This window comes from Leucoraja erinacea, chromosome 12 (genome assembly GCF_028641065.1).
Source record: "Leucoraja erinacea ecotype New England chromosome 12, Leri_hhj_1, whole genome shotgun sequence".
Classification (NCBI taxonomy): domain Eukaryota; kingdom Metazoa; phylum Chordata; class Chondrichthyes; order Rajiformes; family Rajidae; genus Leucoraja; species Leucoraja erinaceus.
Genome location: NC_073388.1, coordinates 52610770 through 52682858, shown reverse-complemented (window position 1 = coordinate 52682858; position 72089 = coordinate 52610770). Strand labels below are relative to the sequence as shown.

General features: G+C 45.6%; 1 protein-coding gene across 2 annotated transcripts; it reads right to left on the bottom strand.

Moving 5' to 3' along the window:
• Window positions 1–15540: 15540 nt before the first annotated feature.
• On the bottom strand, window positions 15541–27418 carry fgf16 (fibroblast growth factor 16). 2 transcript variants are annotated; one of them, XM_055644139.1, is made up of 3 exons: window positions 26505–27390; window positions 24664–24767; window positions 15541–16936 (listed from the first exon to the last, which is right to left on the bottom strand). In XM_055644139.1, the coding sequence occupies exons 1-3, from the start codon at window positions 26788–26790 to the stop codon at window positions 16691–16693; spliced, it is 636 nt and encodes a 211-aa protein (XP_055500114.1). In that variant the 5' UTR covers window positions 26791–27390; the 3' UTR covers window positions 15541–16690. The 2 variants fall into 2 exon arrangements, with proteins under 2 accessions (XP_055500114.1, XP_055500115.1); XM_055644140.1 differs by having other exon boundaries at window positions 16793–16936; window positions 24668–24767; window positions 26505–27418.
• Between the last annotated feature and the right edge of the window lie 44671 nt (window positions 27419–72089).

Genomic DNA, 72089 nt, shown 5'->3' with positions numbered 1-72089 from the left:
GTCCATAATGGAGGAGGAACAGCATCTTGCAACGCAACAGTATGAACATGGAATTCTCCAATTTTAGCTAACCAGTAAACCTCCCCCCCCCCCCCACACCTTCCTCCCCTTCTTCATTTCACTAACCCTCTCCCCTGGGCCCCAACTGAACTCCCACCTATTTCTCCCCCCAACCTCCGCTTCCACCTGCATTTCGTTCTCTAGCTGCACATTGACAACACCTCAATTTATACCTCACGCTGCCTCGGCAAGGCCAGCAGCATAATCAAGGACGAGTCGCACCCTGGCTACTCCCCCTTCTCCCCTCTCCCATCGGGCAAAAGGTGTAGAAGTGTGAAAACGTACACCTCCAGATTCAGGCACAGTTTCTTCCCGGCTGTTATCAGGCAACTGAACCATCCTACCAACAACTAGATAATAGTCCTGAACTACTATCTACCACATTGGAGAAGCTCAGACTATCTTTGATTGGTCTTGACTGGCTTTATCTTGCACTAAACGTTATTCACATTATTCCCTTTATCATGTATCTGTACACTGTGGGCGGTTTGGTCGTAATCATGTATTGTCTTCCACTGAATAGTTAGCATGCAACAAAAGCATTTCACTGGACCTCAGTACTATAAACTAAACCCCAACACATTTTATCTCACGCCTTCTGTTGTTTTATCTCTTGCATTTGTCCAACCACCTGCCTATCACAAAAAACCTCACCTCTAAGGTTTGCCAGGCTTTGTCCTTCTTCCAGCTTTCTTACTCTATTTCTCTCCCTATCTGATATCTGAAGAAAAGTCTCAACCCGAAACGTCACCCATTCCTTCTCTCCAGATATGCTGCCTGTCCCGCCGAGTTACTCCAGCTTTTTGTGTCTAATCCAATCCAATCCAACTTTATTTGTTAAGCACTTTAAAACAGCCAATGATGACCAAAGTGCTGTACAGAAGAATAAATAAGACATCATAAACAGACACCATAACAGCTCACATGAGGCGCAAAAATTACATGTGAAATACAACTAAATTAAAAGACATAAAACATGAGTAAAAATAATAGCCACGGAATAAAAGCAATCAAAAAATAAGAAATTAAATCAAGTAAATAAATAAAGTCGACATCTTACTGGGTATCAAAGGCCACGGAGAAGAGATGGGTTTTAAGAAGTGATTTAAAAACAGACAGAGAAGAGGCCTGTTTAATGTGGAGAGGCAGATCGTTCCATAATTTGGGTGCCGACACAGCAAAGGCACGGTCCCCTCTGAGCTTCAGCTTAGTTTTAGGCCCACTCAGGAGCAGCTGATTATCTGACCTGAGAGAGCGGGCGGGTGTATAAGGGTGTAGAAGCTCAGATAGGTAGGGCGGGGCAAGACCATTCAGGGATTTCAAAGCAAATAAAAGAAGTCTACCTTCAGTTTAAACCAGCATCTGCAGCTCCTTCCTACACATTGTGTCTTTATCATCTCGAGCCTTTGTTCACCCATCTGCCAGTCAAACCCCCCTCACCTGTATGAACCTATTGTTTGCCGGGCTTTGCCCTACCCCCACCTCTTCTGTAGCTTCATGCAGCCCACACCCCTCTACGATTAGTTTGGAGAAGTGTCTCGATACAAAATGTCATCTCTCTATTCCCTCCACAGAAGCTGTCTGACTCGTTGAGTTCCTCCAGCACTTTGTGCTTTGTTACTTTTCCCTCCTTGGTGAACTTGAATATCCATGCCTTTGAAGCATTTTCTCTCGCTCCTCAAACTTCTTATATTGTTGGTATTTACACGTGAGGCTGTGGCAAAGAGGAGATTAGAAAAAACCCAACCAATATTGACAAGAAGATGGACTTCATGCAATATGTCAGATTGAATTCCAATCATTAAAGATGAAATGCAATGTTACTATTTTAAATAATAATGCTTTAATAAGGTAAAGTAACTCAAAGGTAGAATGGTTCGGGGGCTCAAGATCACTCAACCCTGTTGATAAAGGAGTTAATTTGTGGTATTTAATGCAAGAAATGTAGAACATTGAAGCAGATAAAAATGTTGGAAACATACCATTATACTACAATGCAGTTTGGCTTGGATTTTCAGTACTGCATATAAATATGTGTAAATAGTTGTAACCTTTGTTGATTGCAATTGAACATTGATAAATAGAGATATTTGTAAAGAGATGTTTACAATTATAATATTAAATATAATATTTTCAGTGATGGGGTGGATCCGAGCAAAGTAACAAAGGTGTAAGATTAGATGGAAAAGATTTAGGATTGTCCAGGAGATCCTTTATACGTCCCATCAGGGAAAAAGGTATAGAAGTGTGAAAACGCACACATCCAGATTCAGGGAGTTTCTTCCCAACTGTTATCAGGCAACTGAATACTACAACCAGAGAGCAATCCTGAACTACTATCTATCTCATTGGGGAGCCTCAGACTTTCTTTGATCGGACTTTATTGGCTTTACCTTGAACTAAAAGTCATTCCCTTATCATGTATCTACACACTGTAAATAGCTCGATTGTGATCATGTATTGTCTTTCAGCTGACTGGTTACCACTCAACAAAATCTTTTCACTGTACCTTGGTACACGTGACAATAAACTAAACTGAAACAGAGCACACAGCGGTCTCTAACGTCCTTGAGGAAAGTTTAAGTTTAACTTCATCAAGCTTATTTTCCATGGATTGGATATGTGGAGGTCTTAAATCCCTGTTGCTTTAGCCTTTCTTGTCCCTTTTCACACTTATCCCATTTCATCACTAGGTGACAGCACTTGGGCTGGGCTGGGGTCATAGCTGGACAGCCATGGAGGTGAGAGGTCACGCCCGGTGGAGGGGTCATGAGGTGAGAGGTCACCCCCGGTGATGGGGTCGAGAGGTGGGAGGTCATTCCCAGTGGAGGGGTCTGGAGGTGAGAGGTCACTTCCGGTGAAGGGGTCCACAGCAGCGGATGGTGAGTTATTCTGTGGCGTGGGGGGGGGGGGGTTGGGGTGTCCGGTGGGTTGGGGCCCAGGCAGGCCGGCTCCCAGTTGCTGGAGTCACTATTGGGAGCCACCATGAACCGGGCCTTAGACCTGCCATTGGTGTAGGAGGGCATGGAGGTGGGGTCTCTGTTTGGGCTGAGCTGCGGAGGCCGGTGGTGGGGCTGGTGCTGGACGGGCCTGGTGTTGGGAGCCTGGGGTCAGTGCAGGAGGCTCTCGGGCCTTGGGCCTGGCTGGCTCTGTCCTGTCGCTGGGCCAGTGTCAGCGCCGGCTACTTCCGAAGGCCGGGTCTTCTACCTGGTCAGGCCCCGCTGCCGGGATCTGTTGATCGGGAGGTCCAATGGGTCGGGTCCGTAGGCCGAGGGTCGGGTGGTGGAGGCGTTGAGGTTGGGCCTGGAGGGCAGCTCTGTCAGGCCGGCGGTCGGTCGGTCGGTCGGTCGGTCGGTCGAGGGTCGTCTGGGTCGCAGTCGGCCTGAGGGGGGATCAAAGGGAGCATTAGCGTGGTCAGCATTGGTACAGGGCCTGGTGGCAGTCGGGCTCAGAGATGGGGTTGAGTAGCTCGGGGACAAGGATGGTAGTGTCAGTCGGAGGCTCCGGGACCTCACTAGGCCTCTCAGCTCAGGTCCAGGAGTCAATACTGTTGGTCTTGTGGTGCCAGGAGTCGAAGCACGGACAGATCTGAGAGGAGTTTAAGAAGATCATAGAAGTAAGAAATGTTGCTGTGGGAGTATAGATTTATAAGTGTGCAGTGATCGTGATTGTAGACCTGCTTCTGGAGCGAGCACACAAAGAGTCGCTTGGGTTGGGCAGCACAGCTTGGGAATTGCACCCCCCCCCCCCCCCCCCCCCCCCCCCCCCCCCCCCCAAGATGTGCTCCATCTTGATTCTGAAGTTGCCCTTTCCTCAGTAATGAATCCAAATCTTGAAACACAACAAAACTGTGGGAACACCATGGTTCCACCCACTGCAGAGCATCTTGCTTGCTCATGCCCGGCCTCTGGTGGGCAGTTAGAGGCGAGCAATGAATAAAATCCAATGATGCTTACATTCTGGGAATTACCTATAGTTACAATTTTTGCACTTAAGATGAATTCAATTGGATCAAATAATTTGACAAATGCTAAGCTGCATGATTTTCTATTTTGCATTTCACTTTAACTTTTGAAATGTCAAAGGTAAGGCTGATCTGTCGTTGATGTGAAAACCAATGTCCGGTTTGGGTCGTGAATGTACTGCATTGTTCTGTCTGAAAAGACCTGTGCAAGCATTTCAATCTCTCAGCCTCTGCACACAACATGTGGCATTATGTGAGGCTCTGAATGCACTTTTCTGTGTGGAAAATACTTAGTAAGCAAGTACAGTGAAGAATAGTTGTATCGGTGGCTTTTATCTTTCCAGGAATCCCTGTGTCTAAGCTTGCCCTCTTTTGATTTCTTTCCCTGTTTCCCAGCTGGGAATGTGCACAAATAATGATGACCGAGGATTTTTGTAAATTAAGATAATTGTTTGCTGCTCGTGATGTTTCAGGTTTGGCTTAAGCTGGTTTTGATAATCTGATCAATTTTCAGTCAATTCACATGTATTAATAAAATGACATCATGGGAACAGTGGTAGAAAAAAACTGATCCTTGCACTGTTTTGTTTGAATTGAAAACATAGGGCTTATTGTGTGATATTTGATGACATTCTCAGATGACTAACAATTTGAAAACTTGAAAGGACATTCTCGCTGTTTGACGGAGTCAGATTACCATCACCATTTCCAAGTCTCAAGCTGGACAACTGTTCAGGGAAAGGTGGTGAATGATGGCCTGGATTGAGAGATTGGAGTTGCTGCCAAGAAGTCTCCATGGAGTGTCCAAATTAGTGTTTTATATTACAAGAATAGTTTTGTGGTGATGCGTGTTGCTCGATATATAATGGGGAAACCCTTGCATGTAAATATGCTCCGTAAAATCTTTGAATTTTAAGGCTATTGATTCTCTCCAGATGCCGCTCAGCACTTTTGTTATACAGGAGATACTTCTCCGACTATGATTTTTGCCCTTGCGTTCTCTCTCCATCTCTCCCTCTAATCCAATTTTTTCACCACACTCTCCCCCCCTCTAACCCCCTGTAGAACCCACTATGCTGCTCTCCCCCACGTTCTCTCTGCCGCTCTCTCTCCTGCTCTCTCTCCTACTCTCCCTCTTCCCTCCCTTCCCTCCCCCCTCTGTTCTCGCTCTCTCCCTCTCTCTTTTGCTTCGTCACCTTACTCACCGTTCTCCTCTGCTCCAAGCCACCAAGTCTTGTTCCGATCGGTGGAAGATTACAAAAGTTATGAAGATTTAAAAAATTGTGAGATCAGCAGATTGGTCTTCTCGCCTGTCAGTCACCATGAAGGTAATGCCCCTTCCGGCACCCGCTGGTGAATAAAGCCCCAGAGGCGGGGCTGAGTCTGTGAGCACGTCAAGTAGCCGCCCGTCCACAATAAAGCTGAAGCAGCGGAGTGTGGGCTGTGTTCCGTGGGCGGGGGCAGGCTGTGTTCGCGGGCGGGGGGTTGTGAGTGCGACAGGCGCTGGGGACGGGAGCAGCTGAGTGAGTCCGGAGCCGGGTCCTGGAGCCAGGAGTGCGGTCGGAGCCAGGGCCAGAAACCGGTTACCCCACACACACCCCTCCCCTACACCTCCCCCCTCCCCACACACCCCCCCCTCCCCTACACCCCCCCTCCCTCCCCTACACCCCCCCCTCCCCTACACCCCTACACACCCCCTCCCATATACCCCCTCCCCTACACCCCGTCGGTGGGGGGGGGGGGGGGGGGTGATGATACAGTGGTCTACAAGAAGTCCAGATACGACCTTGATAAGGCCATCAAAAAGGCCAAAGGGACTGCAATCACCTCCTACAAGGCGAAACCAGGGGGCAGCTCGAATGTCGGCGAAACATCACTCCCTGAAGAGCTCAATGTGTTTTACGCACGCTTTGATTGGGAGAATAATGATGTGCCTTCCCGATCCCCCATTCGCTGTGATGGTATTTCAGTCTCAGTCACAGAGGCCGACGTCAGGAAATCCTTCAGCGCGGTGAACCCTCGAAAAGCGCCTGGACCTGATGGTATACCTGGTTGTGTTCTAAAAACCCGTGCGGACCAACTGGCTGGAGTTTTTACGGATATTTTCAACCTCTCACTTCTGAGGTCTGAGGTTCCCACCTGCTTTAAAAGGCCATCAATTATACCAGTGCCCAAGAAGAGTAAGGTGACGTGCCTCAATGACTATTGACCAGTGGCACTAACGTCGGTGGTGATGAAGTGTTTTGAGAGGTTGATCATGGTGCAAATCAACTCCTACCTCGGCAAAAACCTGGACCCACTGCAGTTCGCTTACCGCCACAACAGATCAATGGTGGATGCGATCTCACTGGCTCTCCACTCCGCTCTGGACCACTTGGACAACAAAAACTCATATGTCAGGTTGTTATTCATTGATTACAGCTCGGCATTTAATACAATCATCCCCTCCAAGCTGGTTACCAAACTCACAGAACTGGGTCTCTGCGCATCCCTCTGCAACTGGATCCTCGACTTCCTCATCCACAGACCACAGTCTGTTCGTATTGGTGGAAATGTGTCAGACTCGATAACATTCAGCACGGGAGCACCTCAAGGCTGCGTGCTCAGTCCCCTGCTGTACTCACTCTATACTCATGACTGCGTAGCCAGTCATAGTGCGAACTCCATCATCAAGTTCACTGACGACACCACTGTTGTGGGACGTATCACTGATGGGGACGAGTCAGAATATAGAAGAGAGATCGAGCGACTGTCCAAATGGTGCCAGCACAATAACCTGGCCCTCAACACCAGCAAAACCAAGGAACTGATTGTGGACTTTGGAAGGGATAGGATGGGGACCCACACTCCCGTTTATATCAACGGGTCGATGATGGAAAGGGTCAAGAGCTTCAAATTCCTGGGCGTGCACATCTCAGAAGATCTTTCCTGGTCCGAGAACACTGATGCAATTATTAAGAAAGCTCATCAGCGCCACTACTTCCTGAGAAGATTACGGAGAGTGGGTTTGTCAAGGAGGACTCTCTCTAACTTCTACAGGTGCACAGTAGAGAGCATGCTGACCGGTTGCATCGTGACTTGGTTAGGCAACTTGAACGCAAACACTGCCCAGTCCATCGTCGGCTCTGACCTCCCTTCCATCGAGGGGATCTATCGCAGTCACTGCCTCAAAATTGCTGGCAGCATCATCAAGGGCCCACACCATCCTGGCCACACACTCATCTCCCCGCTACCTTCAGGTAGAAGGTACAGGAGCCTGAAGACTGCAACGACCAGGCTCAGGAATAGCTACTTCCCCACAGCCATCAGGCTATTTTACTTCGGAGTCACGCGAGTGATTCCGTGAAGACCCCAGCTCCAGTGCGCAGGTGCGGCATTACGCACAGCTGTGCAGAACGCGGCCAGCGGGAGTCGGGCTAGCTCCCGCATCCAGGGACGAGAGGTAAGTACTTACCTTAATCGGGCCTTGTGATTTTTGCTCCAGGGGGAGCAAAGTGAGGCATGGTGAGCGGGCCCCGTTTCGACTCCAGCATGGGGCCGACAGTGACGGGGAAAAGGTGCCACCCGGACCGCTAACGCTGCGGACCGCTGCTAGGAGCTGCGCTAAATGCCGGTCCGCTGAACAGCTGTTCCGTACAGCCGCGGACCGGCGGGAAATTTTAAAAAACCTGACCGGCAGCCCTGCAGACTCCTGACCAGGAGAATCACCGCCCGGGAACCGCCACAACGCCGCCTGGAAAACGGCAGGCAGCCTCTACATACAGGTAAGAGAAAAATCTTACCAATTTACAGGTTCTACAGGAGCCATCTTCCTCCAAGCTGGAACAGGTTGGAGAAGGCAAAATAAGTATGTCTGTCTCCCCAAGCCAGAGGAGGTCATGAAGTTCACCTCCAGGAGAAGGACTGCCTGCCCAACTCCACACGAGGGTCCTTATCTGGGAGGCAGCCACCGGTAGCGGTGGAGCTATTTCAATGCTCCCGCTCACTCGACACCGAGCCGCTCCCTGTGCCGCCGGTGTAAAGGGGCACTGGCTGAATGCCAAGGGAGCTGACTCCTACCTCAGTGCTATTGCACTAGCCATCTCCCTTGTTGAGGGATTGATGCAACAGCGGAGTGGAGTGCTTTGCCTCCTCCCATTTAGCGCATCCTTTATGCTCCTTTTTTAAGGGCTAAGGAGGCCAGGGCTGGGCTGGCTTAAGCGCTGGGCAGGCGGACGAGAACAGCAGTATGCCAGGGGAGCAGGATCAGGAAGAGCCACTGGGTGTCGTGGGCCACTACATGGCTCCTCCACGCGACCATCTTCCCAACAAAAGCCCTGCAGGAGCAGGCCTTTCCAGAGGCAAATCCGCAGGCAGCTGGGTCTCGTAGACTCACAGACAAGCAGCGAATTCTACAGAAGGTCAAGATGTTACCACCTTTGCTCGCCTTTGGTGCTGACGCCTAAGATGTTCCCATATTTGGGATACTCGACTGAACGATGGTGCATATAGACCTGCCCGCAACCCCGAATATATGGGGCTATGCAAACCGCTGCTGCGGGGAAGAGGGAGCAGGCTATGGGACGAGCAGGACATCACATCCAACACCCAGCTGGCAGCACCCCTCGGCATCCACCAGCAATATCAAACAAGGACTGGTGAAAGCCTGGTGACCGCGGCAGATCCCCCATAGTTCTTTTTAGACGGGGCCCAGAGCGGAGCCGTGGGAAGATGCGCCGCCCCACCGACAGCACCAGCATACCAGCAAACTACGCCTTCATGAAAAACAACAAGCATGGAGGTAGGTAGTCTGGTTCCTCCCAGTTTACACTAAAACAAGGGTGTTCTACTAAACTGCATGGGGAGTGGGCTAAGCATGGGATGCTGTCACAAATAACCAAAATATACTCAACAGCATTAGAGGATAAAAACGAATTCAAATTGGGCATTTTACTGCCAGTTCAGCAATGCGCCCAAAGGGCTGTTTCTCCCTCTAAGAAAAGAGAAGTGAGAAGGCAAGCTGAACTAAACAGGCACATTACTAAACGGATTGGAATTTGTATCGAATATATTCACCAAAACTATAAAAGATGATGAATGTAGCATCATCATTGATCTAATATCACTAAATAAATCTGTTGAGTATATCCACTTTAAGATGGAGGTGGAGTTTTGTCACTGCCAGACATCTGATCTCCCTAGGATACCTATGGGGAGCATTGATATGGGAGATGCTAACTATCTTATACCATACACTAGGATCATTATAGATACCTAAATATATTTACCTGGATCATGGATATCCCAGTTAGGGCAACCATGGGAGCATATAGCATTTCATATGGTCTAAACCTCAGCCCTAAACTATTATAAATGGCCATGAAAATATTAAGAAAACAAGCATAATCATGGCACATATTGGATGATATCCTCATATTAGGGGAAACAAAGGAATTAGCTGTGGAGCAGTTCTAGCTACGAAACAGCTCCCTAAAGCTGAGGTTCATCCCACGCCCAGATAAACCAGAATTGAAGCGTTAACTACCAAGGATTATCTGGGCTTCAATAATAATTCCGTCCATATGACTGTTACTTTGCCAAGATACTTGGGTCACTATAATCAAATCATGAATGTACCCACTGAAGCTATATCACAATTAAGGTGGTGGGCAGACATATATTTGGCATAGTTTTCAGCCCTATTATCATCACCAATCCCAACTTGGTTATTTTAAAAACCAATGCCAGTACTTTAGGCTGGGGAGCAACTAAACTCCATATCCAGCACAGGTAACAGATGGACCAAGTCACAAACATCGTTACTACACATACCGGGCATCAACTTCTTGGGATTGGTGATCGCCTATTGGGCTAAAAAGCATATGCATTTCAAATGCAGCACGTACATATGTGGTTACGGATTGATAATACTATGGTGGTGGCTTATATCAACCATATGGGGAGCATAATAATCATTATTGTGCAACAAATTGGTCAAACAAATCTGGCAATGGTGTGTCAAAAGACATTTTAACTATCAGCTGCCTATGTCCTAGGAAGCTAGAACACAGTGGGAGACACCATGTCACGGGGTAAAATTTATGATTACATTGAATAGATGTCATAACCCAAAATATCTGCTAAATTTATTAAGCAGTTTGAAAGCCAGATATCAATTTGGTTGCACAAGACGGAATCACCAGTAACCCATGTATGTGACTTAGGAACCAGATTAGAGGCAGCAGCGATAGATGCCTATACGCTGGAAGGGGGAATTTCTGCTTTGCCTTCCTCCCTTCTGCCTCATCAGTCGGGCACTTCGCAATACAGATGGGATCTGTCTCCGAGATATTGAACGTGCCCGACCGGCCTACAGCCATGGTTCCCAGTTCATCACGACACGGTGGGCGAGTCACCTATGGATTTCCCTAGTGGACCATGGTTGCTGACTCAACCCAGTATCAGGCATAAGCCACCCATGCCAGGGAAACATCAAACTCCTGGGTGCAGGTTTTGAATAGACCTTACCAGGGACTGGGATTATCCAAAGGAACCATTACCACCATGTCGGCATCCCTGCGAACAGTCACTAAAAGCTAACATGGGTAAAATACTGCCACGACGCAGGGACAACGAACTATTCAACCACTGACGTATTGGAGTTCCTGGAACATCTACACCATGACTAAAAGGTGAGTTACAGTGCCGTAAATACAGCATGGAGCGCCTTATCTGCTTATCTAAAACCGCATGTCAGCAGAGCATGGGATCCCATCCACTGAAGGTAAACTTATGAAGGGCAACTATAATATAAGCCCCAAACACCCAGGTATATACCCATGTATGGGATATTGGTGTGATATTGACATACCTCAGAGAATGGCACCAGCCAGATCCCTCAGCTTGCTTAATCTATGTTTTAAAAAAGGCTCATGCTTATGGCTCTCGTACACGCTCAAAGAGTCCGGTCACTCCATAAACTAAGACTGGATACATGGTGATTACCCCAGACGCATCAAGTTCATATTTAGGTCTGGTAAAATCTAACTCGCAGGTATATGGATTCGGCACGAACTAGCAGGGTCGAGATCGCCTGTGTTTTCCGTGCTGTAGTCGTTGTATGGCTATATGGACCAGGAACGCCCGATTCACTGGTGGGATTCCGGGCCTACCCACCAGAGTCCAGGTTGAGTGTGGTGACCCATTTACTACTATATATAGACACAACCCACTATCTTAGAGGGAGAGGAAAGCCTATGGGTCAACCACAGTAACCCAAGACGGGGTACGAGCCAAACCACTCCAAGGTGGCTCAAACAGGTACTGAAAGCTGCCGGAATAGATAATAATACATTTAATCCCATTCCACTAGGGCAGCATTGGTATCAGCGGCTGAACGAATGGACATCCCGGTTCACCACATTTTCAATACAGCAGAATGGTCAAGGGAACCGCGTTCAGAACATTTTTTATTATAAACCGTTGATAAACCTGATTTAATTGCAGGAGAATATTACAAACTGCAATATTAATTTAAGCTCAGGGGAGCTCTTTTATGTTGTTATTGTTAACAAATACCTTTCTGTTTCTTTTGAAAGCAGATCCACTGCTTGATTACGATAACACTTCCTCCCTCATAAACTTCGGCAGTGAGTGAAATAAAAACTGTTACACGGTTTGAAATCACAGACCTTTGAAGTCTTCACGGAATCACTCACGTGACTCCGAAGTAAAATAGTAAGATTAAACGAGTACTTACCAGTACGAAGTTTGATCTGTATTTTATGAGGAGTTACGGTGAGGGATTAAGTGCCCGCCGCTCCCACCCTCATTATACAGATCGAACTAGTAAACTGATGTCTCGTGATCTTTACTATCTTACTTCAAATATTGTGTCTATTCTGTGATTTCACACCGCTGCTTCGAAGTATGCCGCACCTGCGCACTGGAGCTGGGGTCTTCACTTAATCCCTCACCGTAACTCCTCATAAAATACAGATCAAACTTCGTACTGGTAAGTACTCGTTTAATCTTACTATTAAACTTGGCTCGGACAAAACTGTGAACATTAATAGCCCGTTATCTGTTATTTGCACTTTATCAGTTTATTTATTCATGTGTGTGTATATATATATATAATGGTATATGGACACACTGATCTGTTCTGTCATCATGCCTACTATGTTCTGTTGTGCTGAAGCAAAGCAAGAATTTGATTGTCAGGGACATCATGACAATAAACTCTCTTGAATCTTGAATCTTGAAGATCAGACTATTCAATGTATCAAAACAGCTGCTTTTTCTTTTAAGCATGGGCGGTCACGGTGACACAGCGGTAGAGTTGCTGCCTTACAGCGCTTGCAGCGCCGGAGACCCGGGTTCGATCCTGACTACGGGTGCTGTCTGTACGGAGTTTGTACATTCTCCCCGTGACCTGCGAGTGTTTTTTCTGAGATCTTCGGTTTCCTCCCACACTCCAAATACATACAGGTTTGTGTGTTAATTGGTTTGGTATGTGTAAATTGTCCCTAGTGTGTTAGGATGGTGTTAATGTATGGGGATCACTGGTCAGTACAGAATCGGTGGGCCGAAGGGCCTGTTTCTACGCTGTATCTCTAAACTAAATACATTATCAGAGCTTGTAGTCTTCCATTGCTGCCAAGGAACGATTGGCATTATTCAATAGTGTTGCCTCTATTTCACATTTTCTTCAATATTGATTGGATAAGTATACTACTATTAATTTTATATGCTGTTACTAACTGGTGTAAGCTGCTGAAATATGTTATTGGCTTCCTCTCTCATTGATTGTTTTATGGGGTCTTGCAAACATTCAGGGAAATTTACTACATTTTACAGCCTGCTAAAAAATATTTTTTTATTAGATCTTTTAGAGTATGTTCTCCTCGAGATAAACAATGATATGAAATGATGAACCTGAGGGAAAGTACATAACACAAACTGCTGGGGGATCTCAACAGGTTAGGCGGCATCTGTGGAGGCAAAGGATGGTCATCATTTCAGGTCAAGACCCTGCCTCAAGACGGTGAATATACAGAGTCGCAGTGTAGGGCCCTGACCTGACATGTTAACCATTGCTTTGCCACCACAGATGCTGCTTGAGCCATGAAATTCCTGCAGCATTTTGTTTTGTTTTGCTCCAGAATACAGCACCTGCAGTCTCTTGTGTCTCCATCAGGGAAAGTCCATTGATGTTCACTCTAAAGAGCACTGGTGGTCAAGTGTGATATTTCAACTCATTCAATTGAATTAGTCATATTACTCCTTGGCTATTGTGGCTAATGTGTTTGTATATTATTCTTGACCTCTTGAAATTGCAAAGAAAACTTTGATTTTCTTACACCACCCATTCCTCTATTGAGCGTTCAAGAAGGAACTGCAGATGCTGGAAGATCGAAGGTACACAAAATTGCTGGAGAAACTCAGCGGGTGCAGCAGCATCTATGGAGCGAAGGAAATAGGAGACGTTTCGGGCCGAAACCCTTCTTCAGACTGATCTCTATTGAGTGCTGGTTAATTTCTACTAATAGCTTCATTTTATTCCTTTACTGGGTAACCTTAAATGCATTTTCTTTTTCTTTTATTTCATTTTTTTTTGTTACTGAAATTGTACATTTTTTCCAATTGTTGTGTCTTCCCTTATTCCATAAAGAAATGAAACGTGGAACGGATTATGTTCTGTTCTCTCAAAAAAATATTGAAGTATCTCTGTAGCCACTGCATTTTTGGATCAATTCATGTTTATCTGGGCCTTGGAGCAATAGTCCCTCAGACGTTACAGGTTTCTGGCTTCTGAATTTGGCCAGAGTATTAAAAGGCATTCTGAACATTCACCGCTGGGACCTGAGCTGGTGGTCTTCCCACTCTACTGCTGCAAACATAAAATGGATTTGTGGTGCATTAGTTTCAGTCCCATTCGGGTGAGTGCAGGTTCAATGCATAAAACTGCACGCCACAATTTGGACCAGATCGACAATCCCATTTATCAAGAGACAAATGAGCATGAAAAGTTTGTACTGTGGTTAAAGGACTATGGACACATTCTTGGGATGGAAGACGAGGTGATATATTCTGCATCTGAACTGAACCCTAGATTGCTTGAAGCTGTCATGAGGTGGCATGATCCTCAATCACATGTTCACACCGTCCAACAAGCACAAACGTGTTCCAGCTATGTGTTTAAGAACGGAGTCAAAGTCCTAGAGCTGTGCACCGCAAACGCCGCAGTGAGGGAGCACCTTGCCTTGTTGAAACGTTACCAAAGCTTCACCAATTACTGCACAATTCGACATACCAGCTGACATTTTGACCGCGAGAACTGTATATTTTGTTTCTAAGGAGCTTTATTAACCATTAGATCCATGCTGACGGGTCTTGTAAGTGATGTAATTAGTTGCTTGAAGTATCTTCTGCAGATTTGAGAAATAGTGCAACAGCATCGGATAGATGGACGCAGAGGATGATCACAGATCAAAGCTGCCAGAAAATAACCACCCTAAACAAGCATGTTCAAAATATTCTTTCATCAATAGAGACGGGGAAAGGTTGTAAAAGTCTAAACAAGGCTAAAAGCACAATAATGTTTTTCACCAGAAATGTAGTCATTTTTCTACTTATTTACTATATACTGCATACTTCAAGCATGGTACTACGACATGTGTAGGAAGGAACTGCAGATGCTGGTTTAAACCGAAGAAAGACACAAAAAGCTGGAGCAACTCAGCGGGACAGATAGCATCTCTGGATAAAATAGATGGTGTTTTGGTTCAAGACCTTTCTTCAGACTGAGAGTCAGGAGAAAGGGAAACAAGGTACTTATGTGTAAATGTATGCAGAATATATATAAATATATACATATATATATACACACACATATGGACAGGCATTTTTTCAAAAGGAACACCTTATAATTTTACACATTTTCTCCTGCATGCTTTCAGTGTCTGCTGCAAAAACATCCAAATATTCTTGTTTTTTGGCTCAATTTTAACATATAAATAAGTAGAATCTTTTCAAAGGTGGACAAAATCTGCAGATGCCACTACCTACTACACTTTGTCCTGCCCCCACCACCCTACAATAAGTCTGAATCATCACTTATACATGTTCTCCAGGGTTGCTGCCTGCCCCGCTGAGTTACTTCAGCATTGTGTGTCTTTTTTTGGTGTAAATGAGTAACCTACTGGGATGCTTAAATCAAAGAAGTGGCTTCTCCCAAATATTTTTGTTGTAGGCCTTGGGTTCCCCTAACAGCAAAACGCACATGAAGTATGCATGTGCAGGCTCATGGGTATTTAACTTGCCTTTACAAAGTAATTCCAGTTGAATTGTCCCACACAGCTCTGCCCAGCTAATGCCAACCAAAGCTGGAATCTTATGATGATGGAAATAGTCTTTATAATTTCAATAGGTGGGCCAGTGATACTGAAACCAGGCGGTTTTAATTGCATCAGTCAGAAAAATAAGCATACACACCATCTGCAATAACCATGGAGTCATGACTAATTCAATTGAAATGTGTTACCTGTGATGGAGAGGATTTTTAATATTTGATTCCATTCCAAAGGAGGTTGAATATTGTAAATTGTTACAATGAAATATATCAATATATCGATAACCTAAGACATGGTTGGAAAAATCTACAAAATTGATGCCATCTAAAAATATGTAGGCGAATTTGTTACTTTGCAACTTTCATTGGATTCCAAATGTATAGGAATGCAAGCATCTCTGTGGAACTTATCCATAGAGGAGGAAGGTGAGCATTGGACAGCCAAATATGCTGAATACCAATACAAAGAGGAGTTGCAAACTGCATTTAAAAAAATATTAGCACATAATTGCTACGTTAAATTTTTTGGGGGGAATATTTGTAACAAATTTACATTTAGCAGAATTTTCCATCATAATAATTTCTTTTATTAAGAGTGAACAAGCAATGTTAATTGTACAATATACTTTTTTTTTTGCTTTAAACGAAGTATTTTTTTATTGTCAAACTCAACATTCATAGATCTTCATAACTTAAAAAGTGGTCATTTACATTTCAATAGGATCTAATCCTTCCAGACAGCAATCTGGTCTATACATTATCATTAAAAATATAGTCTATGTAATAAATAAATATATAAAATAAATATAATATTGACATTTCTATAAATAGTTTATTGTTGATTTGTACAGTGTCCATGGTAAATTTAGCCCATTCCAAAGACGGGGAACCTTATATCCTGTTGGCTCTTGTCTTCCATGTCGCATAGTAAATAACAGCTTTCAGCAGGTTCTCATCCACAGATCCCGAATATATCAACTTTTGATAAATATATATATTTTAGCTCAAAGCTCCTTTATTTGCAGCAGCGTTAATCACCACTTAGTGGCCTTTCGTTTCTCTCCAGCAATAAAAGTGTCCATTGTCTACGAGGCTCTGTTCCTCTCCTCCTCAACCATCATCTAGAAGCAAAATTCAGTGGAGAATATAGGTGTGTGAGTATAAAAGAAAATCCTGGAACTGTGCACTCGATAATGGCTTGATAGTATTAGTAGTGGTAATGAATTCAACCATAGTGGTCGTCTCAAAATGGCCACGAGGTTGTCGTTTGCACTGCTCCCCCGAATAGCTGAAGCCCCCGGGTATGTACAACGCATGCAGGGCAGTGGAATTTATCAACTATAGTTAAAGAGGTCTCTGTATAACGCAGGTACTTTTTCAGGATCCACCGGTCTAGGTAAAAAGTGAGTGAATTTTTGATGTCGTTTAGTCCTGTATCCTTCCCGTGGAGTTCCATCTTTATTCAGAGCCACATAATAATGTCTCCCCGTATCCCCGTGTTTATACAAGGTCGATGCATAGGTATTGTACCAGTTCTCTTCAAATTGTTCCCGGAAGACACACTCGGGTGTTAATTTTTTCTGTAAGATAAAATACGTTAATCAGAGTGTATCGTTCATGTATTTTCAGCACCATTGCATTTGGGGTTTTATATAAGTTGATTTTTTAAATAAATTGAGGAGTTAATGTTAAAGCCTTAACATTGGTACAGAAAATTAACAACTTCACCGACACCCTGAAATTGATCATTAGTTCCACCTACTACATAAAGTCTAACACCCCTGCTATTTTCTATCAATACTCATTTCAAATATTTACCTTGTGGGAGTGGGAAGGGAATTCATGAAATGTCGGGTGTAAACAAATGCTTTCATGAGGTTTCAAATTATCATTAATGATAATCAATAGCTTTACATATTCAAAATATACGATATCCCTATGAAATGGGTAAAACCAGGTAACACATTTCTGTTCCTCTTCTGATAGGATGCAGGTCAACTCAAAAATATTAATTCTTTCCCTCAAGACAGGAGACAGTAGTCGACAAAAAAACCGTAAATTGTGGAGGGAAGTGTTTCTAGTTGGAACCCTTCTTCAGTCTGAAGAATGTCCCAACTCAAAATATCATTAGTCCAAAGAAGGGTTCCGACCTGAAACGTCACCTGTCTATTTCCCTCCGCTGATACTGACTGATCTGCTGAGTTCTTCCAGCAGTTTGGTTTTGCTCAATATTCAAGTATTTGCAGTTTCTTGCATCTACGGCTGAAAAAATATGTGGTTAATTCAATTACAGCAAGAAGCCAAAGTCAAGGCTATCAGCTTTGTCTTATTTATTATTTTAAATGAAACTGATTTGAATGGAAACACGATTTACTTGCTGTTGCCAAGACTTGATCAAGCTCTTCATAGGCAATAAAAGTTTGCTCCAGAAAAATGCACACATCAGTTCATTGGTAACTTGACACTGTGAGCTAGTGTCAGGGTCTCACTGGAAATGTATCACCAAGTTTCTAACCAACTTATCCTGATCTCATCACTTTGAGGTGGGAAAGGCAAAAGTCAACAGCATTATCAAGTAGGAAGGTTAGTGGGCATGGAGTGCAGGTGACCAAAGTGAACCGTCCCTCCATTTGCTTTCAAAGTTCACGTATGAAGAACAGCAATTTAAACATCGAAGGTAGACACAAATTGCTGAAGTAACTCAGCGGACGGAACAGGCAGTATCTCTGGAGAGAAGGAATGGGTGACGTTTTGGGTCGGGACCCTTCTATTAGAGAGGCTGGCCTTTGTTAGTGTCCAAAAGAAAAACTAATGGGAAAAGATTAGTGTGGAAATTTGAAACAAATGCCATTAATTACATACTTTAATTACTATTATATCCATTTTGATGAAAAAACATGCTGTTAAGTCTTGGTTACTTTATTTTAGCAGCTGGTATTGTGTAGACAGTGTTTGAACTCCATGTGTTAACTTTGTGTACCCAATAAATATATTTATTTATTTTGACTATGAATAATGAAACAGGCTTTTTTGCATCGATTGGAAATGAGCAACACATTCCCAGCTGGAGCAACTTGCATTCTTTCCCCAACATTAGTCTAACGTTTAAACGTCTGGGTGTGCGTTTAATCAGTCTCACACAGTTCACTAGAGGGAGCAGTGAGGAACAGCATAAGCATTGTACTGACGATAACAGGAAGCAAGGAACAGAGAGAAAGAAGAACTGGTAACACCAGTCCTTCTCCTGAGAAACAAGTCTTTGTTTGAACAATCAAACCTGTGTGAATGGGAGACCCAACCTGTTCTAATGGAGGTGGCAATGAGGGGCCAATGTGGGATGGGGGAGGGGAAAGAGCAAGGCTCAAGACTCAAAAGCTTTGGTTTCACAGTCAGAAAGAGCTTTTTAAAAATATATGATAAGACCCAGATGTACGGTTCTATTTATGCCCACTTTTAACTAACATTCTTGCAATTTATACAAGGCAAAGTCGATGGCTGGCGTCTTAATGTGCTGTGACAATTACTGTGTGGAATCTGTGCTAAGACACCCAACTGGTGCCCACTTCACTCAATTCAATGCATGAAATGAGAACTATTTTATTCTGATTACCAGGTCGAACTAAAGATCCATAAAATTGGTTGGGAGTAAAACTACATATTGGTTCTTCTGATTAATAATCTGTGTTTCTAAGTGCCATAGGCGTTAAATGAAGGAAAAAATAACTAAATGCCGTTTTGGGGAATGATTTTTATAATTATGGAGAAATGCCATTATTAAACGCTATTGTTAAAACCTGGTTTACAGACTAACTTGCCACAACTTAAAATTTGCTGTTTGATTAACCTCAATCTTAAAGAACCCATGTTGGAAGCTCACTTAATACGATTTGGTGACATGAGGAACTGCAGATGCTGGAAATAAATAAATCACCAGGTGCTGGAGTAACTCAGTGGATCAGGCAACATCTCTGGAGGACATGCATAGGTGGCATTTCGGGTCGGGATGTTTCGTCAAACTGGTCGACCCGAGTCTGAAGAAGGGTTCCAACCTGAAACGTTGTCTATCCATGTCCTTTAGTGATATTGCCTGATCCACCATGTTACTCCAGCACCAGGCAAATACACTCCTGTCAAAGCCACAGTAACTAGCAATGACAGCAGTCCATCCATCCACCTGGCAGTGTTAACGTCAAGGCAAGCTACAGACAGTTATCCAATTTACAAGCCATTGTAATCTACATTTTACAAGCCTTTATACATCAACCTTGATTCCAACCCTTAGATTTGTACAGATTCTTCAGCCCATTTGATTTGAAAGTACGAATGTCTGATGAGATCTCAGTCTCAAGAAGGATCCTGATCTGCAATGCTGAATGTGCATTCCCTCCCCAGATGCTGCCTGACCCTCTGACTTCCTCCAGCACTTGGTGTTTTCCTCAGGGTTCCAGCACCTGCAGTTTCTGGTTCATCTCTCTCTTTAGTGTTTTTTTCTTCTTTCCTATCCTTTTTGTATCCTTCTTTCATTCACCAGCTCAGTTCTCTTGGAGACGTGAAGAAGTGTGTACCAACTCCAGGCATGGGTTTGAGAGGGAAACAGTGACTATATTGACTTGTAGCCCCTTTTATTCCTTTACCATGCATGTTTAAGATGACATGAAACTAATTCAGCTCTAGCTTGGAAGAAATTTGTGACCTCCGGAAGGTATTTCCTGATGCAAGACATGCTTATTTAGAATATATAATTTTAAATCCCCAGCCCAATTTTCCCCCAAAATGTTCCACATTGAGTTGTACGACAGTGAATGATTACAGATAATATAATGTTGATTTACCTGACACTGAAATAGAACATATTTTTTTTCCTGCTTTTTATCCTTGATCGCACAATTTTCTTTTCTCAATTTAGTTTCTGTTATTATTGTCATATGTACCAAGGTAGAGTGAATAGCTTTTTTTTGCGTGCTATCCAGTCAGTGAAAGGACTATACATTATTACAATGAAGCCATCCACAGTGTACAGACAAAGATACAGATTTCAATGCTCGTTTCTGCTTTTACATCGGGACTCCCACTCTCAGACACTTGGGGTCTTTGAAACATTAAGGTTAAATGGAATCTAGGATGGAACTTTTTTTATGATTGTATTTATTAGCAACAGGTACTCGAAGCAAATACACATAAACTGTGCATAAATCTGTCCTTGCTTTGATATTTAATTAAAGGCAGGAGGCCCATAACCAGTAAAAACGATACAAATGTTAAGGCTGAAAAGCAACTGGAAAGGGATCATGTGTGGAACTCATTTATTCTTTTAATTTGAGGGTAACTTTGCTGATTTCCTTCCTTCCTGTTACTCCAATTATCATTCAGGGGCAGGAAAGTGAACAGGTGGACAAGCTGCTGTCAACACACATTGTTCAGAATCAGGCTGCGGAAAGGAGTTGCCTTCATCCAGTCCCCAGCATCAAGGCAGAAGCACTTCTTCTCACAGAGAGTGGTGAGTCTGTGGAATTCTCTGCCTCAGAGGACGGTGGAGGCAGGTTCTCTGGATGCTTTCAAGAGAGAGCTAGACCGGGCTCTTAAAAAAAGCGGAATCAGGGGATATGGGGAGAAGGCAGGAACGGGGTACTGATTGGGGATGAGCAGCCATGATCACATTAAATGGTGGTGCTGGCTCAAAGGGCCGAATGGCCTACTCCTGCACCTATTGTCTATTGTCTATGCAGAGAGGCACAATTAGAATGGCACAATTAGAATCTCACTCTCATCCATTGGAGTTAAAGGTTGGCAAGTGTAACACATAAAAGCCCGAAGATGACACAAAAAAATTGGAGTAACTCAGAGGGACAGTCAGCATCTCTGGATATAAGGAATAGGTGATGAGACCCTTCTTCAGACCTCCGATTAGAGTTCGGTATCCTCTCTGCTCCCTAATTATAACAGCCTATTGGATTTTAAACCGCACACAGCAGAACTCAAACCCTTGGCTGAATCATTCCAGAGTTTCATCCTTTATGCAAAATGTTAATTCAAACCCCTTTAAGAAATTCCATGGTAGTTTCCAAATTGTACAACTTTTGTTGTGGTTCAGGCGACTTCAATAACCATCACTAATATAGTGTTCTATTCATATGTTAACTGTAATTATAGAAACTTCATGTGTGCAGATTGGCTGTGGAATGTTTTCCACATTAAAAGGGTGACTGCTTTCAAAAGTACTACATTGGATGTGAAAGGTATGGGATGTCTGAGCATTTCAAAGCCATGACATAAAGGTAACTTCTTTCATCCTACAGTCTCACTGTTCTGTCATGAACGTCTTCCTGGACAATGATAAGCCATATTCAATACAGTGGTTAATTCATAAAATAGAGACTGCATTGTTCCTACTCAGAAGATTGGGTTGCAAATCTCATTGCTGTATAAAGCTGTCGACCTATCAGTCACCAAAGAGACTACAGTAAATTCCATGTCACCTAACAGAAATGAATATTTTAGGAAATTCTTTCAGCTTTTGTTACCATTCTGTCTAACAAGAAGGGCAGGGGGAACAAAATAGTTGTGCATTGCATGACACTGTGAAAAACGTTGTGTCTGATACATTAGGTCTCCTTAAATACTATAACAATTGTTCCTTGATAACAATGCTCAACTTCTAAAAGAAGGAACAAGTCTACACTGCAGTTACTGATGAATGTTTTGAGTCAAAGGGAGTTATTCCTTTTTAATAGTGGGTTTACTATTAACACAGGTCTGGACCAGCAGGAAATATGCTTCAGAACTCTGGTGCTGCAGTGGCAAGATCACATTAAATCAGACACCGTACAAACTCACAGCAAACTTTCTAACCAATTTTTTTTAGAGAAAATTATATTGTGCACTAAAGACCCCCCCCCCCCCTCCCCCCCCTCTCCACCACTCCCTTTACATTGCAGAGATGCTTTAAGTAACAATAGTTGTGTAATAGTCACTGTTGGAGGATTCAAACCAGGGTACAGCATGGATTCCATAACACTGGTACGAACTCACAAACAAATGTACAATTTCATGTTCAGGTGTGTATCGTTTGCAAGTCACAGTCACAATCACTTGCAGATCTGGTTCCAGCCCTCCTCACTGCTGCCTGGGTGGGTGTTTAATACCACCCCGAGATCACAAGTGAGAGGAGCAGAATTAGGCCATTTGGCCCATCCACTGCAATGCAATCATGGTTGATCTCACTCCCACCAAACCCCATTCTCCTGCCTTCTCCCCATAACCTCCGAGATGCTAGGAATTGTCCAGTGGTGATGCACATGCACAGAACGACTCCATAATTTGCCATTGTCTTACTGGACAACCTACTGTGTCCACAGGGGCTCCTGGAATCAAGAACCAGGGGACAGAGGTTTACGGTATTGATGGGGGGGGGGGGGAGGGGGGGGGGGTTTAATAGGCACCTGAAGGGCAACTTCTTTTTACACAAAGGGTGGTGGGTGTATGGAATGAGCTACCAGAGGAGGTAGATGAGGCAGGTATGTTTAAAAAACATTTGGACAGGTATGTAGATAGGGTAGGTTTGGAGGGATATGGGCCAAATGCAGGTATGTGGGACTAGTGTAGACGGGGCATGTTGGTTGTCGTGGGCAGGTTGGCCAAAGGACAACACTGGATGAATATCACTTTCTAAAGTTGACCTCTGTGTCTCCAACCAGTCGCACACACCCCTCTCAGTCACATTATAGTCAGGGCCACTGGTTGGACTCTTTAACTGTTGCACTCTCCCGTGACCTGGGGATAGTTTGCTCCATCTCCCCTCTTGTGTTCCTTTATCCTTCTATTGTCCAAAACATGTGCTGTTAGATTAACTGGCTACTGTAAATTGCCTCTGGTGCGGGGGGAGGGGTCGCAGGAGATCAGGAGAGTCAACGGGCAGAGACTGAGAGAGCAGGTTCCAGGGAAAATAATGGAGGAAGGGGAATGCTGAATCAACGGATACTCATTGGACCAAATAACCTCCTTCAATGTCATGAGAAGCATAAATGAAACATTGCAAGGGTGCATTGGTTCGTTCGGTGTCAGGGGTTATGGGCCAAAGGCAGGAGAATGGGGTTCAGGGGGAAAGATAGATCAGCCATGATTGAATGGCAGAGGGGAACTTATGAGCTTATTATCTTAAAGACAGAAATATGACATACTCAGAGGTACCAATGGCATGAACCTGTTGGATTGGCAGGAGAAAACAAATCTGATGGGCTGTAGGTGTTTTGGAAAGGAAGTTGATGGTCTGGTCAGAACATTAATATTCCCTAAAATGGCCAAGCAAGTCATTGTATTGTCATTCACTGTCACTTAACTCATTCTCATTGTCATTTAAGGCAGAGATACAGTATATAGATTCTTGATTAGTGTGGGTGTCAGGGGTCGTGGCGAGAAGGCAGGAGAATGGGGTTAGGAGGGAGATCAGCCATGATTGAATGGAGGAGTAGACTTGATGGGCCGAATGGCCTAATTCTACTCCTTTGAATGTTTCAGGGGGAAAGAACTAAGAAGCATCATTGCCCACTTGCGGCAACTGCGATCATCTTGCCCATGACACCCATCATTGCCCATTAATGAATGAATGAATGAATGAATGAACAACAATAGTTCAAGTAGGGATGATAGACTCAAAATGCTGGAGCAACTCAGCGGGTCATCAGTCTGAAGAAGGGTCTCGACCCGAAACGTCACCCATTCCTTCTCTCCAGAGATGCTGCCCGACCTGCTGAATTACCCCAGCATTTTGTGTCTTAAGTTGGAATAATGGTTTCTCTAACGGGCAAGAAGCTCCGAAAGGGCCCGATACGAAACATCGGCCATCCTTGTTCTCCAGAGATGCTGCCTGACCCACTGAGTTGGTGAAGAGTGAGTATCCCGGGTAGATACTTATTTGCAGCAGCACACTCCAGCACGGTGTCTATCCCCAATTCCAAGCGGGTGGCAAAAGGAGTGGGCGACCAGAGACAGCGGGTGTGTTGTAGCGGGGAGCTGGGTTAGAACAGAAGATCCTATAGCGAGCTGGAAAGTACTGGTCCGCTGTTGGATCTTTGGTTAGAACCGCATGAGGATGATTGAAGGAGGCGAGGCTAGTCTTTGTGTACACGCACGGCTGTGTCACGGTGACAGAGGCTGTTATAACCACTAATCCCACCCTCGCACTGGCACCCCCCACCCCACCCCACCCAAGTTGCCATGTGAAACTTCAGCCGAGTTGCATATTTGCTAGTTACGGGCGCTGCTGTGTGCGTGTGCGTGTGTGTGTGTGTATAGAAGATGCCAGACTTACCGACCCGTAGAGGTCGCCTCTGTAGTTCATTCCCAGGTAGAGACCCGAGTCCACCCCGCGGATACTGACCAGGCCCACGGCCAGGCTGATGAACTCCAGGATCCCTGCACAACGTAGCAGAAAAGGAAGATAAGGTTAACAATTGGAGCCACAGAAACGGAGGGGGGTGGTGCGGGCAAGCATGGTCCGGCCGAGCGGACTGTTCAGATGAAAGGTTGTGGTGAAATGTGCCCATCCCCAGAGGACAGCGTTTCTCCCGGGGCCCAGAGTAGTGCCAACCCCACTGACCCCACCGCCCCCCGACCCGGGGCATCTTCAGAGCGGTCACTGGGGTTGTCCCACACGCGGGGTATCAGTAATGTAGAAACATAGAAATTAGGTGCAGGAGTAGGCCATTCGGCCCTTCGAGCCTGCACCGCCATTCAATATGATCATGGCTGATCATCCAACTCAGTATCCCGTACCTGCCTTCTCTCCATACCCTCTGATCCCCTTAGCCACAAGGGCCACATCTAACTCCCTCTTAAATATAGCCAATGAACTGGCCTCAACTACCCTCTGTGGCAGAGAGTTCCAGAGATTCACCACTCTCTGTGTGAAAAAAAGTTCTTCTCATCTCGGTTTTATAGGATTTCCCCCTTATCCTTAAGCTGTGACCCCTTGTCCTGGACTTCCCCAACATCGGGAACAATCTTCCTGCATCTAGCCTGTCCAACGTATATGTAGCTTTCACCCTGCCCTCGCCAGGGTAAAGATAGTGAGTGACCCCATCTTTACTTTTCAGACCTTCACTAAACAGTTAACAGCCCAAATCTCAGCGATTGCTCATAAATAACCCGTTTAAAGCTAAGCTGCAGTCAGTGCACACGGTGACAGACAGGACGGAGGATCTGCTGCTAATCATCAACCCTCTCCTTCCACTCAACTTACATTTATTGTGTTTTGTTTGATTGGCCTTGAAAAATAGTCCGTGTAACAATGACTGCTGGGAGGGGCGGTCGCTTCATAGTCAGGTCTCCCAGCAAACTCTTTGAGGAAAAAGAGCTTTTCTTGAAAAAAAAACCCCTCTGTGGTCGAGTGTGAGCGGGGCTGCGGGGTGATTTATGAGCCGGTTAGGGTGTTGGGTCTGAGCGGCGCTGCTCCTTAAACCAGGCTCACGTTTCACGGGGATGAAAGACACCTGTTCCACCCTTTAGTGTGTGTGTGGGGGGAGAGGGGCAAGCAGGGCAGAGGGTGCTGTCTGATGTGAGTTAAGGACCGGCCCCCATTCCTCCTCCACGCCTCGACTATGTCGAGAACGTATTCACGCCGTCTCTCTACTCGCTTTGACCGAGGAACCGTCTCCCCGCCTCACGGTTGTACATCTGCTCCCTGTGTCTGCCCCCATTCTGCCTCCCACCCAGGCGGGGTTGCCCACAGTCTCACACCCCCTCCCCGCCTGTGTCCGACCCCCACACCGGGCTCACGTTGCCCCAGTTTGCCACTCGGTGTATCCCGGTGTGTTTCTTCCCACACCAGTGAGTGGGGAGTGCTGTTTAACGAACGCCTACAGTCCATACACAGAGAGCCACAGTAAATGCAGTGTGAATAGCTGACGCCGGGCAGGTATTGGGGGCTATGTCCGTGCCTGGGTGGGTCAGGGCTGGCTGGGGGGTGTAAGCGGGTAGCGGTGCACAGAGCCAGGGGCTGAAACCGCCCGCCCGCCCTCGGGTAAAACGGGTCGGAGCCGGGAAACTCCCTCCATGACCCTGTGCCCCAGTGCGGACACGGCGGCTGTGGAGGTGTTACTGGGGGGAGAGGGAGAGACACAGAGAGAGGGTGGAGAGAGCAGGGCATCTTACCGAAGCGGCTGTGGTCGTGCCGGGTGCCGTGCACCGTTCCGTTCGGGAAGATCTCCAGGTGAAAGCCGGTCCTGCAGTACAGTTGCCTCCGCCTGAGGATGCCCTTGAGGTGGGCGAAGTCAGTGGGTGATCCGCGCTGCAGCCTGCCCTCGATCTGCCCGAGCCTCTCGTTCAGGAAGCCGGGGGAATCGGCCTGCACTAGCACGGGCATATTCCCAAGAGAAACGGCGTGTATGTCTGCGTCCACGGATCCCAGGTAGCTGCCGACCTCGGCCATCAGAGTCATGGGCGGCCGAGCAATTAGAACCGCGAGCACTTTTTATTAACCAGCTCTCTGATACGGAAAGTCTCCCAATGCAGCCCCCTCGTGTATAATAACAGGCGAGACCACTTTGTTTTGACTGCTCTGTTTATAGGGATCCCGGCGCATTAATCTCCGCTTAAATTTCATAACTGAAGTCGAGGGGAATCAGATGAAAGCAGCTGTTTATATACATCCTCGCACATTGACAGATTCGATATTTAAATAAGCCCCGCCTGGGATCCCCATGGCTCATGGTCTGTGAGAATCATTGGGTTCCAACTGCAAGACCTTCAATCCATTGTTAACCGTGTAATACACACACACACACACACACCACTCCACCGCCACCACACCCACCTCACACACTAATGCAATGCATAACATGCACCAACACACACGCATATACCATATAGGCCATGTACATAGCTCCACCCACACATAGTCACAACATATATACATTATACACTCCACTTCGGTTTAAATCAGCATCTGCAGTTCTTTCCTACATATATACACTGCAGCCCCACAAAACATATCCACACATCTTATCGTTCAGTTACACAACACCCCGCACAGATATAACACGTATACACTTACACTACCTCACCCATACAATATCTCAAGTGAACAGCTCACACACATAGGACCCCCCCCCCCCCCGCCCCCCAGTAAGGAGGCAGATTGTGTCAGCAGCCTCAAATACACATGGCACAGCAACCCCCACTTGTACAGACCAGTACTTCCCAGCACGCAGAGTACACATCAACACCCCGAGCCAGACACAACACACACACACACACACACACCCACCCAGACACAACACACACTCACCAACACCCCGAGACAGACACACACCCAGACACTCACTAACACCCTGAGACACACACACGCAAACACCACACACACACACACACACACAGGCAAACAACATACACACACACACACACACAATTACACACTCAATTTCTCTCTATCACACATACAAAATGAACAGACCAAATTTCTCACATTCACACACATTCTCACACTCACACTCACCTGCACACACTCACACATACACACTCACATCCACAATGCCCGCGGGTGTATGGCAGCCCTTGGCAGCGCGGTTCCTACCCACGTTTGATGAACTCATCCAACAAAAACGCTCCAGGTGTCAATAAGTTGTAGCAAATCGAGGTGCCAACGTGGCTCGTTCGCATTTTTTTTTTTACCATTTCAATCCCTTTCATCGCTTAGAAAGGCTGAGTGAGAAATATATTGTTTTATTTTCCATAGGGGCAATTGTTTGTCAAAAGCTTGGAGTCACTTGGATTGTTAAACCATGCAAGAACTGGAGGCTTTGAACATGAGACTTTGAGGGAAGCATCTCGCACCTTGTTGGTCAGGTGTTCTCCCAGCTTCTTTACCGTCCCACCACCACCACCCCTCCCCCTCTTTGCAGCCTGGTCTGGGAGGAACTGAACTTGCGGCAGAGTTGAGCTGAGTTGAGCTGGGCTGTTTGTTTAGCACCTTGGTGCTGCCAGGGCAACTTTGACACGGCGCCTTTGACACGGCGCTGTGGTAGGATTGACTGACTGCAGGTATTAACAGCAGTAAAGGTCCCTCCATCTACTAGCTCGATAGAAGTCGCTGTTGATCACATTCCCCTCAGCTACTCTCCAAGTTACAGGCTATGGGTCGGATTTCTCCAGTTTAAACCACAGCCGAGCAGGCGAGGCACTTGTTCGCAGCAAGTGCCCCTCCTCCAACACACACCTTTTTGCACTTAGCACAGATTAAACAATAATACTGGTTTTAAAAACGAAGGCCATTACCCCGAGGCGTATTTGATAATGAATGAAATCGGTTAAAAAAAAAATTAAAATGGGAAGCAAAAACAGTTTCCAAAAGCCAGTAGCTTCCTGCACCGGTTTAGCAGCGAGCTGGCCGTGGTGTGTTTGCTTGGAGCTCACTGGTAAAGTCTATAAAACCAATATTCGCCTCTTTAAACTAATCATACTACACATCTCGTCTCTGCCTCAAATGAAGTGGTATAACGAACTTTTGCAATGGAAGGGATCTAGCCACCTGTCGCGCGGAGGTTGCGTTAAATAAAATGAAAGGACTTAAAGGGAGTTGAAAGAAACCTGGTCCATGGAAGGATTATAGAAGATAGAACAGTGCAACACAAGAACAGGCCCTTCAGCCCACAGAGATAGACACCAAATGCTGGAGTAACTCAGCGGGACAGGCAGCATCTCCGGAGAGAAGGAATTGATGACGTTTCGGGTGGAGACCCTTCTTCAGACCCACAATGTGTGGGAATTATAGAGGCGTGTTTGCTATAAGGTAAGGCGCAGTCCCGATCTTCCAACTACACAATGCATGAATGAGTCCAATTGAGACACACGCAAGTACAAATACTGCAAAGAGAAAACCCCAGAGTGCAGAATAAAGTGTAAGTTACAGAGAAAAATGCAGATAAAAACAAAGTGTAATGTCTGTAATGAAATAGGTTGGAAAATCAGGACTGCGCCCTGGGTTTGAGTACTATGCCACTGCAGTTCATAGCTCAGCGCGCTTAGAGTACTTACATTTTATCTAAATTAATACCATTTAGTTCCGATTAGTTTATTGTCACGTGGACCGAGATACAGTGAAAAGCTTTTGTTGCGTGCTATCCAGTCAGTAGAAAGGCAATACATGATTATCATCGAGCCATTCACAGTGTGTAGATACATGACAAGAGAATAATGTTTAGTGCAAGGTAAAGCCAGGAAAGTCTGATCAAGGATAGCCCCAGTGTCACCAATGAGGTAGATAGTAGTTCAGGACTGCTCTGTGGGTTGTGGTAGGATGATTCAGTCGCCTTATAACGACTGGGAAGAAACTGGCCCAGAATCTGGAGGAGTGCGTTTCACACTTCTTAACCTTTTGCCCGATGGGAGAGGGGAGAAGAGAGAGTGGCCAGGGACAGATGACAAAATACATCCTATCTGGATCCAGAAAGAAAAAATATCATTGCTTGGAATGGTTTTCCAGTGACACAATGAAGACCAAGTCCTTAGACTTGCTCAGAGTACGATGATGTGAGAAAGGCAGTTGGTTTTGGACAAAGGAACTGCAGCCCCCAAGGGTTACTGACTGGATCAAAGTTTCTAAACCATTGATGCAAAGGCATTAACATGTCCCACTGAGAGCTGGGGAATTTGGATAAAATAAATAAATAAAATGCAGAATGAAACACAAAGCTGGTCACAGAAAATGGTAACCGCTGCTCTAGGTGTCAGCTGCTCTATATTGGTGAGACCAAGCGTAGGCTTGGCGATCACTTCGCCCAACACCTCCGCTCGGTTCGCAATAACCAACCTGATCTCCCAGTGGCTCAGCACTTCAACTCCCCCTCCCATTCTGAATCCGACCTTTCTGTCCTGGGCCTCCTCCATGGCCAGAGTGAGGACCACCGTAAATTGGAGGAGCACCACCTTATATTTCGCTTGGGCAGTTTACACCCCAGCGGTATGAACATTGACTTCTCTAATTTCAGGTAGTCCCGGCTTTCTCCTCCCCTTCCCAGCTCTCCCTCAGCCCACTGGCTCCTCCTCTTCCTTTCTTCTCCCCCCCCCCACCCTCACATCAGTCTGAAGAAGGGTTTCGGCCAGAAACGTTGCCTATTTCCTTCGCTCCATTGATGCTGCCGCACCCACTGAGTTTCTCCAGCATTTTTGTGTACCATAAAACATCCAGTTTGTTGTAAAATGCTTTCCAGTTTTTAATATCTTTCAGGGAAGTTGCGTCTCCACACCCAACCAATGGTTGATCGGAACCCTTCTTCAAGGATGGAGTCCTAAATGCCTCATTGTTGTTCTCTGCAATTCCTTGTGGTCTTAGGCACAGCTGTGATCATCTTCATAGCATGCTGTCTATGATGTATTTTGCAGAAGTTGGGAAGTCATTAGAGACATGCCAAACTTCCTCAATGTTCCGAGGAGTTCGAGGCTGGTGATTTTCATGCCTTGGAAATGAAGGTCTTGACCATCACCACTATGACACCGTTGATGCTGACTGGGGCACATATACTTACGTCCTGAAGCCAATAACTTGCTCCTTCATCTGCTGGCATTGAGGGAAAGGTTCTTGTCTTGGTTCCACCTTTTCATCATTGGAGACCTGGCCCATGACATTGAGGTCATCTGCAAACTTGTACATGGGGTTTGAACGGAAATTGTCCACATACTGTAGTCGTGAGTACATAAGGAGTGTAGTAAGGGGCGGAGAATGCATCGTTGCAAGGCACCCTGTTGAGAATTATTTTGGAGGATGCTATGTTATCTATTCTCACTGATTGTCATTTATGGGTCATGAAGTTGAGGATCCAGGGGGGCTGCTGACTCCTTGGTCCAGGAGTTTAAAGATACATTTAGTTGGGATTATAGTGCTGAAGATGGAGCTCTAGTCAATAAATAGAAGTCTGACATAGATGTTATAAAAGAAGGGTCTCGACCTAAAACATCACCCATCGCTTCGCTCCAGAGATGCTGCCCATCCTGCTGCGTTACTCCAGCTTTTTGTGTCTATCTTCGGTTTAAAACAGCATCTGCATTTCCTTCCTACATATAGATGTTATCTAGATGTCCCAGCAATGAGTGTAGGGCCAAGGAGATGTGGTCTGGCATAGACCTGTGCGGTGGTAGGTGTCTTTGAACAATTCACACAGAACAAATGTTTGAGAGGCTTTTCCATAGGACCCAGCCCTGCAAAGTGGCAGGACCTTAGACTATAGTCTTTCCTTTAACAGCCTCTGCATTGGCTGCAGCAAGCTTCAGTGCATTCCTCAGCACGCACCCTTGCAGCCTGGAATGTGCCATTCGGCAGCAGTCCCTCACATTGTATAGAGACCAACAAGTTTCAAGCAGTCCAAAGTACGTCTTTCACCTCTTTGATGATTGTCCAGCAGCATTTGACATTTGGCTCAGTAGCTGTCCCAGGGAACACTCTGTGGATGAGTTGATTGGGATGATTCTCAACAAGGTCTCCAGATCTCATTTGAGAACCTACAGTCCACAATGAGGTGGATGATCATCTCCCACTCAGCTGTCTCAAGAGCAGTGTGTGTTGTGGGTGAGTTGTCACCAGTGCAGGGAGGATCTGATGGAAAGGGCCCCTCTCACTGAGTGAGGCCTTGGTGCTCATTGGTAACTTCCACCAAATCATTTTGACAATTTTCTTGGGAAACTATCCCACTTGATCCATCATGTTCATATCCTGCTAGTTCTGCAGGGCATTCAATGCTGGCCACTAACTGATGTAGAGGACTATTGATGATCAAGAACAAATACTGACATTACCAGCCATGTCAACATCCTGTGAAATAAATGAAATCTCTACCGAGTGAATGTGTACGTTGCATATGCCTTTATGTACAATGATGTGTGACTTTTGCTATATCGGCCATCGCTGTGAGTGTAGTGGATGGCCATTTGTGGGGTTGTAGTTACTGTTTACTTATCTTACTAAATAGTTTTGTGAAGAAAAACCGACGAGAAGCAATCACATGAGAATCATAAGTGTTCAAGAAGGAACTGTAGATGCTGGAAAATCGAAGGTAGACAAAATTGCTGGAGAAACTCAGCGGGTACGGCAGCATCTATGGAGCGAAGGAAATAGGCAACTTTTCCTATTTCCTTTGCTCCATAGATGCTGCTGCACCCGCTGAGTTTCTCCAGCAATCTTGTCGACATGAGAATCATAACACGGAGGTCCAATTTGTCCATGTATTGATCCTTATCCCTCTAACCCTTTGAGTCCACCCCTGTCCAAATATCTTTTAAATGTTGTCGTGGATACATACAGTCGGATTAGTATCGAGTGGTTGGCACGGATGTGGTGGGTGAAAGGCTTGTTTTTCTGCTGAACGGTTCCATTGCTGTGAACATTCTTTCTGCAACATTGATTGTGGTATAGGACTTTGTCAAAGCATGCAGTATTACCTGTGTTGGGGGGGGGGGGGGGGGGGGGACGGGAGACAGGTAACAGGTAACACTGCAATATCGTTTATTTACATAGCTGCAGGGCAAGAAGTGAAGCAAATACCACAGTCTCCATGGCAGAAATGCCGGCAAAGTCCGGAGAGGTGAACAGTCCTTAATGAGTAGTTTGAGTGTAAAATATGATGGTGACAGTGACCTTCCTGTTGCTGAGTGATGGGAGTATTCACGTCATCAGTTATGACCTGTTTGGAAGTAGACCTTCATATGGTTAGATGAGACTGGACAGCCAGTTCTCCAGTGTGTTAGAACAGTGTCAGAAACATTGCTGGATTCTACTGGGAAGGTGTGAGGTGAGATGAGTGACGTGCATTGTTGTTGTTGTAAGCTCATTTCATTCAGAAGTTTAGTTTAGTTTAGTTCAGAGATACAGCACGGAAACAGGCCCTTCGGCCCAACGAGTCTGCGCCGACCAGCGATCCATGCACACTAGCACTATCCTACACACTGGGGACCATTTACAATTCTTACCAAAGCCACAAACCTGGGAGTGTGGGAGGAAACTGGAGCACCCGGAGAAAACCCACATGGTCACAGGAGCACATACAAACTCTGTACAGACAGCACCCGTGGTCAGGATTGAACCCCAACCTCTGGCACTGTAAGGCAGCAACTCTACTGCTGTGCCACTGTGCCACCATTTAGCCACCAAGTAATTTGGTGCTGCTGTGATGGAAGATATTTTGTGAAGATTGTAGATAGATAAAGCCCCCACAGTGGGCAGTAAAGTGGCCTGACACAGGCTCAGTCTGAGCACGATGCTTTAGGGAGGAGGGTTGCCATGTAGAGGTGATTGGAACAGTTTGAGGTTCCCATGCTTGATGCTCCCTCTGGTTTGGACATACTAACGCTGACTCGAAGAATTGTTGCCAAGGTGCACAGGAGTGACTGATGATGGATTGAGTGCATTGGAAGCTACCTAGTGAGAGGGGTCAGGGGCAACTATCCACTGCCTCAAAGGTATCAGCAAATGAAAGGTCTGGTGTCAATGAGGAACAAAACTGAGAGTGGGGATGTGAAATAGAGATGGCAGGAAGACCCAAAGCATTAAGTCAGGAATTGCTATTATTGGACTGAAGGAGGGTCCCAACCCAAAACATCGCCTAGCCATGTTCTCCCGAGATACTACCTGGCACGTTGCTTTACACCACGTTGTGCCTTGTGCAGAAACCAGCATCTGCAATTCCTTGTGTCTATAGACAATAGACCCAGGAGTAGGCCATTCGGCCCTTCGAGCCAGCACCGCCATTTACTGTGATCATGGCCGATTGTTATTATTGGGTTTGTGATACTTGGGAATGGTTGATAACATCGTGTTATTGTGATTATTGGAGTACTTATTGGGATATTGAGGGTTTTAAGAATTAGAATTGGCATTGAGAAATGTATGTGATGTTCACACATAATTAAAATAATATTGCAATGCAAGATGAGGAATTTGTCTGTGGCATTTCTGTTGAAAGCGTCATTTACTGGGTTAATTAGTATTAGAGGCACTAATCTGAGTTTATATGGTAGGATCAGAGCTGAGAGGAACAGTAAATTTACCTAAATTTATAGTCGCTGAGTTTATGCATGTGTTTTGTAACTAATAATTTGTATAAATTTATATTGTATGTAAAGAGTTAGTTGGTAGAATAATTTAATATATGCCGATGAATATTGTAGCTAGAATTTGTGACTTTGCTTTTGGGAGCATCAAGGTGTGTGAATACATCTTTCAGACCCATGTCTTCCAAACAGGACACAAGAGACTTCAGATGCTGCAACCTTGACCAATATACAAAGCAGGGACTCTGTGAGTCAGGGAAAATCTGTGCAAGGAATAGTCATACTACTGTGTCTGTCGAGTCTGAAGAAGGGTCCCGACATGAAACGTTGCAAGCATTCCCTCCACAAATGCTACCTGACCTGTTGAGTACCTCCGGCACTGCAGGTTCGCAATAACCAATCTGATCTCCCGGTGGCTTCAACTCCCATTCTGAATCTGACCTTTCTGTCCTGGGCCTCCTCCATGGCCAGAGTGAGGCCCACCGTAAATTGGAGGAGCAGCATCTCATATTTCGCTTGGGCAGTTTACACCCCTGCAGTATGAACATTGACTTCTCCAATTTCAGGTAGTCCCTGCTTTCTCCTCCCCTTCCCAGCTCTCCCTCAGCCCACTGTCTCCGCTTCTTCCTTTCTTCTTCCTTTCCCCCCACCCTCAGATCAGTCTAACAAAGGGTCTCATGCCGAAACATCGCCTATTGCCTATTTCCATTGCTCCATAGATGCTGCCTCACCCGCTGAGTTTCTCCAGCATTTTTGTCTACCTGATGGGTTCCTCCAGCACTTTCTGTATTGCTGTGTGTCCTGTATGTATACTTGATAATTTGTGACGTCGCCACAGCTGTTGAGTATTATCTGCCTTCAACAAATAGTGTTTGCTTTGAGGCTCTATCCATTTTACTCAATAACAAAATAAAGAAAAACATAAGGTGGTGAATAGAAACGGGAATAATAGTCTATGAATGTAACTCTCTCCAAAATGGAATGTGTGGATATTGCGATTAAACTGGTGTTGTGGATTTTGTCTGGTGCAACGGCTTTTGCTCCATTTTACTCCAGAACAAAACAGTCCAGCACAGCCCCTGGCCAGTGCAGCCAGGATATAAACATGTCGTTAAAATATATATCATCGCCAAAGTGCAATCTGATCCTTCTCTGTAGCCTGCACTAGCGCACGGATCAGACGGAATCTGCAGCATCATGGAGCTATGGTGGAGGACTCTAACAACATTGCCAGGCCTGGCCGCCCCTCACCGACCCAGTGCCTCCACATAACAGAGCTTTAAGCCAAGATAAGACTCTGTACTTTCAAGCACTTGGAACTTGAAGGCGCCAGAAATGTCATAGACTCACAACTTTTGGCCCAACTTGCACACACCAATCAACATGTCCCACACCTGCCTGCAAACCGATCTAATCCATGTACCTGTCTAAATATTTCTTAAACATCGTGATTGCCTCAACTACTGCCTCCGGCAGCTCGTTCCATACACCTACTAGGCATTGTGTAAAAAAGTTACCCCTTAGGTTCCTTTTAAATCTTTCTCCCCTCGCCTTAAACCTATGTCCTCTGGTCCTCGATTGCCCTACTCTGGGCAAGAGACTCTGTGCATTTACCTGATCTATTCTTCTCATGATTTTGTACACCTCTCTAAGACCACCCCTCATCCTCTTGTGCACCAAGGAATAGGGTCCTAGCCTGCTCAACCTCCCCCTATCGCTCAGACCCTCGAGTCCTGGCAACATCCTCGTAAATCTTCTCTGCACCCTTACCAGCTTGCCAACAGTTTTCCTATATCACGGTGCCCATAACTGATCACAACACTCTAAATGTGGCCTCACCAACATCTTATATAACTGCAACATGACCTCCCAATACTCAATACTCTATTGAAGGCCAATGTGCCAATAGCATTTGTTTAAGTGTGACCGTGCTTTCAAGGAACCAAGTACCTGCACTCCTAGATCCCACTGCTCTACAACACTCCCCAGAGCCCTACCGTTCACTGTGTAAATCTCACATTTATCTGTATAAAATTCCATCAACCATTCCTCAGCCCACCTGTCTAAATGATCAAGATCCTGCCTCCATTTTGTGAGTCTGATGAAGGGTCTTAATAATAATAATAATAATTTTATTTATAGAGCACTTTAAAAACAAACATAGCTGCAACAAAGTGCTGTACATCACTAATCATTGACAAAAAAGTTAATACACACCAAAAATAACAATCAAAAGAAATAGTAGGAAAAGACATGTAAAATAAAGAAACATCAAAAACACCACAAACAGAAGCAAAGCCTCAGGCATGGTCAAAAGCCAGGGAGTACAAATGCGTTTTAACACTGGATTTGAAGATGGACAGTGAGGGGGCCTGTCTGATGTGCAACGGCAGGGTGTTCCAGAGTGCCGGAGCAGCAACAGAAAAGGCTCTATCCCCTCTGAGCCTCCGACTAGACCTCAGTACCTCCAGGAGCAGCTGACCAGCTGACCTGAGGGACCGGGGAGGAGCGTATGGGTGGAGCAGATCAGAGAGGTAAGGCGGGGCGAGCCCATTCAGAGATTTAAAAACAAATAACAGTATCTTAAAATGAACCCGAAAGTGCACCGGGAGCCAGTGTAGGGAGGCCAGAATTGGCGATATGTGCTCCCTCTTTCGAGTCCCTGTTAAAAGGCGAGCAGCAGCGTTCTGAACCAACTGGAGACAAGCCAGTGAAGAACGAGCAACACCAAAATAGAGCGCGTTACAGTAATCCAGCCTAGATGTAATAAAGGCATGGATTACTGTCTCAAAATGCTGCCGCTCGAGAATGGGCTTCACCTTCGCCAGCTTCCTTAGGTGAAAGAAGCTGGACTTAACCACCGCGCATATTTGGCGATCTAATTTAAAGTCACTGTCCATCCTAAAACCCAGGTTCACAACTGTTGGCTTCACGTACCTTGACAATGGACCTAAATCAACAAATGGAGGTTCATGGCAGCCATTGGGATCAAATGAAATCACCTCTGTCTTCTTTTCATTAAATCCAATAAAGTTTAGGGCCAACCAGGACTTAATGTCATCAAGACAAGACAGAAGCGATTTTACAGAAAAGGCATCTTCCCCCCTCAGCGGCAAATAAAGCTGGGTATCATCTGCATAACAGTGGAAGGAGATGCCATGCTTTCTAAGTCTTGACCCGAAACATCACCTATCCCTTTTCTCCAGAGATGCCGCCTGACCCGCTGAGTTACTCCAGCATTTTGCATCTATCGTCGGTGTAAACCAGCATCTGCAGTTCCTTCTTACACAACCATCTTCACTATGTGCAGTACCACCCACTTTAGTATCATCAGCAAACATGCTAAACATGCCATGTACGGTTTCATTCAAATAATTGATATAGATGACAAACTGTAATGGGCCCAGCACTGAACCCTGAGGCACACCACCAGCCAAAGGCCTCCAGTTCAAAAATCTTCCACCATCACTCTCTATTTCCTTCCATGAAGCCAATTTTCTATCCATTCAGCTTGGATCCCATGCGCTCTAACTTTCCAGAGCAAACCTGCCACAGAAGGCTATGAAGGCCAAGTCACTGGATATTTTAAAGACAGCCTGCCATGCAGAACCTTGTCCGCTACTCTTTGTGGCATCTCTGAGTACTGCCTCATGGAAGCATAGAAACATAGAAAATAGGTGCTGGAGTAGGCCATTTGGCCCTTTGAACCAGCAATGCCATTCAATATGATCATGGCTGATCATCCAAAATCAATACCTCATTCCGGCTTTCCCTCCATATCCCTTGATTCCCTTAGCCCTAAAAGCTACATTTAACTCTCTCTTGAAAGCCTCCAATAAACTGGCCTCCACCACCTTTTGTGGCAGAGAATTCCACAGATTCACAACTCTCTGAGTGAAAAGGTTTTACCTTATCTCAGTCCTAAATGGTCTACCCCTTATTTGTAAACTGTGACTGAGCTGTTTGCAAAACAAGGAATGTCACAGTCTTTAAGTACATGTGACAATAAAGTACCATTGAACTAATGAAACATTGAAACATTTGCAATAGGCAGTGAAACATCTTTAGGTTGCCTTTACCTTTATAATTAAACTCTAAAGGGCTTATAAATTACCGTCCCCTTGGTCTGAAGCAAAGAAAAACTGCTGGAGGAACTCAATTCAGTGGAATGGTCTCTACAGAAAGCCTGTCCTGGGCATTCCATACACAGATGCTGCCCGACTCGTTGGGAGTTCCGTCAGCACTTTGTGTTTTGCTCCAGATTCCAGCATCTGCAGTTCCCTGTCCGCGTTTGTCTTGGCTGATTCCTCACTCACTCCATCTCAATTTCATACCAACCAACCACTGCAAGGTGATCTCCAGACATTTTGTTTTTACAGGAGGCCTGATTGTGTTTTTTTAAAGTGTGCGTTAAAGCAACAAGACGCGGCCAATGCCAGCGCCCGGAGCGTCACTCTCCGTGAAGGTGAAGGGTTCATTGGTCAAGTTGCGACCCATTTGACCTACTTTTCAGTGGACATCAATTTCAGTCTATTTATCTTGAAGAGGGTGGATGGACACGATAACCTCAGAACCGCCAGGGCCCCGAAGCCATGAAAGGAGAGGCTAATCTAACTCTGCATTGTCTGTTCTACCGGTTTGGTGAGCGGTGAGTGAGTGGCAGGATGGAAATCTGAAACCCTTGCTTAAAGAGAGACACAAACTCCAAACTGTCGCTTCTGGGATACTATAATGCACAAAACGTCGTCCTTGCGGCCGATTCTCCTCTTCGGCCCAGAATAGTCACCTTCCGTTCCTCTTGGTGTGAGTGTTCGAGCTGGCCAGTTTCAGGGGGGTGGTCTCCTCGCCAATCGGTTTATTCTATAAAGCAGGACATCAGACGGCGCTTTGTCTCCCACTGACAATGCTGAGCGTGTCCAATGTGGAAATGGATACTGCCAGCGCTACTGTTTGAAAGACAGCTCTCGGGTTTGAGTTGAGAGAATTCTCAATGCTCAATTCTCCGGCACTGCTGCAAATCAACAGCCTTCTCCCCCCTCTGCTTCTATAACGGACTTTATAAATATGTGTGTGTGTGTGAGAGAGAGAGAGAAGGGAGGAAACAATTATAGACCAGGCTTTCGTCCCAGTTTTATGGCCCTTCCCAAGCGTGTAATTTGATAGAGCAACTACCTGTTTATGGACACCTGTTACCATAGTTCTTTGTCCACGATCTGCAAGTTTGATATTAAATCCAGATTTGCTATTGCATTGTTTTATGAATCTAGATCAAGGCACAAATGAAACCCTGGAATGCGGATAAAAGGCACCCCTGCCGATTTGTTAAGTACACGGAGTGAGGTCGGCTTCCAGCAACGTCGAGTGGCCTAAGAGGGAAGTATTTAGCAGCTCATTCCAACCTCATTTGGAGTTCAGTGTAGTTTAGCTTAGTTTAGAGAAACAGGCCCTTCGGCCCACCGAGTCCGGACCGACCAGCGATCCCCGCACACTAACACTATCCTACACGCACTAGGGGCAATTTACATTTATACCAAGCCATTTAACCTAAGTCTTTGGTTTGTTTAATTTTAATCTCCAATACACACTTGTTTGCGCCTTTGTCTCTTGTTAAACTGTAGCGGGCATCCTGTCTCCGTCAGACTGACCTCTAGTCTCTGCTATTTGTTAAAACAAATAGAAAAAGTCAATTCGAAGAGAGTGGGGGGGTGATTTCAATCCAACTTCCCCCAATATCTCCCTGCGTTGAGAAGACGTCCTTTACGCGGGCACTGCAATGTGATTCGGGGGCTGTTGGGGTGAAATGCGTGGCCAATGCCGGCCTCTATCCCCCCCCCCCCCCCCCCCCCCCCCCCCCCGACTGTAGACAGATTCACCCCATCACCGCCTCTCCATTTCTGCAAGAAATTGCAGTGAATTGTGGCCGCAGCCCAGACCATCACACAAACCAACCTCTCTTCCATTGACTCCATTTATACCTCATGTTGCCTCGGCAAGGCCAGCAGCATAATCAAGGATAAATCACACCCTGGCCACTCCTTCTTCTCCTCTCTCTCCCATCAGGACTAACGGTACAGCATTGTGAAAAGATTCAGGGACAGTTTCTTCCCAGCTGTTATCAGGCGACTGAATGATCCTATCACAACCAGAGAGCAGCCCTGGACTACTATCTACCTCATTGGTGACCCTTGGACTATCTTTGATCGGACTTTGCTGTCTTTATCCACAGTTTTTATCCAGGAGTAGTTGTTCTACTCAACAGCCAAAAATCTGTAGCCTCCCTTTGATCTGGTATTTTGTTGGTTCACATGCTTGGTCAATGGTGTTTTATCATTAATGTTTTATTATTATTAATGTTTAGTGTTTTCTGAGTCATTCGTAACTGTCACTGTATGTCATGTTGTTACTTGTGGGTGGAGCACCAAGGCAAATTCCTTGTATGTGAATACTTGGCCAATAAACTTACTTACTTACTTACTTTACCTTACACTAAACGTTATTCCCTTGTATATCTGTACACTGTGAATGGCTCGATTGTAATCATGTTTTGTCTTTCTGCTGACTCTACCTCGGTACACGTGGCAATAAACTAAACTAAACTAAACCCTCTGACTGTGGACCATTAGACAGATTCACCCCATCACCCACGTCTCTGCATCTCGGGACGGGCTGCAACAATAACGTTTCAAACGCGGAGAGCTGTTGCCACCCGGCCTGTGAAACGCAGTCCTCGTTTACTCTGTAGTCTATTGTTTCCGTGCTGGAAGTTGCCGGGTAACAGAAGCGAGCTCTTCCATTCGGCATTGCCTGCCCTTTCGGCAAACCAGCCCTCTTCCATCTGACGGGCGATCTATAAATGTGTGTAAAGAGGGAACTGCAGTGTGGCGGGTGCCACAGAAAAGTGGAGAAACTCAGCGTGTGTTGCATCTATGTGTAGGCAACGTTTCGGGTCGAAACCCTTCTTGATCTTCAGATCTACAGTGCCGGGTGGGGTGCCTGGTGGGTGTGTGTAATGGTGGGGGGGGTCCAAAAGGTTGATAGTGCCGGGGGGGGTTTTTAGGGATGGGAGAGGAGAGGGGGGTGCAGTGGAGGGGGTGTTGGGAGAGGGGGGTGGGTGGAGGGGGGGGGGGGGGGGGGGTAGGGGGGGGGGTGGAGGGTGGGGGGAGGTGTGTTAGTGGTGGGGAGGAGTGGGAGTGGGGGTGGGGCAGAGATGAGGTGTTTATGGAGGGGGGGGGGTGGTTTTCTAGGAGGGGTGGGGAGGGGTGTGTAAGGACAGTAGTTTTACACTAAAGGCCGGTATGAAACGGGTGGGACCCACCTGCTAGCTCCGGCACAAGCAAGGATCCTTGTAAGCAGATGACTATATGAGCTGACTGCCGGGGCCCGTCACCACACAAGAATGCTGCTTGAATGTATTATATATTTTTTTCAACTAGCCAGCGTCGAGAGAGCAGCCAACGTATTGTCGCGGGTTATGATGGATGGCAAGAGTTTAAAAGCAGAAGCGGTGCTGCAGAGAGCTACCGGGGCGGCGGCTGGCGTGGAGCAGAGGTGCAAGCGGGTTGAAGGATAAGTGTCCGGACAGAGAGACCCCTGGCCCGACGATCCAGTGACCACAATTCAACTGAACCTGCCCCACGTTACGCTGCAAAAATAAATAGCATTCCTCTTCCCAATCGGTGCATTCTTTTAACTCTTAACTGGGCACCAAGTCTTCCCTTTCAGATTTCATAAGTGATAAGAATATAGGCTGTTCGGCCCATCAAGTCTACTTCGCCATTCAATACTGGGTGATCTATCTCTCCCTCCTAACCCCATTCCCCTGCCTTCTCCCCATAACCTCTGACACCCGTACTAATCTCTACCTTAAATATATCCACTGACTTGGCTTCCACTGCCTTCTGTGGCAAAGAATTCCACAGATTCACCACCCTCTGACAAAACAATTTCCTCCTCATCTCCTTCCTAAAAGAATGTTCTTTAATTCTGAGGCGATAACCTTTAGTGCTAGACTCTCCTCTCTCCACATCTACTCTATCCAGGCCTTTCGCTATTCTTTAAAAGCTGGAGTTCGATGATGAGTTGCGGGAACTCCTCAGGTCAGGCAGCCTCCGTGGAGGGAATTTTTTTTTTTTTTTTAAACTTCAAAATAGACTTTATTCAGGTAATAAATATATAAAATCCATGAACCGTGCGAAAAATTCATCCGGCATTTTTGGAGGTTATACAAATTGTTCAATACAGTCTATATACATTGCTCAAATTTCACGAAACTGTCCCCCCCCCTTGCCACTCATGTGGTCCACTGGTGTGGGATCCCTTCCCTTATTTTGAGGGGCATCTCCACCACATCCTGCCCCCCATGTGCAGCAGCGGAAGGACCCTAGACTGTGGTCCTCCCCCACCGAGCCTTGGTGTTGGCTGCACCGAGCTTCAGCACGTACTCCTGCAGTCGGCAGCGGGCCAGTCGGCAACATTCCCTGACGGACATCTCGCTCTGCTGGGTGGTGTACAACGCTTGGACAGACTAAAGAGCGTCTTTCACTGAGTTGATGACCCTCCAGCAGCACTCGATGTCAGTCTCTGAATGTGTCCCTGGGAACAGTCCGTAACTCAGAGTCATCTGTGACGGAGCTGTTTGGGTTAAAGCGTGTCAGGGACCCTTGCATACTTCTCCCCACTCTGCGAAGAGGTGGGCAACCGTCTCCTCTCCATAGCAGCCGCCTCGAGCGTACGCTGGTAGTGAGGTTCCGACGGTGCATGAAGGATCTGACTTGGAGGGCTCCCCACACCGCCAGCCAAGCCAGGTCTTGGTGTTTGTTGGTGAGTTGTGGCGATGAGGCATTTTGCCAAACAAGCTGGGCAGTCTGCTCTGGGAACCACGCCACATGATCCATAGTCATTTCCCTGCAATGCCTGCAGGACGTTCCGTGCTGACCACTGCCCGATGGACTTGTGGTCAAAGGTGTTGGTCCGGAAGAACCTTTCCACAAACGACAGATGGGGCGGCAATGTCCAGCTGACTGGCACATTGCATGGTATCTGCGCCAGGCCCATCCTTCGCAACACCGGGGGCAGGGTAGAACCTCAGCATATAGTGACGCTTGGTGCCCACGTGCCTTGGCTCTACGCTCCGTCTGATGCAGCCACACACAAAGGTGGCCATCAGGGTGAGGGCAACTTTGGGCACGCATTTACCCCCATTGTCTGCAGACTTGTGCCCCTTCACACCCGGTTTATCCTCGACCCCCAGATGAACTGGAAGACAGCCCAGGTGATCCCTGTGGCGTAGAAGGGAGGGACAGGCCACACTTGCGCCAAGTACAGCAGACCCAAGGAATAGGTTTTTCGTTATTAGAGGAAGCGTTGCCTCCACAGAGACCCCACCTTGGCTATCAGTTCCAGCCAATGACAGCCAGCCCCCCTGAAACCAGGGCACCTTCAAGAAGAGGCTTGATGGAAAGGAAAAGGATCAGAGGTTGCCAATGGGGGCCTCGCTCTTCCTGAAGCACCCTGGCTCCCGAGGCCGAAAACTGGTCGCAGATTCTGGGACCGACCCTGATCCGAGCAGAAGGGCGACATCGTCCATAAGGGAGGCTCTGTGGAAAATGGCAGAGTTTCTGGTCGGGTCCCTTGCTCCTACTGATTTTCCAGGGTGTGTAATTCTGACTATTTGGCTGAATGTGCCACTACCAACCATTCAAGTAGCTGCTCAGATAGCCATAATATCCCATCTCTACAGAAATTAACGAGGGGACTTGATTGGGACTCTATTCCCGCTGCTCACACGCAATGTAACGATTCTCACTGTGCCTGAAGGGACACAAAAAGGGAGTAGCTGAGTGAGTCTCTCCGCAAGGAATGACGTTAGACCCTTCTCAGACTGAGAGCCAGCATTTTGTATATGGGGAGGAAGCTATCTTCGTTAGGAGAGATCAGATAGGCAGAGTACTCCAGCATTTTGTATCTATCTTCGTATAGACCAGCATCTGCAGTTCCCTTCTACACACTCCCCGCGCCCGGCAGCGGTTGCGTTGTAAATCCACGCTGTGACCCGTCCACGCTAACACCGAGTAGTTGCCCAGTGGTGCCATACTCCCAGTGCTGCAGTGTATCAGCGCATGCTAAATCCATCGTGTGTCAGAATGCATGGGGTTTTTTTCTTGGCTGTCATGGACAGTTTTTAAAATCTGGCTTATCTCAAATATTCAGCAAGCAGAGGGATTCTCCCCAATCATGCTCTATAAACATTTATGTTTGCCTTCGCTGATTGAATGCCATGCGCTGCTTGTGTGTGTCGATGCATCCCTCGTCTGGGCCGGACAGCGGAAAATTGCCGCTCAGCTGGAGCCAAGCACTGTCTGCATGGTAAAGTGTAGGAAGGAACTGCAGATGCTGGTTTACACCGAAGATAGACACAAAATGCTGGAGTAACTCAGCGGGACAGGCAGCATCTCTGGAGAGTAGGAATGGGCCACGATTCGGGTTGAGACCCTTCTTCAGACTGAGGGGAGAGTCAGGGGAGAGCGAGACACAGATATGAAAGGGTAAGGTGCGAAAATGAGAAATCAAAGGGGACATGGATCAAGGAAAATGTAGAATAGACCACTGTTAGCTTGGGGCAGGTGACAATGAAGTATACCAAGATAAAATTTAATCAGGACAGTCAGATGGGTCGGAGAACTAGGATGAGGTGAGATGGAGAGAATGGGAAAGCAAGAGTTACTTGAAGTTGGAGAAATCACTTTCAGACCGCTGGGGTGTAAACTGCCCAAAAGAAATATGAGGTGCCGTTCTTCCAATTTGCGTTGGGCCTCACTCTGACAGTGGAGGAGGCCCAGAAAGGCTTTTAGGTGGAAGGCAAGGAAATTGGGGCATGACATTGGGAGAAATGGGTGCACATACAACTGGGGCACAAGATAACACTACAATTTTTGGCCCACCTTACTCACAAATGTCCTGGGATGTAAAAGAAACAAGTTTCGTTCAGATTGATGGTAAATTTTACAAGTAATTGGCAAGAGAGAGTAAACAAAGGGGTGGGAAGTTATCTAAAATTGGAGAAGTTTGAATGCCCTTTATCATTGCTACCTACCCACCTTCCATCTGCTGAATATCCCTTCCTCTCGCTTCACATTTCACCCCATTTCTCTCTTGGTCGTATCCCCTTTTGTCTCTTTTTCATACCTCGTCTTTGTCCACCCATCTTGCCAATCAACTCCCTAACATTTGTATTCACCTATCACTTGCCACACATTTTCCTGCCCCATCCCGTTTCAGTCTTTCTCCCCTATTGCAATCAGACTGAAGAAGGGTCCTGACCCAAATCTTCCTCCTCCAGAGATACTCTCGGACCCGCTGTGGTACTCCAGCATTTTGTGGTTTGTTTTGTAAAGCGGCATCTGCAGTTCCTTGTGACTATATTTTTCAAGAGCATAACTATGTGAAAACATTTTTTGAAGGATGTATAACACTAAGTGCTGTAGACCACATTTGTATGTAAATTGTAGATCTCATTCTTGTAATAAACTGCTATTTAAACCATTTATTTTCTACTGGAGCTCTATAAGATGATCTTAGTTCATTCATTTGAGTGTTAGATCTGCTACTGTTGGATTAATAGATATATAACCTCAAGATTTTGCTGTTTAGAATAAGTGCAACAATTTCTTCCTTAGAAAAGGCTCCTAAATTATCTCCGAAAAAACACACTGGCCATATTCAAGTTTATTTAGCAATTCATACTTCTTACCCACTACATTTTTTCAACAATGCACCACAAGTCTTAAAACTCTAGTAATTCTCAATCCATAATCTATCTATATTACTAAAAGTCTGATCTTGACCACTTTTGGCCCACTGTGCTGCGATTTCCGACAGAACGCCGACACCTACGGCCGTCATTTTTGGCCACCTCGCTCAGAGCCCACGTCTGCCTTCCTGGACCAGAGGATTTTTCCCATATATGAAAAATCAGAGAGATATTAATGTTTTAAAAAAAATTCACCATTCTCTCTGCTGCCCCTGCTGGAGGAAGGGGGAGGGACTATAAAACCAGGAAGTGGTGTGCCTCATTCAGTCTCTGCAAGTAGGAGGTCACGTCTCTCTGAGCTCTGAATAACACTGAACACATGTCTACTCAACTGTGAGTGCCCTTAATGTGGTTTGAAAATGAAAATATGGTTGGTTTGAAGTAAAAAGGCACTGCCTGCAAATGGTTGCTTAGGTGCTTTGGCTTGAAGTTAAAAGGCACTACTGCAAATGATTGTTTCGGGGGTTTAGGTTGAAGTAAAAAGGCACACTCTCTCTCTCCCCTCCTTTCTCTCCCCTCCTCTCTCTCCCCACTTCTCTCGCTCCCTATCCCTCTCCCCACTCTCTCTCTCCCCCCCTCTCTCCCCGCTCCCCCCCTCTCTCTCCCCCATCTCTCCCCCTCTCTCTCTCTCCCCCTCTCCCCCCCTCTCCCCTCTCTTTCTCCCCCTTCTCACATATCTCTCTCCCTCCCCCGCTCTCTCCCCCCCTCTCTCTCCCTCCCCCCTCCACTCTTCCTCCCCCCTCTCTCTCTCTCCCTCTCTTCTCTCTCCTCCTTCTCCCATCCCCCCCCCACCCCCCCCCCCCCCCCTCCCCTAAACCCCCCCCTCCACACCCCCTACCTCCTTCCCTCCACCCCCTTCCCCACCCTCCTCCCTCCCTGCTCCCCACCTCTCCCCCCTCCCCTCACCCCCTCTCAGCACCCCCCTCTCTCTCCTCACTCTCACCCCCTCTCACCCCCTCACTCTCACCCCCTCTCTCCTCCTCTCCCCTCTCTCTCTCTCTCTCCTCCCCTCCCTCTCTCCCTCCTCCCCCACCTTTCCCCCTCACCCACCCTCCCTCTTCTCCTCCCCTCCACCCCCCTCTCACTCTTTCCCCCCTCTCTCTGTCTCTGCCCCGTCTCTCTCTGCCCCACCTCCCCCTCTCTAGATGCGACTGCAAGTTGGGGGCTATGCATCAGTAGATAGGGTGGTTATGGGGTAAAAGGAGCACATTGATAATATTAATATAATATCAAGGGGGGTATTTAGCGTGTGTGCGGGGGGTGGGATAGTTAGTCTGTGTGACGCTGCATGCCGCCTCCCCCCCCCCCACAACCACACATTGGGGGAACAGACCCGACGGGTCTGCACTTGGTCTAGTATATTATTATAACTCTAATCTTGGTTGTTTTTGTGCGCGTGCATGATATTCCAAAACCCCACCAAAACGGTACACGATAATGCTACAATTTTTGGACCACCTTACAATTGTCCTGGGATGTAAAAGAAACAAGTTTCGTTCAGATTGATGGTAAATTTTACAAATAATTGACATTTTAAACTTTACCAAAAATACCTTTAAAACCACTATTCCACTTGCCCTGCCCGTCAGCCACTTTTGACGTCACAATGGGATCCCGAATCTCATTTACTTAATAAATCGATTTAAAAAAACCCTCAGTTTTAATAAAATTCTTCCTTTTTCATCAACAGCTAACATTGTGCTTAGGTTATTTTAAAGAAAAGAAATGATTTAAAAAGAAAAAGTGTTACTCATTGTTCGGGGTAGGGGGTGGTGGGATAGGGGGGAGGTTTCATTTAAAAAATGCGATTTTCATTGTGGAGGGGTGGGATAAGGGGTGAGGAGTGTGGGAGCAGGGGGATAGAGGGAGAGGAGGGGATAGGGAGGGAAGAGGGGTTATGGTGGGTGGGAGGGAGTGACTGAGGGCAGGGGAAAGGAGAGGGAGGGAGAGGTGAGGGAGCGAGTGGGGGAGGGAAGGTGGAGAGGCGAAAGAAAAGGGAGGGTGAAGGGGAGGGGGAGGGAGTGCTGGAGACGAGGGGGGAATGGAGGAAGATAGGGGTATGAAGTGGGATGGCGAGGCGCAGTTGGGAGAGGGTTGCCGTGACTCGCGTCACAACGGGGATCTCTGGCGTCACAACGGGAACCCCTCAGCCCCGCGTGCGCAATTGGGGGCTATGGGTGAGTGGTGGAATATTGCACACCACGGGTCCGCACCTGGTCTAGTAAAGAAATAAATTTGAAAATGAAATATGACAGTCATTTACTTGTTGGCATCAAAATGTACTGAAATAAACGTCGATGATTGTGATATAGTAAAGATGTTGCACAAGTGTTTCAGGGACCGCTTCAGTGGAAGGTTTATATGATCCCTAGGCAATGCTCAGGCCAAATGTACTTAATTATTTTATAGATCTAACAAGTGGGACCTTAGAATATTAATACATTATACAATGAAACCACCTTTTAAACACTGTTCTAATAGTTGAATAAATAATCCAATGTGTACTTTAATCAATGTAATTTTTCTGTGTTAAAATAATCCTGATTTATTGTTAGTGAAAAATGAGGACATTCTGTGCACGCGGCAGTTTGCATCAACATGGGAGGGATTTGATGAGGAGCAAAAACACATACAATTATTAGAGAGTTCAGTTCAGGGTATTGGCATGTGTACCGAGGTACAGTGAAAAGCTTTTGTTGCGTGCTATCCAATCAGCAGAAAGACAATACTTGCTTACAATTGAGCCAGTTAAAGTGTTTGCATGATAAGGGAATAACGTTTAGTACAAGGTAAAGGCAGCAACGTCCAATCAAGGATAGTCCGAGAGTCACCAATGAGGTAGATAGTAGTTCAGATGGACACAACTGAATGGTTACATGACATTCTCCTGAAGCTGACATTGACTAATTGGATGTGAATGGAAAACATAGATCAATGGTGGACTCTAATCAATCTTTGATCGATATCATTGGCAGAAGTTTTTTTACTATAATGAATTATGGAAAGGCACTTTCGATAATTTTGTTATTGACAAGGTTATATAATTGAAAAAAACCCATCAAATATATTAGTAAATATAGAGGAATCAAGGATGCATCAAAATGTATTCTCAAGGGAAACTTTTGCAAGAAGTCTAACAGGTAATAAAACTGGCAGGTAGACCAATTCTAACTTTATGTATTTGATCTGAAACTGCAACAGCATGTCCAATTGGTAATTAAACAAGTCTAGTTTGAAGAAGCCACTTCCTAACTATCACCAGCCTGTGTCCTGCAGCAACAAAGGCTTAAATATTCTTCACCATCAATGGTCCCAATCGTTGCATCCCACACCCTCACTTTGGAAAATCAGACCATTGGGCTGTGCTCCCTCTTTCTGTGTGTAGGCAGCAACTGAAGAGCACAACACGAGGGGTGAGGACCACATAGAGCTGGTAAGGGGGAGCAGAGAAATGACTTTGTGAATGCTCGGTATTTGCATGTTTAAGGATTCGACATCGGACCTGAACGCATACGCCATGTTTGTTACTTACTTCATAAGGAAATGTGTCAAGGGGTATGTTCCCCCCAAGGCCATCTGAGTGTTCCCTAACCAAAAACCTTGGATGAACCAAGAGATCTGCAACCTACTGAGGAACAGATGTCAGGCATTCAGGTGTAGGTTCATATAGGAAGTCCATTTATGACTTTGTTAAAGCTATCTGAAAAGCAAAGAGACACTTCTGGTCTAAACTGGAGGATGAGACAGACGTCCAGCAGCTGTGGCAGTGTGTTCCCACCATCACTTCCTAAAAGGTGAATTCAAGAAGTAGCTTAAGTGATAGTAAGACATGACTTCTGGATGAGCTCAACGTTGCTACGCCCACTTCGATAGGGAGAACATTTATGTACCTTCTCAGACCCCCATAGCCTAGAGTGACAGTGTAATCTCAGTCACCGAAGCCGGTGTCAGAAGATCCTTCATGAGGGTGAACCACTGGATATTATCCAGCCCTGATAACATACCAGGTGGCATTCTTAAAACCTGTGAGGACCAACTGGCTGGAGTTTTTGCAGACATCCTTAACCTCTCATTACATCCAATGATATATCTCAATGACCATCGCCCAGAGGCACTAATGTCTGACGTGGAGATGTGCTTTGTGAAATTATGTATGACACATATCAACCACTGTCTTAGTAAGGAACTGCACCCACTACAATTCATCTACCGTCAGCATAAATCTACAGGGGATGCGATCTCACTGGCTTTCCAATCTGCATTGGACCACTTGGACAATAAGAAGATGCACATCAGGCTGCTGTTCATTGACTTTCAGCATCATTGTCCCCTCTAAGCTTAGCATCAGATTCAGAAAACTGGGTCTCTGATAATCTCTTTGCAGTGGGATCCTCAATTTTCTCATCAACATGCGATATGAATTGACAAACCTGACCGCGCGAGAACAGGAAAGAAGATTAGATTTATTGCCTTCCATCACAATGGGGAATATGGAGGAGCCGCTGTGGTGGATGTTTATGTCAATTTTTGATGTAGTTGTGCATCTTATTGCGTTTGTTGATATGACTGTATGGCAAACTAAATTCCTCGTATGTTGCGAAACATACTTGGCGAATAAATTACGATTATGATTATGACAATGATGCAATTAGCTGTTAACATAAGCGATTCATGGTAAATAGGTAAGAGTAATTCAGCATGGTAGGGGTTATCTAGTTGACCTTTCTGCCTTTGGGCTAAAGAACGGAGAAATCAACTGTGCAAAAGAACTATATCTACGTGCACCTGCTGTGAAATCCATGAGTTTGACTTTGTGCAATAATGCAAAAAGGGCCATAATTCTCCTGAACTCAGGAGAGATGTAAAACGGACTGCTGATGTATTTCCACACATTTACACTGTGACACAATGACTGAATTATCCCCAAAGTGGAACGTCAGAGCAGAGGATCACCTTTGATTTTTTACAAGGGCAGTCACGGTGGCACAGCGGTAGAGTTGCTGCCTTACAGCAAAATGCAGCGCCGGAGACCCGGGTTCGATCCCGACTACGGGTGCTGTCTGTATGGAGTTTGTACGTTCTCCCCGTGATCTGCGTGGGTTTTCTCTGAGAACTTCGGTTTCCTCCCACACTCCATTGGCTTGATAAAATGTTAAATTGTCCAAGTTGGCGATATGCAGAGTACTGCCCTGCCGACAACAAAATTCAGAAGGTTCAGAAGGTTCAAGGAATTAGGGTTTCAAGAAAAGAATTACAGAGCTATGGGCAAAAATGTGCAAAAGTCAGACTAAGTGGTTTTCTTTATTTTAGGAAACGAGCCCAGATTTGATGAGACAGACTCCATATATTATCAGTTTAACTTGTGAGTTGGGGGACTGACCATGGTAAAATAGTATGCATGCATTTGGAGAAAAACACAATATGCTGGAGTAATTCAGCGGGACAGGCAGAATCTCTGGATAGAAGGAATGGGTGACGTTTCAGGTCAAGACCCTTCTTCATACTGACATTTCGAGTCGAGACCCTTCTTCAGACTTCATGCATTTATGAAGAATAGCCATTTGGGCAAGGCTTTGGAGATTGCCTCCCACAATGGAACAGCGGTCTGGGTCTGGGTTTGTGAGTGGCTTCAGGAGAGAAGGGAAGGGAGAGGGAAATATATCAAATGATTCGTGATGGTAGGGGTGAAATGAGAGTGAGGCCAGGTGTATGGGTCCTTGATGATGCTGGCTGCTGTTTTGGGACAGCCCCTCCTGGACAGATCCATGTGATGGTGGCGAGGTCAGTAACTGTGGTGGACCAGGACATTTAAAACACTTCTTCTAAACTCCTTTGTTCCTGGGCGTTCAAGTTGCTGAACCACGCTGATGCAACCAGTCAGTATGCTCTCTACTGTACACCTGTAGAAGTTCAGGAGAGTACTCGTCTACATAGTGAGGCTCTTCAATCTTCTAAGGAAGTAGAGGCTTTGATGGGTTCCTTTACGATTGCATCAATGTGCTGGGTCCAGAACAGATCTACAAAGATATGCACACACAGAAAGAGTCAGCATGGTTTTGTGCAGTGGAGGTTATGCCACACAAATGCAGCTGAGGGTTTTGAGGAGATGATTTAGAAAAATGATGAATGCAGAGTGGTAGATGTGATTCACATGGACTAAGTAATAAGGCTTTTGACAAGATTGTGTATAGTGGGCTGGGCTGGGTGGCTAAGGCACAAGGAATCCAAAGGATGTTGGTAAACTGAAACATTATCGGAGGCATGTAGTAACAAAAGAGAGAGCGCAGAAGAGATTCACCTTGAAATGGAGGTCTGTCATTATAAGGAGAGAATAGATTAGGCTGGGTTTATTCTCACTAGAACATATGAAGCTGAGGGGTGACCTTACTGAGGTTTATAAAGGTATGTGGCACATAGATCACAGGGACAGTCAGCAAGGGAGCCTGGAACTTGGGGGCATAGGTTTAGGTTAAGAGGGGACAGGTTGAAAGGAGTTCTGAGGCTAAGTTATTCACGGTGAAGGCAGTCATTCTCTGGAATGAGCTGGCCGAGAAGGTGGTAGTTGGCAGATACAATTGGAAAGTTTAAAAGATGTTTGGACAGGTATTGGATAGAAAAAAACAGAGCAGGAAATGGGCCCAATAGAAACATAGAAAGTACTGTAGGTGCAGGAGTGGGCCACTCGGCCCTTCGAGCTAGCACTGCCATTCAATATGATCATGACTGATCATCCAAAATCAGTTACCCGTTCCTGCTTTCTCCCGATATCCCTTGATTCCATTAGCCCTAAGTTATATCTAGCTCAGACATATGGGATGATATGCATCATGGTTGATGTGGATGAATTGAGCTATAAGGACCTGTTTCTGTGCTTCCTCAGCTCTAAGTATTACTTAGATTCTGAAATCACAGAATTCACTGATTCAGATTCAGATTCAGATTCAGATTCAATTTTAATTATCATTGTCAGTGTACAGTACAGAGACAACAAAATGCATTTAGCATCTCCCTGGAAGAGCAACATAGCAAACGATTTGAATAAATAATAATAAGTGTCCGGGGAGGGTGGTGATTGGCAGTCACCGAGGTACGTTGTTGAGTAGAGTGACAGCCGCCGGAAAGAAGCTGTTCCTCGACCTGCTGGTTCGGCAACGGAGAGACATGTAGCGCCTCCCGGATGGTAGGAGGGTAAACAGTCCATGGTTGGGGTGAGAGCAGAGAGCATTCCCTGTTTCCCTGTTGAATCAGTGAATTGAACCGTGAACAATATGATCTGTGCACAATAATTACATGGGGTTATTTTACAGTTCCTGTTAGGAAAATGTAGTCATGATCATGTAATGATTATGTAATGTAATAATGATAATATCAACAAGCTAGTGAATGTTGTAAAGCAACATTGCTTTTTTTCCCATTAATATGCTGTAAATAAAGGGGATGTCCAAAACCATCACTGCAATTGTCTTTCTATTGATTTGATTGATATCATACCATTTTTGAGCATGCAGAAAAATCTGGAGTAAATGACTTAATATGCAGCATAATGTTAAGCCCAGCCAGTGAGTTAAGGTATTAATACAATATTGGAGCTTTGTTAATGTTTATACTTTCTTTGAGCTTTATTTTTGTACTTCATGATGTGATCAGAAATACTTGATTGAATTCCTTTATCTTCCCCTTCACTGTAGACACTCCGATGGTTTACATATATTCCATCGCCTTGCTGTAATAACAGCAGAATTGTCAACATTCTGCTTTATACAGATGGTGCAATCATTAACTCAACATCTTGTACACATTTACAAAGGTCAAAGGAGAATTAGAAACTTACAAATACCACCCTCACTACGGAGTGAGCTGAGCCGAACATTTTGTAAACTATGGCAAAGTATGAAAGTAAATACTTAGTTATATATAAACTTGACCTTGAAGTAGTGATCTGTTTTGAAGAGTGCTGAAAATTATGTGTATGTTCCTGACTATAACGTCACTTATTCAATCAACAAGGCCAATGCCAACAGAAATGGAATTCCTTCCAGAAGAACTATGACAAATATTCCAAACATCATTTGAAATCTCTGCTGTTTTGGGAATGTTTATGATCATCTGTAAGACAGAAGTTAATGCCAGAGAATGGATTTTGTGACTGTTCGACAGAGTAAAGCCGACAATAGTGTATTAGCAGCCAACTTATATCTCTCTCAGGTCACAATGCACAGGACTTTAGGAGTGCAAGCAGGTGCCACTACAATGATGTCAACAACTTCAATTTAGCGAGCACTGTTAATATAATGGAACATCACAATCCATTGTGCAAGCCAGCTTCACCCCCTTTGACTCCATCTATCCGTCTCACTACCTTGGGAAAGGAGCCAACATAATATAACCATATAACCATATAACAATTACAGCACGGAAACAGGCCATCTCGACCCTTCTAGTCCGTGACGAGCACGTATTCTTCCCTAGTCCCATATACCTGCGTTCAGACCATAACCCTCCACTCCCATCCCATCCATATAACTATCCAATTTATTTTTAAATGATAAAAACGAACCTGCCTCCACCACCTTCACTGGAAGCTCATTCCACACAGCTACCACTCTCTGAGTAAAGAAGTTCCCCACATGTTACCCCCTAAACCTCAGTCCCTTAATTCTCAAGTCATGTCCCCTTGTTTGAATCTTCCCTACTCTCAGTGGGAAAAGCTTTTCCACGTCAACTCTGTCTATCCCTCTCATCATTTTAAAAACCTCTATCAAGTTGCCCCTTAACCTTCTGCGCTCCAAATAATAAAGACCTAACTTGTTCAACCTTTCTCTGTAACTTTCTCTGTAATCAAGGGCCAATTATCCCCTTGCATTCCCTCTTATCCCAATAGACAATAGACAATAGACAATAGACAATACGTGCAGGAATAGGCCATTTGGCCCTTCGAGCCAGCACTGCCATTCAATGTGATCATGGCGGATCATCCACACTCAGTACCCCATTCCTGCCTTCTCCCCATATCCCCTGACTCCGCTATTTTTAAGAGCCCTATCTAGCTCTCTCTTGAAAGCATCCAGAGAACCTGCCTCCATCGCCCTCTGAGGCAGAGAATTCCACAGACTCACCACTCTCTGTGAAAAAAGTGTTTCCTCGTCTCCGTTCTAAATGGCTTACTCCTTATTCTTAAACTGTGGCCCCCGGTTCTGGATTCTGGCCAACATCGGGAACATGTTTCCTGCCTCTAGCGTGTCCGAGCCCTTAACAATCTCCTCTTACATTGGGCAGCAGATGCAAAATCTTGAAAGCACCTATCACCAGATTCAAGAACAGTTTCTAGCCCATTGTAATTGGACTCTTGAATGGGTCTCTCATGAGCTAACCTACTTTGTTGAGGTCCTTGCATTTGTTTCAAATCTACAATGTCGCTGTAACACTATATTCTGCACTCACATTCCCTTCTCTTTTTGTTGTACCTGTTACAGGATGGAAAAAGGGGCCCTCGGCCCAACTTGTCCATGCAGACAAGATGCCCCACCTATGCTAGTCCCACCTGCTGACGTTTGGCCCAGATCACCTTTCTTATCCATGTACCTGGATAAATATATTTTAACTGTTATGTACCTGCCTCAACTACCTCCTCTGGCAGCTCATTCCATAGACCCACCACCCTCCATGTGACGAAGTTTCCTATTAATTCTTTCCACTCTCACCTCATAATACATGTTGTACTCATATATGGTATGATTTGAGTGGACAACACACAAAACATCGTTTTTCCATTGTATCTCGGTTCGTGTGACAACAATAATCCAATAACCAATAATGAATAACAGAAGCTTTATTAACACTAAATTTGACACATGATGTTAAGATAGAAAATGTTAGGTTTTAAGCAACACTTGAAGAGAGTCGCACAGAAAGGAGAAATTTGGAATGGAATTCCAGGATATTGTGGTTGTTTATTGAAGACAAATGGAAAATGGATGAAAGTTGATGATGTGCATGAGACTGAGAAGTTGGGGTGGGGATGAGCGTCAGTGTACGCGATAGAGAGTGGAGGAAGTGAGAAATGACAGAAAGGCTTTTGAGAGAAGAAAGTTACTTGAAACCAGAGAGGCGGCATGGTGGCGCAGCGGTAGAGTTGCTGCCTTACAGCGCCAGTGGCCCGGGTTCGATCCTGACTATAGGTGCTTGTCTGTACGGAGTTTGTACGTTCTCCCCGTGACCTGCGTGGGTTTTCGCCGAGATCTTTGGTTTCCTCCCACACTCCAAAGACGTTAAATTTTGTAGGTTAATTGGCTTTGGTGTAAATGTGAAACCTGTCCCTGGTTTGTGTAGGGCAGTGTTAATGTGTAGGGATTGCTGGTCAGTGCGGACTCGGTGGGCCAAAGGGCCTGTATCTCTAAACTAAACTAAGGATGGAGCTGACGACAATGACGGATGCGATGGGCGAGGAGCCAGGCCAGCGGGCGAGGGTCCGGAGTCTGGCCTTTGGCATCGTCAAGGTCAGTGGCTCGAGACCTCACTGGGGCACTAAGGTGGATGGGCAAGAAGAAGGACGGCAGTTCACAGGTAGATGCATCTGTCCAAGGAAGGCGATGGCTGGATGGCCTGCAGCAGTATGGGGCTTGCGTGGATCGGGTGCCGTTCATAAGAACTGGAGCAAGGACTGGACTTTAAAAATGGCGCCAATACATGCCTCTTGCATGTGGGCTCAGTGGACTATTTCTGTACACTTTGCTAATTAGGGATTGTGCTTAGGTGTGGCAATACTTTACTGACCTGTATGTCTGAGGCAGTGCAGCATTGCAGCTGCGTCTCGCCTGCAGTCCGTCTGTTTTTTTTTTCTTCTTTGTCTTATTGTTAATGTTAGATGTAGAGGTGTAGAGGTGGCAAAAACGGGAAAGCAGACTATTATCTAATTGGTGGCCGATTGGGAAAGGGGGAGATGCAGCGAGACCTGGGTGTCATGGTACACCAGTCATTGAAGGTAGGCATGCAGGTGCAGCAGGCAGTAAAGAAAGCGAATGGTATGTTAGCTTGCATTGCAAAAGGATTTGAGTATAGGAGCAGGGAGGTTCTACTGCAGTTGTACAGGGTCTTGGTGAGACCACACCTGGAGTATTGCGTACAGTTTTGGTCTCCAAATCTGAGGAAGGACATTATTGCCATAGAGGGAGTGCAGAGACGGTTCACCAGACTGATTCCTGGGATGTCAGGACTGTCTTATGAAGAAAGACTGGATAGACTTGGTTTATACTCTCTAGAATTTAGGATATTGAGAGGGGATCTTATAGAAACTTACAAAATTCTTAAGGGGTTGGACAGGCTAGATGCAGGAAGAATGTTCCCGATGTTAGGGAAGTCCAGGACAAGGGGTCACAGCTTAAGGATAAGGGGGAAATCCTTTAAAACCGAGATGAGAAGAACTTTTTTTCACACAGAGTGGTGAATCTCTGGAACTCTCTGTCGCAGAGGGTAGTTGAGGCCAGTTCATTGGCTATATTTAAGAGGGAGTTAGATGTGGCCCTTGTGGCTAAGGGGATCAGAGGGTATGGAGAGAAGGCAGGTACGGGATACCGAGTTGGATGATCAGCCATGATCATATTGAATGGCGGTGCAGGCTCGAAGGGCCGAATGGCCTACTCCTGCTCCTAATTTGTATGTTTCTATGTTTCTATGTATGTTTTAGTCTATTTGTGTATTGTGTGGGGGGTGGGGGAAACTTAAAAAAATCTCTTTCTTCTACGGAGATGCGACCTTTATCCGTGTCGTACCTCCGTTTGCGCTGCAGCCTAACGTCGAGGAGCTGCCGGCCTCCAACTGGAATCGACCTTGAGGGCTCCGGTTTCAGAGTTCGTAGACTTATCATCGCGGAGCTGGTTGACCTTCGGAGGGTGCGGTGACGCTGTGGCTGCGACTCGACAGAGGCTTCTGTCGCTGGCCCAGTGGCCTGTGACATCGGGAGCTCGCAGGTCCCTGGTTGGCGACCGATTTGCAGGAGCTCCAGCAACAGCAGCCTCATCCGCTCCAAATTGTAAGACTTGAATCGGCCCGTTCGCTCGGCGCGGCTTAAAATCGGCCACGGGATCTTCCATCGCCTGGCAGGGGGCTTCAATATCGGGGGCCTAGATCGCCTCAATGCAGCAGTTTAATCATACAACCATATAACAACTACAGCACGGAAACAGGCCATCTCGGCCCTTCTAGTCCTTGCCGAACACTTATTCTCCCCTAGTCCCATCTACCTGCACTCAGACCATAACCCTCCATTCCTTTCCCGTCCATATACCTATCCAATTTATTTTTAAATGATAAAATCGAACCTGCCTCCACCACTTCCACTGGAAGCTCATTCCACACAGCTACCACTCTCTGAGTAAAGAAGTTTCCCCTCATGTTACCCCTAAACTTTTGTCCCTTAATTCTCAAATCATGTCCTATTGTTTGAATCTTCCCTACTCTCAATGGAAAAAGCTTATCCACGTCAACTCTGTCTATCCCTCTCATAATTTTAAAGACCTCTATCAAGTCCCCCCTTAACCTTCTGCACTCCAAAGAATAAAGACCTAACTTGTTCAATCTTTCTCTGTAACTTAGGTGCTGAAACCCAGGCAACATTCTAGTAAATCTCCTCTGTACTTTCTCTATTTTGTTGACATCTTTCCTATAATTAGGCGACCAAAATTGTACACCATACTCCAGAATTGGCCTCACCAATGCCTTGTACAATTTTAACATTACATCCCAAGTTTGACTGCCTGACTACAGGAGAAGAAGCAAGGAAGAGATAAGACATTATTTACCTTCCATCACAGTGAGGAGGTGCCTAGAGGAGAATCACTGTGATGGATGTTTGTGTTAAATTGTGTTTAATTGTGTGGTTTGTTGCTTTTTTACTGTTATGACTGCATGGCAACAAGATTTTGGTCAAACTTGTTTTTGAATGACAAATAAAGAAATTCAATTCAATTCAAGAAAAGAATTTCACTGTGCGTTTGCACACGTGTCAATAACAAACCATTCAACCTTTAGACCATTGAAGAATGGGCAAAGGAATATCACACGTATTTGGGTCAGCTGAGTCGATCCAACGATGACCAAACATTGCAGAAATATTTTTGAAGAGCTGGGATGCGGCTGAGGCTTTTCATTGCTGGTTAAGAAATGCAGGAATCTGGGAATAATTCGGAGATAGAGTTTGGGCTCGTCTGTTAAAAGTGATTTTTTTTTTAACATTTTGCAACTTGGGAACAAGCAATTGTGAAATATAAGAAAACAGGATATTGTTAAATGGCATTTCAACTAATTAATTTAATTAGCTCAACAGTCCTATTTTATTTGTTGCAAGTTTGGCAAGATGCCATAACAGCACAGCATACACCAGTAAAATGCTATAAAAACAGGGTTTGTTGAATCCGTCTAATAATTTCACTGCAAATCTGGGAACCTCTTTGCCAAAGATTGAAGTGCATGTTAAAAGTATCACAAAGGTCGAGCAATCTTTGGCAGATTCCTCACTTAGCAAAAGAGATTTGTTGTGCTGATGACTAAAGATGCTCACACCCTAGCACCTGATGAGGTGCGAACGAACCTATGAAGTTGTTTGCTAGACAACTTTCCACATCCAGCCAAAACCGCATGTAAAATAAACTAGTGTTTTGATTGCCCTAAAGGCAGCTCTTGTTATTAGATATTTTTAGAACACGTATTCTCTAGGCAATATAATGCTAAAATAAATACATTCAGCTGATGTGAATCATTTAAATATTTTATCCGTCTCATTCATTTATGATGACGAAAATCTCACTTGAAATGAAAACAATTATTTAGGCATTGAGATTTTGTTTTCCAAAAATGTCATTCCTTAGCTAGTTTTTAGATATGCATTGATTGGGACTTGGATGTCTCCATTGAACAGAATGTTTCAATGATAATATGATTATTAAATAATTGCTTGAGAAGGGTTCATCGGAATTTTGGCAACATTTGATAAGTCAAGTTGAGTTTATTACTATTTGCACAAGTGCATTGAAGTACAGATACAATTAAAATCTTTTGGCCGAAATGTTATAATCTTATAGTTGTCTGCCTCTCCCACAGGATGTTCACATGTTATTCCCAGCTGAGGAGTGGAACTTTGTGTCAACTTGTGTAATAAAATCACCTTGTGTAATAAGAATGAGTTCAAGAGACAAGAATCAAATCAAGAGCGCTGGATTGTCATATGTATAGAAAACAGAACTTGCTTGCCAGCAGCATAACAGGCCTGCAAACACTGTACTCATATAGAACACTATAAACAAGAAAAAGTTAAATTAATAAAAATATAGATTATTGCAAAACTACTGCGACCAAAACCATTCGTAGTTCATAGTTCAGTTGATGTTTGTAAAGTTCAAGAGGCAGGTGGTGGTTGGGAAGAAGTTGTTCCTGAACCTGGGGGTCACAGTTTTCAGACTCCGAGACCTTCTTCCCGATGACAGGAATCCAATGAGAGCATGGACGGGGTGCTGTGGATCCTTGCAGTCGCTGCCTTATCTCCTACAGTCCTGGTCATTCAAGCTACCGAACCAGGCCCTGGTGCCAACAGCCCATATGCTCTTACCATCTATCCAAGTCTGATCTTGACCACTAAATTTTACTAAAAGTCTGATCTTAACCACTTCCTGTTGTTCTGTTTATTGATTTTAGAAAAAATGCTGCCACTTACGGCTGTGATTTGTGACCATCTTGCTCAGAGTCCCCCTCCGCTGCGCAGGACAAGAGGATTTTTACATCGACGAAAAATAAAAGAGTTATATGTGTTTATAAGATGTTGAGATTCTCTCTCCTGAAGGCCACTTCCCTTCCGGAGGGACTATAAAACCTGGAAGTGTTGAGTGCCTCAGTCAGTCTCTGCAAGATGGGGGAGCGAGAGGGCCACATCTCTCAGTCTGAGCTGTGAATAACACTGAACAATGTCTACTAAACTGTGAGTGGTTTTACTGACCTGTCAGTGCCCTTAATGTGGTTTGAAAATATAGTTTGGAAATGCTAAAGCTGTGTTGCCTTTGGTTTGGAAATGTTAAAGCTGTGTTGCCTAATTAAAGTTGCTTTGCCTAATTAAAGTTGCCTTGCCAAATTAAAGTTGCCTTGCCTTCTATATAATTAAAAGTCTAATCTTGACCACTTCCTGTTTGCGCTTTATATTGATATTAGGAAAAACGCAACCACGTACAGCTGTGATTTTTTGGCCATCTTAATCAGTCCCCCTCCGCTCATCAGGTGCCGAGGATTTTTCCCATCGATGAAAAAATAAAAGTTATTAGTGTTTAAAAAATGGTGAGATAATCTCTCCTGTCAATCACGCCATGAAGGCCACGCCCCTTCCGGTGGGAGGGGGAGGGACTATAAAACCCAGAAGTGTGGGCGTGGCTCAGTCTCCGCAAGATGGAGGAGGGAGTGGTCACGACTCGCTGTCTTTAGTGGCCTTGCACCCTGCTTGAAATGGAATTTCAGGGAATAGCCGTAAGTCAACTGCCAGCCCACCAGCCGTGAGTGAGTGAGCTGCCAGCACAACAGGCTTGAGTGACTGATCCGCCAGCCCAAGAATCCATTCGGCCCAAAATGTCCAAACTAGCCCTCTGGAAACCAGTCCCTTCAGCCCACAACACCCATACTAGTGCTCCAGGAAGCCCCCCCCCCCCCACTGGCCACCAATATTGGAATAGGTGGAGAGGTGGAATATTTCTTTGGAGGACCAGCCCTCCTGTGTGATGCTGGGACCCAACGGGTCCCTCTTAGTCTAGTATATTACTAAAACTCTCATCTTGTTTGTGTGAGTCTGTCTGCATGTGATTCATGCCCTGAATTACGTCAAAACGGTACACAATAGCGTAGCGCTATAATTTTTGGACCACCTTACTCACCATTCTCCTGTGGTGTGGTGTATTGAAGTTTTGTTCAGATTGATGATATATTTTACAAGTTATTCACATTTTTTACTTTACAAAATCCCACTTTTCATTGAGAAAATTTATTTCATCTGCACAGCTATGATGCCACAATGGGATTCAACATTTGCATAAACTGCCCGTGAGCAGTGCTCCATCCAACAATTATATCACAATGGGATTCAAATAAACTGCCCGTGAGCAGTATTCCAGCCAACAACGACATTTAAAAAAAACCTTTTTAATCAAATTCTTGGGGGGGAGGTTTTGTTTACAAAAAAACATAGCGGTTTTCATTGTGGGGGGAGGGGACAGGGGCAAAGTTTTGGAATAGGGGTAAGAGGTTCATTTACAAAAGGCTCTGCTCCTGCATTTTCCTGTTCACTATCCTGGGTGGGATGGGGGGAGAGTGTGTTCTCGACCAGTCCCCCTATAAAGCGTCCGTATGGTGGTGTGGTGGGGAGGCTTGCTTTACATAGTCTTCGGATGCTGCTGGGCTCTCTTGACCAACAGGTCATGGGGGTCGATTGATTGTGACCCTTTCCAGCGCCGATGCCCCTCCCCCCCTCCCCACGTTGGGGATGCACCACGTTGATTGGCTCCAGGGAGCGCCAATTGAGGGTCGGGGATAGGAGAGAGAGGGAGAGGTGAGGGAGGGAGTGGGGAACGGGAGGAAGTGAAATATTAGTTAAGTATTGTGTTCAGTGGAGGAGAGAGAAAGCAGGGGAGAGGTGAGGAGTGGGGGAGCAGGGAGATAGATGTAGAGGAGGGCGTAGGGAGGGGGAGAGGGGTGAAAGGGTCAACTGCCCCCCTGACTATTGCAGACCCATCTACATGTGCATGCGGCTGCGGAATGCGTCTCAAGCAGAGCTGAAGTTCTATTACAATGAGGGTCTGAACAAAATTTTCGTGCCTGCAGTCATACATACAATCATACAATAATAACAAGACATCTTTCAATAAACACAAATTAACATCCACCACAGTGAGTCCTCCAAGCAACTCTGGCTCCTCACTGTGGTGGAGGCAAAAATTTTAGGGCTGCAGTCTCTTCCCTCCTCTTCTCCCGCAGCGGGGGCGCTGAGGCGATTCCCAAGCGACCGGGCGATGGTACAAACAGTCCCGCGGCTCACCGAACCCCCCAGCAAACGGGCTCGGCTTCAAACACCGCGGCCCGGGGTGGTCGAAGCTGCCGCCGTCCAGTCCATTCTGTATATTCTTGGAGGTTGATGCCACTGCAGCATCTGTTGCTGCGGCTGAAAATGGCCCCTGTGGACTCAGTGTCACCGCCGCCAGAACGCCGTCCCAGCCACAGGTGTGAGCATGACCGTTCCAGCCCCGAGGGGGAGGGGGGCTGCTTTATATGCATCTTTAATGTTGGTGTACACCAGATCTAGTTTGTTCTTCCCCCTGGTTGCAATGTTGCACGTGCTCACGTTCCCTCTGAGTGCCGTTCCTCCACTAATTTTCCTGGGGGGGTGGGATGGGGGGAGATAAGCATCAACACTGCTCCCCATTAATTGTCTCCGGGGAGCGTCGACGCTCCGCCCCACCTCCTCCCCCCCCCACGTGGGGATGGTTGATTAGCTCCAGGGAGCACCAATTGAGGGTCGGGGATAGGAGAGGGAGGGAGAGGTGAGGGAGGGAGTGGGGAACGGGAGGAAGAGAAATATTAGTTAAGTATTGTGTTCAGTGGAGGAGAGAGATAGGGGAGAGGTGAGGAGTGGGGGAGCAGGGAGATAGATGTAGAGGAGGGTGTAGGGAGGGGAGAGGGGGAATGGAGGGTCTGAACAAAATTTCGTGCCTGCAGTCATACATACAATCATACAATAATAACACCAATAAACACAAATTAACACCACCACAGTGAGTCCGCCAAGCACCTCCTCACTGTGGTGGAGGCAAAGATTTTAGGGCTGCAGTCTCTTCCCTCCTCTTCTCCCTCTGCGCTGAGGCGATTCCCCACCGGGCGATGGTACAAACAGTCCCGCGGCTCACCGAGCCCCGCAAACGGGCCGGCTCAAACACCGCGGCCCGGGGTGGTCGAAGCTGCCGCCCTCCAGTCCAACGACGCAGCCGCTGGCCCACGGCTGAACCCAGGACTCTGGACACCGCCGCCAGAACGCCGTCCCAGCCACCGGAGCACCGTTCCAGCCCCGAGCCGGATCGCCCTCACGTGAGTGCCGTGCCGTACCTCCCTTGAGCTGGGCCGCTCCGACGGGAGCGCCAATTCCTCCCTCGAGCCGGACCGCCCTAACGGGAGCGTCACAGACCCTCACTGGGGCGCAGTTCCAGCCCCGAGCCGGGCCACCCTCAGGGGAGCGAGCTCAGTCCTGACTTGCTCTGCCTCTGGAGTCTCGAGGCCGCCAGCTCCACCATTAGGCCTCAGCGCAGATGGAGGCAGAGAAGGGGGATACGACAAAAAAGTCGTATTCCCCTGAAGAGAGAGACAGCAAACCCCGTTTCAACCCCCGCCCCCCACCCCCACATAAACATAACTTAAAAACTAAAACTAACTAGACAAAACGAAAAAAAAAAAAAACACCATAAAAAAGTAAAGACAAACGGACTGCAGGCGAGCCGCAGCGGTTCACCAGCGCCGCCACTTCCGGTCTATAGATGTTCCATAGAGTATTCTTCAATATTAGGGTGGCACAGTGGCTCAGCTGGTAGAGCTGCTGCCTCACAGTGCCAGAGACATGGGTTTGATCTTCATCTTGGGTCCTGTCTGGGGAGTTTGCATGTTTTATCTGTGAATGCAAGGGTTTTCACTAGGTGCTCCCACATGCTAAAGACGTGCAGGTGTGTATATTAATTAGATTCTGTAAATTGCCTCTGGTGTGTTTGGAGTGGATGAGAAAGTGGGATAATATAGACCTAGTGTGAGTGCGTGATTGTTGGTCGGCGTTGGACCTGTTTATGTGCTGTATCCCCAAACTAACTAAAAATACAGAATCTCCTCAATCTTCTAAGGAAGACGAGGCATTGATGTGCTCTCTTTATGACTGCATCGATGTGCTGGGCTCAGGACATATGTACACCCAATAACTTTTTGACTTTCCACCACTGACTCATCAATGAAGATATTGATTATTGTGAATCCTTAGCCTTCCTCTTCTAAAGTCAACAATTAGCTCCTGAGTGTGACTGATGTTGAGAGCAAGGTTGTTGTTCTGGCAGCATTCAATCAGCCGATCGATCTCTGTCCTACACTCTGAACCATCAGAGTGTAGGAATGTCCCGGGGCTCCAGTCACGGAGCTGCGGAGCTACTCACCATCATGGAGCTGGCCGAGTTCGGAGCGGGTGGAGCGGTGGTGGCGCGCTGCTGCGACCCGACCCCCGGAGATCCGGAGGCTCCAACCGCAGGTCTGGCAGACAGTAATATCGGGAGCCCGCGGGTCCCTGGTGGGAGACCACTTTTCGAGGCTTCTGCAACGGCGACTTCACCCGCCCGAGTCGCGGGGTCGAGGAGTACCTGGAGCGGGGCCTTACATCATCGCCCGGCGCGGCTTCAACGGCTGCGGGACTTTGCTAGCGCCCGCCGGGGGCTCCAACAACAAGACCCGGAGCGTGGCCTTGCATCGCCCGGCGTGGCTTTAATGGCAGCGGGACAATTGCCATCGCCCGCCGGGGGCTTTGACTCTGGCATCGGGAGGGGAACGGGGAGTGCAGGGGAGAGATAAGTTTTTTTTGCCTTCCATCACAGCGAGGAGGAGATGCGCTGTGATGGATGTCTGTGTAAATTGTGTTGTGTCTTGGGTCTTTTTTTTCATGTGTGTATGACTGCAGAAACAACATTTCATTTGAGCCTCTATGAGGTTCAAGTGACAAATAAATTGTATTGTGTATTGTATATTTAAGAGGGAGTTAGATGTGGCCCTTGTGGCTAAGGGGATCAGGGGGTATGGAGAGAAGGCAGGTACGGGATACTGAGTTGGACGATCAGCCATGATCATATTGAATGGCGGTGCAGGCTCGAAGGGCCGAATGGCCTACTCCTGCACCTAATTTCTATGTTCTATGTTCTATGTTTCTATGTTTCTATATTGTGTAGTGGGAGAATCTAGGACCTGAGATAGCCTCCGAATAAAAGGAAGTTCCTTTAGGAAGGAAATGAGGAGGAATTTCTTTAGTCAGAGGGTGGTGAATCGGTGGAATTCTTCGCCTCAGATGGCTGTGGAGGCCAAGTCAGTGGGTATTTTTATTTCCATTTGGAAACAAACTGTATGTCTTCAAATTGGTCACTCCGGTTTTTTTGGAATTCATATGCTTAAAGTAAAGGTATTGTACATGCCAACAGTGTTAGTCTTATGATTTTGCACCTGACTGCAATTTGTTTCATTGCTTGCTTACAAGTGTCTTCGGTTTTTATTCTTTATTAAGTGTTTTTTAGAAGGTGTTAATTATCTTTTACAAATTTTCTTCATTGGCATGCATGGTAACAAGAAGTGCATTAATATTTGCGTGGGTTCTCAGTTCAGTTCAATTCAGCTTAGCTTATTGTCATGTGTACATTTTGTTGCATGCTATCCAGTCAGCAGAAAGACATGATTACAATCGAGCCACTTACAATGTATAGATACATGATGAGGGAGTAAAGTTTTCTGTAAGGTAAAGCCAACAAAGTCCGATCAAGGATAGTCCGAGGGTCACCGAAGAGGTAAATATCTGTATATCTCATGTACAGTATAATATTCCAACCAGCACCCCTACCCACATCCCTCACCACAGCCCTATTTTAGAACAACCCTGCCTGTTGCAGGGTTTCAACCATTCCATTACCATCCCCTGATGCTGCTCAAATTGCTGAGATCGCCCTATAGATTGTTTATTGCATCAGGTTTTTGTGTTCCAATTTAAAATGATCCATTGATTTACACTGATGTTTCATAACATTAACATTGTATTTTGCATTAAGGATACATCTTTTAAAATGAGGATATCGTGCATGGACCACTGACAACAGGCTACTTGTGGGCATGAAGTTGAACATGCCAATCTGTGATGTAACTCGGGAGAAAAAAGCTGAATACTGAAAATTATGATTGTCATTCGACGGCTTTGAATGTGTCGTTATTATTTATAATCATTACCAATTAAGTTGTAATTTATTGTAGATATGGAAATGTGTGGTTGGTTTGGTTTTAATAATAAGTTCATAAGTTGTAGGAGCAGAATGAGGCCATTTGGCCCATTAAGCCGATTCTGCCATGGCTGATCTATCTATCATTCCCTCTCAACCCCATTCTCCTGCCTTCTCCCATACCCTCTTGACACCCATACTAATAAAAAAATCTGTCAATCTCCACCTTAAAAATATCCATTGACTTGGCCTCCTCAGCCATCTGTGGCAATGAATTCCACAAACTCACCGCCCTCTGAATAAAGAAATTCCTCCTCATCTCTTTTCTAAAAGACCAAATAGTTTTCTCTTATGATGATAATAACTGAGAAATCGCCCGTGTACTAAAACCAAAAGTAAAAGCTGATGAGTTTAAGCTCCAGGTATGGAACTTGGTGTGGTTGGGTGGAATTTCTGTGCCTTTGTTGTGATTATGCTTGAGTTACAACACATGAATCCAAAAGATGGGAAAGTAAATTGAAGTGTCATGAACCTTTGTCCAGTTCGACTATTTCAAATGATTAGTTTAAATCCAAGATTCACTCACCCAATTGTCATGCATCATATAGCATAGGAAGACAAAATATAGAAGGACAAATGGCCAGAATGGTCAGGAATTGACAGCAGCCAGTTTCCTGTCGACTTACAGACGAGATTGAATCATGTGGCAACAACAGAAAGAACAGTACAACAGGCGTCTGATTAGGCCGAGAGCCAACTTCAAGGGACACCATGAACTGCAGAGGCTAGTTTATACAAAAAAAAAGACACAAAGTGCTGGAGTAATTCAGAGGGTCAGGCAGTGTCGCTGGAGATTGGTCATAACGTCTCCTACATCCTGACAAAAGGGTAATCAGGGAGAGGGTAGGATCTCTGAAGGATGATGGAAATAATTTATACTTGGAGCCAGAGGACGGAGGCGAGGTATGAATCAAGTACTTTAGATCAGTATTCATCATGGAAAAGGATATGGAGGGTAGTGAGATCTGTGAGGGGGGGGGGCATACTAATGTGCCAGTGCATTTTGAGATCAGAAGCAGATTGTGTTACACCTCTTGATGACCAAAGATCTGCTATAAGATCTTTGTTGATGACCAGAGCCTGATGAGATCTAACCCAGTTTATTGAGAGAGGCAAGAGAGGAAATTGCTATGGACTTGATGAAGATCTTTATATATTTTGGTCAGTGACCCTCATACTAGTGATAGGGAAGCCACTAGTGAATGCCCAGTACTTGCATGTGGAAGAGAATGGGCTAATTAGGGACAGTCAACATGACCTTAGGCAGCCTGGTGGAAGAGAAGGTAATTGATATGTTTCCGGCAGTGAATATGGCCCACTTGGACTTCAGTAAAGCATTTGACAAGGCCCTTCAGGGTAGGCCAATCCACAAGGTTAAGGATAAGGGGGAAATCTTTGAGGACTGAGATGAGAAAAACATTTTTTACACAGAGAGTGGTGAATCTCTGGAACTCTCTGCCACAGAATGTAGTTGAGGCCAGTTCATTGGTTATATTTAAGAGGGAGTTTGATGTGGCCCTTGTGGCTAAAGGGATCAGGGGGTATGGAGAGAAGGCAAGGACAGGATACTGAGTTGGATGATCAGCCATAATCATATTGAATGGTGGTGCAGGCTCGAAGGGCCGAATGGCCTACTCTTGCACCTATTTTCTATGTTTCTATGTGCATAGGATCCATAGTTTGGATTCATTACAGATTTACTCGTGGAAGACAGAAGGGTGTTATTTGTATTGGAGATCACAGAAGATAGTGAGATTAATATAGTATATTAATATGCCCTCTTTCCCACTTGATCTAGATCCTATTATAACCTGAGACAGCATTCTTCCCAATACCAGTGATTGTGGTGTAATCATGTTGGCTGGGTAAATGGCTACTACAATTCACTATTAGCGCAGGCTAACAACAAAAAAAAAAACATTCCTGATCGCTGGAATCATTAAAAAAATCTCAATCAAATCTCCACATGGCCTTCAGTTTTTTCTTGACCACGTCAGCCACAGCTACATTATACATTGGGTAATATTCACTGTAACCAATTAACCTACCAGCACGTACTTGGGATGTGGAAGGAGCAGAGAAACTAAGGAAAACTAAGTCTGAAGAAGGGTCTCGGCCCAAAACATCACCTATTCCTTTTCTCCAGAGATGCTGCCTGACCCGCTGAGTTACTCCAGCCTTTTTGTGCATCTGCTGTTCCTTCCTACACAAAACAGATTCAGTTGCAGGAACTCTGAACAGACATCTAAAGTCCGGATTGAACTGGGATCACTGAAGCTGCATTACTCTGCTTCACTTCCAAGTATGAATCCTTGTTTTGTGTTCCCACCCACAGAGTGCCCATTCCTCACTTTGGGTAAACAGAGCTTTTACTGGTAGGTTCTAAAGTTTGCAATTGGATTCAACATTAATGGCTTTGTGTATGTGTCAGACACTGAACAAAACAAGGGCGATTTCACACCAATTGAGAAGTGTATTAACAGAAGTCTGCCAGGCATAGTTTCACTTGAGAAGGCACTATCTTTCACCCTTCAGTAAATACTTGTTCTGCTTGGAGTAATTTCAAATGCAGTGGAGAATGCATGTCAAATATTACACACACCCGGTCTATTTATTGAACAGTGTAGGAAAGAACTACAGATACTGGTTTAAATCGACGATAGAGACAAAAAAGCTGGAGTAACTCAGCGGGACAGGCAGCATCTCTGGAGAGAAGGAATGGGTGACGATTCAGGTCGAGACCTTTCTTTAGACTGATGGAATGTTTATTGGAAACTAAATTCTCTTTGTCACTGGCTGTTGATGTGACTGTGCCAATCTGGACTTTTTCCAAACTGAATAAAACAGGTACTGTGCAAAAATTATTTCGACATTCTCAGAGGCTATACATATATTCAATGCATCCTTACGTAGTGTACACAATTTGTCATCTCAATGGCACAAAGTTCTGGGAGGGCCATTGTCATTTTGCCTTCTATTGGAGTACACCTTTCTTAAAGCACTGCTCTTTACACCCCCCCACCACCCCATCTCCCCTCACCCGCACCTTACCATTCCACCCCTGCTACCTGCCTCACCCCCCACCACACCCCACCCCACCCCTGCACTGGACCACCCCCCCCCCCCCCCCCCCCATTCTCCATCTCCACCCACTGCAGCATTTAGCTAACGATCAGCTATGTTGACAATGGCTGCACACAGCAATCATGGGAGTCGGTAAGCAGCATGGGATTGACATGTTTAAGTCAACCAGTGCAAGCATTTCTAGACCCTATTTCCTCAACGACCAAATCTAACGTCATTTTGTTTTAAATATTCCATTCTACCATTTTGGATCAATAAATCTAAATAACATAGAAATGGAAAGATATTGAAGTTCTCAAACAATGCTACAATCAAGTGATTTAGATATTAATAACACGCATTGTTACTTGAATTGACTGATTACGTTACTGTACTATATATCTGAATGTAGCATTTTATTATCCTTTAATACCTCAACCATTCTCAACTATATGGATTTGCCTGGTGCCAGGTTGAAAACTGATACAAAATCCATCACTAGCTTCAGTCCCACTATCTTCTGATCACCCCCACTTTGTGTGTGTTTCTTCTTAGTCTTTATCCCTGAACCTGACCGGGTAGTAATTGTGTGTAGGAAGGAACTGCAGATGCTGGGTTAAGCTGAAGGAGGACACTCAGTGGGACAGGAAGCATCTCTGGAGAGAAGGAATGGCTGACGCAGTAACTTTCCTCTTTCAATCGGTAAGTTACTTGGCAAGGCTTGTTCCATTTTTTGGCTTGATCATGTCATGTTGATTTTGGGATCCGTTGATTGAACTTCATACCGTATAACTCTGTCTTCAGTATCCGTGTTTTGGCATCAGTGGGAATGTGAGAAAACAAGTCTAAGATAGTGTAGTCAAGTTCTGAATAATGTTATTATTTTGGTTTTAAATCATCAGCAAGTGATTGCATTAAATTATAATCATGCTACATATGGAGACCTTGTTACTGTAACGGAGCAAGCAGGATTGAAAAATATTCACGATTAATTAAAACCAATGATTGTAATTGATTGAGATTAAATTAAAATGCAAAATTGTAATTGTATGTAACGCTCGTCAATCATGCATTTCCATCATAAATACCTTGCCAGGGTGCGAGATGTTGCTATTGTTTTATGTCTAGTTCCGTTTTTTAGTTAAGAGATAAAGTGTGGAAACAGGCCCTTCTGCCCATCGAGTATGTGCCGACCAGTGGTCCACTTACACTAACACTATCCTACACTATAGGGATAATTTATAATTTTTACCAAAGCTAAATTAACCTACAAAGCAATATGTCTTTGGAGCGTGTGAGGAAACCGGAACACCGATGGAAAGCCCATGCAGGGAGAACGTTCAAATTCCATACAGACAGCACCCATAGTCAGGATCGAACCTGGGACTCTGACGCTGTAAGGCAGCAACTCTACCTCTGCGCCACTAGTCCGCCCCATTGTAAACAATATGAATGAGATGTCTTCATTTTTGGAGCAACAATTTACCTCCAGGTCACGTGTACTTGCCCGTATTCATGTCCCAAACACATCCTAATGAACTTTGCATCCAAATAACCATTCTTTTTCAATGTCATCTTTGATGGAACCAAGAAAATATAATGGCCAATTTTCATTCCAAGCTCCAAAAGCAAAGTGATAAGGACAACAGGAGGTAGACAAAAATGCTGGAGAAACTCAGCGGGTGAGGCAGCGCCTATGGAGCGAAGGAAATAGGCAATGTTTTGGGTCAAAACCCTTCTTCAGACCATTCTTCTAAG

Bases quoted from the DNA above. Each gene is read 5' to 3' on its own strand.
- fgf16 (XM_055644139.1), bottom strand. From the start codon at position 26,790: ATGACTCTGATGGCCGAGGTCGGCAGCTACCTGGGATCCGTGGACGCA. The intron at 24,768-26,504 runs GTAAGATGCCCT...TACGTTGTGCAG, and splicing joins GCACGACCACAGCCGCTTCG to GGATCCTGGAGTTCATCAGC. The intron at 16,937-24,663 runs GTAAGTCTGGCA...TTTATCTTACAG, and splicing joins GAGGCGACCTCTACGGGTCG to AAAAAATTAACACCCGAGTG.